This window comes from Lactuca sativa, chromosome 1 (assembly GCF_002870075.4).
Source record: "Lactuca sativa cultivar Salinas chromosome 1, Lsat_Salinas_v11, whole genome shotgun sequence".
Classification (NCBI taxonomy): domain Eukaryota; kingdom Viridiplantae; phylum Streptophyta; class Magnoliopsida; order Asterales; family Asteraceae; genus Lactuca; species Lactuca sativa.
In genome coordinates, this window is record NC_056623.2 from 151,743,464 (window position 1) to 151,815,552 (window position 72,089).

At 39.0% G+C, this 72,089-nt stretch overlaps 2 protein-coding genes across 5 annotated transcripts; both read left to right on the top strand.

The window, feature by feature from the left end:
- Positions 1-11,095: 11,095 nt before the first annotated feature.
- LOC111916077 (disease resistance protein RPV1) lies at positions 11,096-20,627 on the top strand. 4 transcript variants are annotated; one of them, XR_006183161.2, is made up of 10 exons: positions 11,097-11,314; positions 12,941-13,544; positions 14,722-15,847; positions 15,942-16,265; positions 16,336-17,223; positions 17,301-17,898; positions 18,034-18,099; positions 18,194-18,245; positions 19,843-20,184; positions 20,278-20,627. XR_006183161.2 is itself a non-coding variant. In XM_042895398.2 (8 exons), exons 2-7 carry the CDS (start codon positions 13,012-13,014, stop codon positions 18,096-18,098), a joined length of 3,504 nt encoding a protein of 1,167 aa, XP_042751332.1. In that variant the 5' UTR covers positions 11,096-11,314; positions 12,941-13,011; the 3' UTR covers position 18,099; positions 18,194-18,382. The 4 variants fall into 4 exon arrangements, 2 of the variants coding, with proteins under 2 accessions (XP_042751332.1, XP_023767488.1); XR_002858380.3 differs by lacking the exons at positions 19,843-20,184; positions 20,278-20,627 and adding an exon at positions 18,323-18,382; XM_042895398.2 differs by lacking the exons at positions 19,843-20,184; positions 20,278-20,627 and having other exon boundaries at positions 11,096-11,314; positions 17,301-17,868; positions 18,194-18,382.
- Positions 20,628-26,677: 6,050 nt separating this feature from the next.
- On the top strand, positions 26,678-27,190 carry LOC111916509 (uncharacterized). Its single transcript, XM_023912177.1, has one exon. It carries the CDS (start codon positions 26,678-26,680, stop codon positions 27,188-27,190), a length of 513 nt encoding a protein of 170 aa, XP_023767945.1.
- The last annotated feature ends 44,899 nt before the right edge of the window (positions 27,191-72,089 follow it).

Below are 72,089 nucleotides of genomic sequence, written 5' to 3' on the forward strand. Positions count from 1 at the left end.
AACATAACACATAACGCAGTAAGCACGAAGCTTGGTGAGTTCCCCAAAATACCACATACAACAAATTATCCAATCGAGGCTATAACTTTGTAAAACCCTCCGGTCAATGTGTCTCAGTGGGACCCTCCAGTCCCACAACTCTGATGGACCCTCCGGTCCTAACTCTGTGGACCCTCCGTTCTTAACTATGAATAACACATAACATAGCATATATATCACACAGACAAAATGCATAACTCAAGTAAGCACATAAGACCCTCTGGTCACACATAAATACCACTCAAGGTAAAGTATAGTGAGAAGACTCACCTCGGATGATGAATAGCTCCTATAGACACTGCCGCTACGCACCGACCTCTATCTTTGTGCAAAACCCACAATTATCTCAATTAGGAACTATGTCCATCCTCACACTTATTAGGTCTAAGATGGACTACCTACCAGCCCATCAATGCCCTAAACCCATTAGGCCCGCCAAGGCCCAATAATAAATGGGCTTCCCCAAGTCCCAAACCTCAAGCTTCATGACAAGCCTAACGCAAGTGTCACACCCCCAAACCAAGGATGGCGACAATGGCAATAGTAATTCAAGCAAACACAACCAACATATATAATTGAAAGAGTTACATCATTGTGTGAATTACATGTTTCCAAATCAATTACAATATGTTGACAAAATATGAAATGTTTGACGCCTTAACGTCCCATCCTCAAAATGTACTTGATTACCTGTTTAGCGATTTCCTGAGAATACAAGTTCTTTGAAAAAGTGTCAACACAAAGGTTGGTGAGTTCATAAGCTTTTGTATGCAATCATGAAAACCTTGTCTTGTAAGTGTGATGTTTGTTCTAGAAAAATCCGATATTTTCCTAAAAAGTGTAATGTAGTCTTATATCCCAAGACCGAAACGTAGAAGTAATTTGTCATACTTAAAGTAAAATAATGCAAGTTCAACTTGACGTAGACTCGTTTAATTTCAATAAAATACTTATAAATTCTATGTTTGTTAATACTTAACGTGAGTTATTATAACCATACTATGACCTAGTTGGCCTGAAACGACGTTCTTCAGGCGTCGGAAATGATATGACATTTGTCACCTCAGACCTGCCGGTCTAGCTGTTGCATGCAAATCAGGTGTGGGTTTGTCAAACCCAATATAGATCTATATACAACTATCATGCTCTCCCTCCAAGAGACTCTGGTTACAATACAGGACTTATTGGTAATGTGAAGTGAATGTCTCACAAAGTCATTAACAAATTTACGTGTAATGTAATGATAATTCCCTTTTGTATAATTGTACCCTTTTGAAATGTATGTATTATGTAATGTATCATGAACTATACCTATTATAGTTTATCAAAACAAGGGTAGTAGTAGTAACGCACATAAACTATACTTAACATGGTTTAATCACATGTTTGTATGAAATTGATGTACTTTGATTATAACAAATTGTCATTTCTATACTTTATCTAGCAAAAATCCATTTGTTTAATTGATGTATGTCTATATACTAAGACAAAAATGTCATATATTGCAATAACATATAATCACATGAATATATACACCTTGCTCAACATGTTACAAGGTGAGATGAAATTAATAGCATTTTTCTGTTGATAACGTTTTCTATCACTGTTCTTAGAAAATTTGTAGAAAAATCATCCAAGGTCCAAATCAGAATCCGTAAATTCTGAGAGTTTGGAAAATGAGTCTAGTTTCTCCATAATTTTTCTCAGGATTTTTAGCGACCTCTAACTTGTGTGAACAAGTCCATAATTACAGACTGGTCCGGATTGATGTTTAAAATGATAGGCAATTTTGTAAAAATCACCATAAATTGTAGAAAAATCCTATGGAGATGTGCAAGTATTAATTTTAAATCTAAAAACTTGAACTACATGCACCTAAAACATTTTTGAAAACTAAAATGTTTAAGTTGTCCAAAACAGTCCGTGAATGGGGTGAAACTTTTCTGATGAAAGCTATTAGAAGAATTTAGTTATGTTCTTGGTGTTTTAACTTGTATTCTCCCCCCTAAAACTTAAAAAAACATGAATGGATGGGGGTATGGACTCACCTTGAATGATTTCAGGGGATTGATGTTGAAGGGGAGAAGTGTTCAACTCAAGAACACTTGAAGGATTACTTTGAAGATTCAAGGATCTAGCACAATTAATGATGGAATTTGTGTAAGCAATCAATGATTTGTGTAAAATGAAGTGTAATAATCATAAGAAGGGTGATGAAACTTACCAATAATGAGACAAAACTTGATGATCATCCCTTAAATCTCGAATTTTTTAGAGAATATTTGAGAGAAAAGTTGTGCTTGATCTATGGTGGAAATGAGAGAGAGAGAGAGAGAGAGAGAGAGAGATGAGAGAAATGAGGAATGAGAGAAGATTTTTCCAGCTCTTTGGATATGGATTTGCTGGGGAAATGAGTAGGAAAGTACCATGAGGTGACTAGGAGTGGTGGGGAGTACAATGGCTAGTCAAAGGAATGGGTATGGGGTGGTTGTTTGTGTCAAATATTATGGCAAGATTCACACTCCACCTCATAATCTCACTTAATAGATTTTATCCCTAAATAGATATTTCCTTAAAAATTTACTAGATTTATGAATAATTGGGGCCTCATATGTCAGAATATGAGTTTGGGAGAAAATACCCCGTTAAAATAATTAAAATCGCGCTTAAAACGGAGAAATGATTGAAAACCGGGTGAAAAATGAAGGAATCCGAAGTCAGGCGAGGCTTTGGTCATCAGCAGTCCAAAATCCGGAGAGGCACCGGCTGCTGATGTGGATTCGGAGAGAAGGAAGCTACAGTCCAAGGGGAGGTCCGATGTGGTGCGTGGTTGTGGCTCGCTTGCTTCGGTCGGGGTCGCGGCTCGCCTGCTGCGGCTCGCATGCTGCGGTTCCGTTCCAAGAGGGTCCGGCCTCTAAGAGGCTTCGGTCCTAGGGTGAGGTTCCGGATCCTTTGGGGTATTTTACCCGTTCTAACCTCGTTTTAAGCGATTTTTGACCCGGTTAAGGGTCGGAATGACCCGAATGACTTCAAAAAGTTATGGGAACTTTTGAGAGAGATTTGGGAGAGATTTTTACTAGAGAGAGATAGAGTGAATATAATTGAGAGAGGTCTCGTTTGTGACATTTTTGAGTGTCCGGCTTCGCAACGCAAGGTCCGTAAGCCCCGTTAAGCCATGTTTTAGTGTCGTACACACTCCCAATGAGTGTGCGATGGAGTATTATCGCTTTGATTCAATGTTTATGATTGTTAAGGCTACGAAAATTTAAACACTCAAATTTTCCAAACGATGTTTTCTCATTAAAATAGCACATTGAATAGTAATTATATAACGTGAACCCTAATATACAAGGGTTAATTGAGTCGACCGGTTTGACTCGCTGACTTTGTTTAACTTTGACTCGACCCGAAGTTGACTATTGTCACAACAAGGGCCCAAGACATAAATATATTATTCTCTACTCATAATCTCAATTACACAAGCCCAAAGATCCAGGCCCAACCTCTAAGGCCCGTAATAAAGTCTAGCCCAAAAGTCCACAGAGGGGTTACGCGGGGCGTACCCCTTTGGTACGCTCAGCGTACCAAAGCACTCATGAAATTGATCGGGGACCTTCACTCGGTACGTGGGGCGTACTGGAATTACGCGGCGCCTACTCCCTGAAATACTTAATCCACTCTCCTGGTCTTAACATGTTAAGACCTTAACTCATCTCTCAGATCTAGACTTCCTAAGGGCTCTTACTCCATAAAGTTAGGGACTTTAAGCCTTTGCATGGCTGATATGGTCTCAAACACACAAAACACTCATTCTCTTTTCTCATTAAGCTCTTATCTCATGCATAACTTGGTTGTAACACCCAAGATCTCATTTTCACAAAACCATACCATCGAAAACACTCAAAAGGACATGCAATGGGCTCTGGAGTTTAACAACTCATAAAGTCTCAAGCTTTGGGACCAAAAACCCTAAAATGGAGCATAACATGCACATAACAAAAAGAATGGGAAAGCTTTGAGCTTTATACCTTCAAATGATGCTCTAGCCCCAGGAAAGCTTAGATCCAAAGCCTGGACTTCAACTCCTTTCTCTTCTGTGTGCCTTCTTAACTCCAAAGAGCCCCCAAGAACACATATAAGCTCAACATGGCCACCCACAAGCTCAAGAACGGATATTAGGGTTTGAGAGGGTTTATTGGTTGAGGAAGGTGGCCATAAATGAGACCATCTCATTCTTTAAATAGGGACACTACCCGAATTAGGGTTTTCTTTTTGTGCCTAGTACGCCGAGCGTACCCTCTGGTACGCCCAGCGTACTAGGTAATCCTCGCATCCAATCCACACTCATAGGTACGCTAAGCGTACCCAAACTTATGCCCAGCGTACCCGATTGCCACCCATTTCTCAATAAGGACCAAACTTGCCATAACTTCCAAACTCATAGCTTCTTTGACATAACTCTGATTCTAAAGATCCTCATATCTATGGAAAGGTGATGAGATGCCCTACGCTTTAGCAACTCGCTACAACCCAAGACCTCCTCATGTCCGGCTCGTGGCTCATGAACCCTTATCACGGACAATCCGAAACAGGATGTTACACTCTTTATATTGTGTAACCTTGCTATAACCAGACAATGAAAAGTTTAAACATATTTATTTACCTTCTGCGTTCATTTACATTATGAAATCACTACTTGATTAAATTCATGACTCATCACAAAGCTTAGTGAGTTCTTCAAGATACCACAAATCATAATGGGCCTTGCCCAATAAACATATAAATGGGCCTTGCCCGACAAACATATAAACGAGCCTCACCCAATAAACATTCATGCAAGAGTCACAAAGATAACAAGTATACGATGACACCTAGTGTCCTAAAATATAATGAGAAGACTCACCTCAGAGATAGTCAGGTAGTAACCATAACTCACAGAATGCGAAGGCTGGTACAAAAACTACCTAAACATGAAATAAAAGGTAAAACCTCATCTTGTAACCTAAAACCCTAAAGTTTTTCCCCAAAGTCAAGCTTAGCAAAAAAGTCAACATAAAGTCAATTTTGGGTCAACAGGCGCCCCACACTCTTCTAAGGGCGCCACACGCCCACTACAAGAGAAAATAGTCCAGATCTTGGCCTAAAACTGTTGGATTAAGGTGTATGAGTTAACAACTAAATTTGTACATTCTTGTAATTGGAAGAAAAGTCCTTTTTAGGCTGCCTTGATAACTAGAACTTGATTAGAATGACATTTGTAGGGAGTGGATGATTTATTAGATTATTGTATGATTAATAAACTGATTGGAAATTATTACGAAATGATTTGTTAATATATTATATGATAAATATATTAATTGCAAATAGATAGTTGATTTGTTAATTTATTATGTGATTGATAAATTAATATGAGATCAATTGTTAAAATAATTGATTTGTTAATTTATACGATTAATAAATTAATATGACATCAATGAGAATTAGTTAATTATTAATCATAATTAATTTGGAATTAATTCGGGATTAATTGGAATTAATTAAAGCTGCCAGGGTGAATTGTAATTGTTCATAATTGAGCAAGAAAAGACATTTCGAGAGGGTTCTATAGGGTGAACGATTTTTTTTTTTTTTTTGGGGGGGGGGGGGGTTTAGGTTTTTGGAAGCCTCTTGAAGCTGATAAAGGTAATTGCTTTTAATAGGTAAAATCAAAGGTATGTAAACCATCAACCTTGATTTCTTAAATTCGAAATTTGCAGGGTTCATGTTAGTTTTGTTATTCAAAGTATGATGCCTTCAAAATGTAATACATAGATCATTTTAGGTTGCATGTGCCCTTCTTAATTGTTAAGTGTTTTTCCTCATTATGCATATCGTTGTAACCTAATAAACCTATCAGTAGTATCAAAGCTACTTGGTGTCTAACATTGAAAGCACATTTGTTGAATTGACCAAATTGTTTTCACAAAACTGTTTTCACGACGTGGCAGTGCATCTATCATGACATGAACTTAGCTCAAATTAAAAATTTCGGATGACTAAACTAATTTTTGTGGTTATTAAGTTGGTAATTATCTATTTTGATTTCAACCAAAATTTGTTTTTTTTTGCTTATCTTATATGACTAGATAAAAACCATAAATATTCTGAGATAATCTTACGTAAGATAATGATTAGTTATGAGATTAATATTATCCTTATGGATCTAATAAAATTTTTAATTAAATGATTAATTAAAAGATAAATATTAAATCTATAATTGGTTTAAATGATTAATTAATTAGTTGATTAAATACTTAATCTTAAATGTTTAAATGATTAATCAATCGATTAATTTAGATAATTAATTTTTAAACCTTATATGCCGCTCAGGACTATAGAAACCAACAGATCCGGAGTCTGGAGTTCGAGTTGATTGTTACAGAAGACTACCTAGAAAGTGTAACAGCGAAGGTAGAAGACGGATATAGATGGTGGAGGGTTGAACTAACCGGGAGGGTAAACCGATCAAGCTGTGGTAACCTAACAGAAGGTTAGCGGTGGATGGGGTGGGGTGGCAATGAATGAAAGCGGAGGAAGGAAGAAAGAGAACAGAAGGTTTGGATAAGAAGCGGTGGAAGGAAGAAACTGGAAGGACCGATTAACCGACGGGTGTGGGGATAAAATAACCGGGAAACCGGAACAGTTCCCAACACGTATCAACAAATAATATGGATATTGACATAAGATGACCTTAGAGACGAATTTGAACAATCATATATAAACAGATGACCATTTATGCCAACCTCACAGGAAGTTTACTGTTCCTAAGAGGTGCACAACTTTAATATATATATATATATATATATATATATATATATATATATATATATATATATATATATATATATATATATAGGCTTATGTTATTTTGTCAAGTGGAAACACCATCGAGGCCCAAACTATACTTGGGAGAATAAGAACGAGATAAAAGCAAAATATCCTCATTTATTTTAATCGATGTAATTTCGGGGACGAAATCCTCAAAAGGAGGAGGTATTTGTAACATACACGTTTTGAAATCGTGTTTTGTAATGAATAAAATTGTGAAATACTATGTGAAATTGAGTGTTGAGTTCTAACAGAAGGTTTTTACTAGAAGTGAAGTAAAACTATATTTAGAATCACTCAGAAAATATTGGAAGTCTTATGAGATTCCAATTAAAAGCCAAATAGTGAAATTTAGCGAAAATATAAAATTTGAAATAAGTAAAATTTTATTATTAAAAGTTGTAAATAATCTCGTTAGAAACTTGTAGGCGAAAACCTCTTCGAAATCCGAGTTATAACGAAGAAGTTATGACCAACCGAAGATCCGCGACAAAACCGACACGACACCGAATGACATAAAAAGTGAGTTTTTGATAAACTACTTTTTAGCCTTAGTAATCTAAATGAAATTCGTAGTATTCGTTAAACCAAGAAATTCGATAAAAAGAACGCCAAAATCTGACTTCGTATGAGGAAGTTATGATTTTTCGAAGTTTCAGCTTAGCAGTAGACAACTAAAAACTCGAATTTTAGATCGTGTGATTTTTAGCCGACACAACCTAAACGAGAATTGAAGGTCTCGTCATTAGTAGTACAACGGTAAAAAGTCTGACGAAAACGGATGCCGGGTGAAGAAGTTATGAATTTTTAACGGATTTTTCTGTCCTGGTCTGTTAAAAATAATAATATTAAAAATAAAGTCAAAATTATCCAACGAAGTCTAAACAAAAGTTGTAAAGCATAATTTTAGCTACGCGTGCATATAAATAACGTCAAAAACGGAGCTCGTATGCGAAAGTTAAGGATTTTAGAAGTTTGGGTGCAATTTTCGAGAAATTCGCATGGATAAGGCGAGGCCATGTCACCTCGCACGAAGCAGGTGCGTCACCGAGGTTGTGGCCCAATCCGAGAAGCGACGTGTGTCCCAATCCAAAGCAGCCATGTACTGCACACGAGCCTCTGACACACCCTTCGCATTGGAGCCACGTCCGAGCCTCGCAGCGCCTTCGTGGCCTTCGTTCCTCCTGCCGCGTGTCCGAAGCTCGCATGAGCCACGCCTCTTCCTCCGGACCGAGCCTCGCAGGTGCAACGTGGACCCTTCTTAGCGACAAGGCCCGAACCCTCTCACCCTATATAAAGGGAGGCTGCGAGCCTTCCCGGGTAACTTTGAATTTTTGACACTTTTTCACCCTAATTCCATATATTTACTATTTTGACTTTCCCCGAAGCCCCGGTATCAATTTTAGCACCCAAAACACGTCCTGAAGCTCCCGAGAAGCCCGAAAATTTTATCTTTTCGGTTTTGAAATCCTACCTTCGCAGAGTCCGGTTTTCAATTAAGCTCCCGGTTTTCAACATAGAAAGTCATATTTAAAGCCGAAGTGCTGCCCAAATTACTATTTTGACCCCCAGTTAATTCTAGGTGAGTTCAATGTATAGGAACAATTGTATGTTATGTATTATATGTGCTATGTGCTTTTCAGTGTTATTATTCCGGGTTATTTTCCCGTGTTATTTTTATTCGCTATTTTTATAGCAAATGTAATACCTTTGACCATGTAATCAGTGAAAGGACTTAGATTCACATTGGTACTGGTATGTAGCCTCTGTCCATGTAGAGCATGTCTCCGTAAGAGAATGACTTCTATTCTATGGCATTAACAAACGGTTAGACATGATTATAAGCCTGAAATCTAACAAGATGTTAATCAGAAATTGTATGTCTACTATGCCATTTGGGCCAAAGTTTTACTGATGTATATCAAGTATGGAAATTGTTGTGTCTCATTGATTGTATATCTTTGAATCATGTCATCGCATGATATGAAAAGCTTAATACATGATTCTCATATGCCTTTGTTGTTCCTTGTTTCTCTTTGCTTCTGCCATATTGAAGTATATATATAACATAACGTTATATTGTATCTATTATTGAACTCACTAAGCATCACCGCTTAACCTATCAATATTTAACAATTGCAGGTGATAAGTAACCAGTATGATCTTATAATGTTGAAAGATTTAGAATAGTTTGTAATAGTACTTTTGTACTACAGTTTATGTTTGTATAAATTACAATATCCTGGGTAGTTATGTAATATATAACACTTTGTAATAGTCGGTTTGTATCCAGTAGTTTGTAATTTCTTTATCAATGTAATATATTGCTTTTATGAATATGCAAGTAGCATGTTTTGGAGTAATAATATTGTGAAGTATGAAAGTTTGGGTCTTTCAAAAATACGAAAGTTGGGGTCGTTCACATATTCTTACAGACTAAAAGTCTTATACATTTTAATATAGTTATAAATATTCTAAAAGAATATCAACAAAAATGAATGACATTCTTAAAAAATAACAACATTATGCTAAAATACTCTCGTTGTCCATGTTTTCTTCTCGAATTCTTGAATTCTGAAAGAATATTGCTGTTTTTAGATGTTGAATCCCGAAATTCTGAAAGAATATTGTTGTTTTTCTTCATTATTTGAGAATGAAGTATCATATATCTTTTTTTTCATAAGTTACCTCATCATTTCTGCATCATCCTAACATACATTAAATTCCAACAGAATATCTGAATCATGAATATTTGAAAGAAACACATGTTCATGCTTACATCACCACCAAAAATACACACCAACTTTTAGTTTTTGTTTTCTTCTTATTATCTACAAAACTCATAAGTTTTTAGTTTTTTTTTTATATAATTTTACTCAATTCAAATGGTTTAGAAAAACAAAACAATTAAAGCCAGTATATGCAAAACAAGATTCTAACATAAAATTGACTTTTATATTCAGAATCACTACAATAAAACATAGAAGAACAAGTATAAAAACAATTCCAAACCAATTACTGAATTAAACTTTTATAATCAAAGTATCTATTCAAAAGTCAAAGAGAAGAATTGATATTTCTCACTATCTGATTCTTTAAGAATGGGATAAACAATTAATGTATAAAAATTCCACTGCTTTAGAAATGATCGTGTGTCTCTACGGATTTAGATTGGGGAATTAATATTTCAAAAGTATATATTCAAAAGTCAAAGAGAAGAATTGATATTTCTCACCTCCTACTATTGTAATTCATACAGTTATCAATCATTAGTCTTAGTTGTCATTCTGTCTTCTCTCAGGCATAAACAGTATGTGTTATTTATATCCATTGTTTTAATAAAACCAAAACACAAATACAAATTAGAGTAGTATATGTCATCGTATATGCAATAACTAAGAACCAAAGATAGAAAATATAGATTAAAAAGAATCACATAAACATTAAATCAAACCTGTGGTCTTGTTGTTCAATAGTTGTCTTATGGTTCAGTATTGTCGGCTCAAAAACTCAAAATCAGATATGAAAAGAAAGACATAATCTTATTCTGACGACTTTAATTGAACATCTTTCAGGCATTCTATTTCAATCAATCTATTTTTTGCCACCATCTGTAAGCATGGAGGCATCAGGTGGATGGAAGGCGACGAATATGAAGATGAGGAAGAAGAGTAGTCGAATAGAGGATCTAGAAGTTGCTGTCATGATGGGGGATAAAAGGCCGACGGTGGTGCTCGGATGTATGAATCGATTTCTGGTGGAAATTAAGGTACAGAGGTATCAATGATTTGAGGAAGCCGTCGATGGTTAGGGATGTTGGCTTTGTAGGGTTAAACTAATTAAGGAGAGATTAATTGACTTAATTTTTACCATAATTAGATATAGTAAGTTTACCATTATACCTTTTTTTAATTTATTTAATGATTTATTATTCATGAATTCTCATTGGTGCATTTAGGCACATACTATTTGCTAGAAATATTTGAACCTAACTCTCTCTCTCTCTCTCTCTCTATATATATATATATATATATATATATATATATATATATATATATATTAATTAGGACCACTTTTGAAATTTTGTCTAAAAAATATATATATTAGACTAAAACAGCAATCTTTTAACAACCACAAGGACTATTTCTGTATTTTCTCTAGAAAATTTAACATCATTTTTGTAGAAGAAGAATTCAAAGAGGAAATATCGTGAAAGCCTCCTCTCAAGTCTCAATAGTTAAGGCAAAAGGAAAACCACACATTCTGTCTCAATTCCTTGCCGTCTCCCTTCCTTCCTCGTTGACTTGCCGTTTACCGGGGGGACTTTGCGCCGTTCACTCTGCAGTTTTCATTCGTCATCCGCTATTCTCACTGCTTCAGGTCTCGTTGTTATTCTGTAGCTAGGCAGGTAAATGTGAAAGCCCTTTCAGTTAGTTTCACATGTTAGACAGTTTTATCTTTTATTAACTATAAATCGCATATCTAATCATGTGTTTGTTCATAACATGGGATTGAAATTTCAATTAATTCTGTTACTTTTTTCAGTTTTGTATTTCAGTTAGGGTAGTGCAGAGTGCAACATGTACTTTCTTAATCCATCTACATCTTCCAACTCACAAAGACGATTCTCTACATATGATTCTTTTTGAACCTGAAGTCCTGAACAGTAACCTAAACGTGTTGAACTTGCCGACTTGTTGAAGCCAGATATTAAGAAGTATCGGTTGTTGTGGAGTGCTTTTAGGTGTTATATTCCATGAATAACAAATTAGGATTATATGCCGTTTATTTACAAATTGATAATGGATTTCTTTGTAAATCTAAGGATTAATATATAAAAGATCTTATACTTTGGGTTATTCGGATTAAACCTTTACTTTATTTTTTTCCTTTAAAAAGACCTTGCATTTTCCATATTTTCCGAATAATCTTCTGCTTAGTTTAAGGGTTAATTTTTCCATTTTTTTCTTAAAAGAACTTGCATTTTTCTGGAACCCAGATTAAACCTTAACTTTATCGTGTCAAATGGGAAGGTTGTTTCCGAAAAGAAGGAAAACTCTGAGGGTTTTTCTGTAAAAATTTGTAAAACCGGAAGATTACTTACCAGTAAACCAAATCAGAAAAAATGAAAAATAAAAAAAATAAACAAGGTCATTTTTAGGAAAAAAAAATAATGTTGAGGTTTAATCCGGAAAAAACCCAAATTATAGGGTCTTTGATGATATTAACCTTATATTGAACACCTATAATGTCGGGCAAAGCCCTCTTTGTAACATAATTAGCCCTCTTTGACATGCTCATTGTTGCAGAAGGGAAAACTCGGCCTAGCTGAACACTCATTGTTCTAGTTCTGCTTTTAGTTTTCTTGCATGGAGCAGGGATTATATCTACTTTTAAATGCAATAACTCTTGGACACTTTCTCAACTGCGATAACTCTTGGATTATATCAATCCCTTTGATAGTATTTTCATGTGGATGTTGTGATTAAAAGTAAGGTTTGGTTAACTTGAAGTCATGTTCGAGGGGCATTACAAAGCAAAGTCGTCACATTGTTACTTGCATGTAGATAAATCAAACTTCTATCATTTGGATAGATAAATCAAATTTAACAAGATTGTTCTTGCCAATATAGGGGGATCTACAAACAACCATTTCAAGAAACTTATATATTCTTGCGTTTGGATCTTTTAATTGTTTGTTCTTATCTAGTGAAATTTGGAAATTGCCAATACGTTTTTGCAATTCCCTTCCTAGGATGTAATAGTGCATCTTGTAGTTGTTTCTAGAATGGTATTTGGTGTTGATTTGTTTGAGGATTGTTTAACTTAACTTTAGATGGAAATTATTTAGACAATATTAGGGATGTCTGTGGTGGATTAATCAGATTAAAGTATTACTGTCAGGTGCATATGTATTGTTTTTTAGTCGTTTACAAAATTTATTTTAATGATTATAAGGTATTATTGTTGAGGTTATATTCTTTGATGAGATTTAAGTTACATAAGGTATTAAAATTTTTTATTTTTTGTACAGACATAATTGAGGAAATCCTGGGATACAAAAGCTTCAGAATACAAGCTTCAAACCAACGGTCATAGATCATAATGGTTGTTCTCTCTGAACTTTGTGAAGGATCTTCATCTTCTTCATCAACTCAAGCTCATAGATATGACGTATTTTTAAGTTTCAGAGGTGTTGACACTCGTCATGGTTTCACTAATCACCTTTACAATGCACTCATGCATGCCAATATTAGTACCTTCTTTGATGATGAAGAGATTGAAACAGGGGAAGATTTGAAACCAGAATTGGAATATGCCATTAAATCATCTAGGGCTTCTGTTATCGTGTTGTCCAAAAATTATGCTACTTCCACATGGTGTCTTGATGAACTGGTGTTGATCCTTGAGCAACGTATGAAATCCAATCATATTGTCATCCCCATCTTTTATCATGTTGAGCCCACCAATGTCAGGAAGCAACAAAGTAGCTTCGGAGATGCAATGGCTAAGCATAAACAGAAGATGGAGGTAGAGACAAATTCAACTAAAAGAAATCAATGGGTTCAAAAGATAGAGCTTTGGAATAAAGCGCTTAGAGAAGTTGCTGACTTAAAAGGGAAGGATGCAAACGGCAGGTAACCACTTTCTTAACCATATTTCCATACTCCTTTAATATTTTTTAATTAGCATATTAAAATTCAATATCATCTTTTCCGTATGCATTTCAATACGTCACTTCGTATACATCATACGCATATTTTTTGATGCATTAAAACTGGACAAAGATATGCTTTAAATTGAATCTAGTTTTTGCAATTATGTGATATCACAAATTAATTTGTATAGGCTGGTTAAACCATCCTGGTAATTTTAACACATTTGCTATGCATTTATTATTTTATCACAAATTAGTTCATGTAGGTAAATCATTTTAATGATTTTATATGCTTTCAATTAATAAACCAACTATTGAACAGTTGTAACGCATGTAATATTTTTGTATATCTTTCTACCTTGAAATTATATCATCTTTTATTATCATATTTTAATGCTTTTACTTGTAAGTATTAAAGGTTAACTTATAACTGTTCACTGACATTTTCTCCAGATTTATGCAAAACCACATTGGGATTTAATTACTATGGTTTTTGTAGTAACACAATGAACTTTGGTGGTCCATCATTAGTGCCTCTGGTTTTATTATAGAATATAATTATCACCTTGCACATTAGATGATTACATGACCTTGCACATTAGATTATTATATGGTTAAAAAAGTGCAAATATGATAATAATTAGAGTAAATTACACGAATGGTCCCTATGGTTTAGGGTAATTTGCATGCTTGATCCCTAACTTATTTTTTTAACGCGGAAAGTCCCTATTGTTTGTTTTTGTTACGCGTTTGGTCCCTGTCTTACCTAAAAAGACTATTATTTAAATAGGGAAAAATGGTGGGGTAAGTAAGGTAAGGTAATGGGTGGGGTTGGGGGGTGTGCTTATTTAAATAAAATAAAAAATCAAGGGCAAAATAGTCTTTTTAGGTAAGACAGGGACCAAACGCATAACAAAAACAAACATTAGGGACCTTCCGAGTTGAAAAAATAAGTTAGGGACCAAACACGCAAATTACCCTAAACCATAGGGACCATTTGTGTAATTTACTCTAATAATTATGATCTAAAAAATTTAATTATTTAATGGCTTAATATTATATAATTTTGATTTGGATCATTGGAAAAATTAAATATCCACTATGACATGTTTATTGTTTTGATTATCTTTGTTGTTCTTACTAAAATCAAATTCCAGGCAAGAGGTGGAGTTAATTGATGAAATTGTGAAGGACATCTTCCGTAGATTATGTGTATCGTCCAGGTTTCCACTACCACAACTTATTGGGATGGAAAACTCCATTGAACTTGTCACTTCGTGGTTGAAAGATGCAACATCCCATACGACAGATATACTCACTATTTTGGGTATGGGTGGGATCGGGAAGACGTCTTTAGCGAAATATGTCTATGTGCTACATTCTCATGAATTTGACAACAGCAGCTTCATTGCAGATATCAATAGGCGATGTTATACAAAATATAATGGGATGATTGATGTACAAAAACAACTCTACAATGACATCTCCAAACCAAGTTCAGTTCAAGTTCATGATGTTTCTGTATACACCTCAATGATTGAGAATGCATTAGCCCGTAAAAAGGTGTTTCTAGTTCTTGATGATATTGGTAGTATCGATCAGCTAGATGCGTTACTTGGAAGCAAAGGTTTTCACCCAGGAAGCAAAATTCTAATAACAACAAAGGATGCATGGTTGACACAGAGTAGTTTACCATTCAAAACGAACATTAAACCCAACTATACAGAGCACAAGCTTAGAGGCTTATCTACTATTGAAGCACGAAAACTTTTGTGTTTTCATGCATTCATGTGCAACAAGCCCAAGGCAGGTTATGAAGAGGTGTCAGAAAAACTTGTGAAGTATTGTGACGGACATCCAATGGCTCTTAAAGTTTTGGGTAGGTCTCTACATAATCGAGATGTAACTTATTGGGAGGGGTACATAGACACGCTAAAGAAAGAAAATAATTCCCCTATAAATAATGTCTTGAGAATGAGCTTTGACTCTTTGTCATCAGAAAATGACAAGGACTTGTTTAAGCATATTTCTTGTTTTTTTGTTGGAATGGATAAAAATGATACTCTAACAATATTAGAGGCGTGCGATATAGAAACAAAAACTGGAATCACGAATCTTATCGACAAATGCCTTCTTAATATCGGATGGTATAATGAATTGACGATGCATCAGTTGGTTCAAGAGATGGGAAGATTTGTGGTACGTGAAGAATCACTTAGCTGTCCATGGGAACGAAGTCGATTATGGGGTCATGAGTCATTTAGAGTGTTAAATCAAGAAATGGTAAGGGACCTATGTGTACTTGGTTAAAGGAGTTTATATTTCTACATACATGTCTTAACATTTTAAAATATTTTTTCATCCCCTTTCTTCTTAGGGTACGAAAAATGTTCTAGGCCTCACCCTTGACATGAAAATTCTTGAGAACAAGAGGATACGTGGATCACTTGAGTTGAAAACGGATGCATTAAGTATGATGGATAGGCTAATGCTACTACAACTTAATTATGTGCAGACCAATGGCTCCTACGAGAAATTTCCAAAAGAATTAAGATGGTTGTGTATGCATGGGTTCCCTTGGAAGTCTATACCCTCAGACTTACCAATGGAGAATGTAGTTGCTCTTGACATGTCACATAGCAATATTGAATCATTTGGGATTTTTTATAGCTATCCACAACGACTTCATAAGCGACTCAAGGTAACTTATCATCACTCTTTTATGTTGAGTTGGTAAAATTCACTACTATTCTAATTTATCTCAATTTCAGAAATTGATTGGATCATGCTCGGATGATAAAAGGTTGCTTGGATCGTTGAAGATTCTTAATTTAAGTTTCTGTGAACAACTTCGCAGGCTTGGTGGCTTTGATCACCTCCCTAAACTAGAGAAATTAATACTTAATTGTTGCACCAGTTTGCTTGAGGTTTGTGAATCAATTGAGGAATGTGTTGAACTTGTCCATGCTGATCTAAGCTACTGCAACAAGCTTGGTAAACTTCCAAGAATCATAGGCATGTTAAAAAAGGTTAATACATTATTGCTAGAGGGATGTGCTCTTGGTGAATCTCGAATCAAGGTTAACAATATTGGCATAAACTCAATAACATCTTCCTCTACCATTGTGGGGGCTATGCCAAGTTATTCAAAGTTCTTTGCAATTTCATTACCAAGATACTTAGTAAGCCTGTCACTTGAGAATAATAATTTGTCCACTGAATCTTTTCCGGTGGACTTTAGTTGCCTAACCATGTTAAAGGAGTTACATCTAGATGAAAATCCTATTGTTTCCCTGCCCTTTTGTGTGAGAAGCCTTCCTAGGCTTCAGATACTTGGCATGTCAAATTGTAATATGCTGACAACAATAGAGAATCCTCCACCTACATTAAAGTATTTAAGTCTATATTTTGGCTCTAGTTGTAATCGTTTGCTACGAAAAGTTGTATTTGATCCACAAATGTCCCCACTCATGTTCATATTCGGCTCCGAGATGTTTTCAACTTCGTCGTTTGAATTTGAAGGCATTGTCAAAATCCAACCAGTGGCAGATGTTGAGGAAAAGGTATTACATTGTTTGGGCTGGACTAACCTAGACTTCCTTATTGGAATGTGCGTTGGAGCTTATCTTGATGATAGAAGAGAGGAATCTGAAATCCAGGTTCGCTGTAGTTAACTATATGCGTTTGTGTGAATATGTATGTACGTATAATTAATGAAGGTGGTTGTATTTGGCAGATGTATTATGAATTTGGAATATTCAGCACAATTTATTGGAGTAAAGAGATGCCGAATTGGATTACAGATAGAAGCATGGGGTCATCGATATCATTTACCATCCCATCATCACCAAACAATCTCACAGGATTAAATTGCTGCTGTATGGTGACATCTCCATTTACCGAGGATGTTCATCTTGAGGTGCCATTGATGAAAATTACTAATATAACAAAGAATCTCACCTGGATATACCAACATTATGTTGGCAGTGTACTTGATGTCGGTGGAAAGAGTTTGATGTTGTTAAGCCATTGGATGTTTGGGATGAATGAGATGGAATGTGGTGATCACGTTACTATTACTGTTACCATTAGGGAGAATCCAGATGTTATTGGTAATGCAGTTGCTAAGGAGTGTGGGGTGAGTTTTGTTTATGATAATGAAAGTAAGGATGAAGAAGAAGATGCATTGGGTTATTACAAGTCATGGAATCACATCATTGGTGGAGATCTCACTGCATTTCAAACGACAACAGGAGAATACATCTTAAGCAAATGGCGAATTCTAGCTCCATACATGGATCTAGGTATGTGTGGAGATGGAACCCTCTTTAAAGGTAGGTATCGTTTTTATGTATTACGGTTTATCTAGAGCTGATAGTAAATAAAAGGATAAAGTTTTGATGATAAATAATTCTTGTTTTGATTTTTTGCAATCAGTTACAAATCTTTAATCTATTCTTTTTCAATAGATGAGCAAGTGCACTTTAGAGCTCTCTCTCAAAGGAAGTCTAACATACTGGAGGATGGCCCTTAAGGTACTTTTTCCCTTCGTATCAAAATAAGAACTAACAAATTAAATGTGACAAGCTTATTTCGAATATGTTTTCACATGAATAAATATGTTGCCAGGTGGCAGTGAAGGCTACGCTTTGTGACTCCAAAGACGTTACCCTTTGTGTTGGTATAATAATTTACTTCCTTGAAAATAAATTAATAAATGAACAAGTAACATATTGTAAATTCTGCATGTTGTAATAGGAATCACCTACTGAGCAAAATTCTTGGGTGCATGATAACGAGGATATCCAACTTCCATTAGAGGCCTCTTGAATTTATTTAAAGGATATTCATCTACTTACAAACATACACCTATATAAATCTTTTGACATAAAATCTTGACATTCACTTGTTCTGCAAAAAGAATGTAAGAATTTTTATTCAATCTCTCCTGCATCTCCCTGTAAATGAATTAAGCTAACAATAATTTTAAGGCTAATTAATAAAAAAGAGAAGAAAGAATACGGTTGTAATAAGAAATAAGTTGGAAGTAAAATATTGTAATGAGAAATGAAACTACAATGCTATAATAATTTTTGTTTTTTGGAATTTAAGTGGTCTAACTATGAATTGAATAACATGTATACAAGTGTTTTGTAGTTCCAAATCAGTAACTTACTTCAAGATGTTTTGTTTTGGGTTTATAAAACCTTCTTCTTCTCCACCTGATCTTGGTTGTTTGCACTACTACCTCCTCCATATGTAATTTCCTAACATAAGAACAAAGTCAATTATTAGTTACATAGTTTGAAAGTCTTATGGTATAGGTAACTCAAATTCTTAATTACTTATATGCCCCTACTCTTGGTTTACTTGTTTTTTTTTATGAGTATTGACTTATTGTGACTCAAACTCCAGACTAGAAACAAGCAACAGACTAAAAAATTAATATGACAAAAAAAAAAAACTAAGTTTGTGGTTAAGATTTTTTGATATTCCATGGTTAATTATGTGAAAGAAACCCCATTCTTTGCGGGCTAAAGAGGATGAAGGAATTATATATAGATTTTGATATATCAAAAACAGGAAGTTCTATTGAAGTAACCCAGGCATGATTGAAACTTGAAAGCTGTTTTAAAGAAAGGGTTAGATTGCACTAAGATTATAAATTAGTTTTTAGGAAACAAACTTTATATTTTATATTACTAACCATGAGCAATTTTAATATTCAATTATTCAAAAGTACCTATTCTTCAGTTAGAATGCTATGCCTCTAGTTATAAAACAAAGTCAATGAAGATTTTGTTTTATTGGATTTCATGAATAAAACAAAGCCAGTGAAGATGATTATGGGAACGGGAAAGCAAAAACATGTATAATCAAGGTGTGAATTAGCATTTTTAGCAATCACTTCTTTCATAAACAACCAAATGTAAATAAAACTTTGCCAAACAAACAATTCAATAAGGTTGACATAGAAAAAACCAAAGAATACTACAATTAGTGAAAGTTTTTTTTTTTTTTTTTCAACTTTCACAAGTAAATTGGTTGTTTAAAACTAAGGATCGAATTGCTGATTACTATATAACCATAGATAACGAAAGCTAACAGTATAAACAATAATAAATCAAAACCCTAGTAAATTAAGATCAAAGGAAACTACAAGAACCAAGATATTAAATTGATATCATTGATCTAGAATAACTGCTTTAATCATAAAATTTTACATCGATTATCAAAATTCCGAAGAAATTGAACTTAAACAACACTCGTGTAATCAGGTCTGTTACATGGCAGACATTCGCATCAACACAACAATTAATCAACGAATTAATCAATTACACCCAAAAAGCCGATCGTACCTGTAAACAATGTGAAAAAAGGGGGGAGGTGGAAGCGGCCGGAGGCCGGAGGAGGAGGCTGCGTCGGTGTCGTCGACCGGAGACCAGAGGCGGAGCTGTGTCGGAAGAAGCGGTGTGGAGTCAAAGACTTTGTGTTGTTGATGAGTCATGTTGCGTTCGTCTTGTGAAAAGTAACCACGTATCAACAGAAAAGGGAACGCGGTCAAAATCGGAACATTCGATTCAATTTTGACTTTTGGGTCAAAAGAATGAATAAGAATTGTAATTTTTTTTATGAACACGTTACTTCAAAATAATTGCTTTTTCATATTATTGTCTATAATTGTTTTCTTGTGTGTTTTGTAATTCATGTAGGTTGTTGCTTTTAACAAGCCAGTTAGGAATTGAAGAGCTTGGAAGAATTCCTCAAGTTTGACCGGGAATATAACCAGGTTTACTTACAACATTCTAATTATTTTTTTCTTTCAAGAACTTTGGATTATTGGAGTATTAATTAATCTCTTGTCCCCTCAACCACTAGTGTCTTACAAATACCGTAAGAATTACCTCTATGCAGATGTCCAAATCAGTATTGCACGGTTGACGTCGCAATGGGTATGCAATCTATTAATGAAGCGTATTAGAAAATGGATAGCTCTGTACTTGATTTCAAATTGAGCCGTATTAGATCTAGGTTTTAACTATATTAGATTTCAAGCTAATAACATTCGTAAATCCCCATATTCTATTCCCATTCTTACCGTATTAGCCGTATTATATGCCCGTATTAGATTAACATTAGCTAGTTATAATACGGATTTTTATTACAACCGCATTATATGTGGTGTACTACATTAGCTATTTTCCAGTATGGCATGCACATATGTGATTGCATGAGAGTTGGTGTTGAACGTTAACACTCCCTCTCAACACCTGCTTCAATCATCCCCATATGAGTGAATAAGTCCACAATTTTCTTGCTTGGCAGTCCTTTACTAAATTAGTCTGCAACTTGGTATGAGGTGTCACAACTAGCATTCTAGCTAGGAAATTTTGTACTCTTGTAAACATCACATACTGGAAACTCATAACCCTAGTTCATGATTATGCTTGAAGTTCTTCCTATCGAAACAAAATTCAAACCTAGATTCACCAAGTAAAGTTGAAAACCCTAAAAATCTCAGTTTAAGCCCAATATGAACTAGAGTTTTCTTATTGGGCCTAATGGGCCAATAAGCCTCCAATTTGACTACGTTGGGCTTAGAACCTTCAAATGGACCATAATTGGACCCACTCTCATGAGACTTAACCTTTTGGGCCTTATAAGCCTAAAATGGACTAGTTTATCTTTAATGGACCTTTTTGGGCGATAACAAATCCAGTTAGCTTTAATGGACTCAAATCCATTCCTTATTGCTAAATTGGGCCGTGAACACCCCTAGAAGCCCAATGGGCCGAAAAATAGTTATTTAGCCTCATAATTTGGAGCAAGACTTAGAAGAGGCCTAAGATGATTTCTTTCCTCTTCCTTAGCCCGTTTCAGCCCATCAACAAAAAAATGAAAAATGAATTGGATTGAAGAGAGTTGACTAAGAGATGCCACCTCAATAAAATCCATTATGTATCCATGCAATAATTCCCATACATCAATGCAAGTCACCTCACATCTCTCTTTCTCCCTCTCTTTTTCTTCCTCTCGGCCGAGGCTACCCACACACACACATCACCATTGTAAATTACTTCAAACTCTCTCTAGAACAACTTCATCCTTCCTCTAAATTTTCGAGGACCATAAGGGCTTCAAGAAGAATCTCATTCAAAAATCATTTCCAACTACATACTAGTGGTAAGATCTTGCAAACATGTTTTCCTTTTACACTTAATCACTCATCTTACAACCTTAAATTCTTGATCACACTCCATAGAACTCTTCAAATTCGAGATCTCTTCAAGGAGCTTGCTAGGACCAAATTTTCTTCATTTCTTTCTTCAAAACCGTGAGCAACAACCCCAAGGTGAGTTCATACCCCTTTATTTTCGGTTTTTATATGATTTATGGGGGAGAATGCAAGTAAAGTGTGTTGATCTATGTGTATTTGTATGTTATGTGTGATTTCATGTGTTTATGTGGTGAATATATGCTAAAAAGGAAGAATATTCGAGATCTATAGTAAAAGAAGGATAAATATGGGTTCTAGAATGTACTACACTCAACAAGTTAAGAAAACTACCATATAAGGTTCATAATAAACATGTTACAACATAAAACTCATTATTGGGCTATTTTTGTCAATTAAGCAAAAGTTGGGAAAAAGGTTGTCATTTACGGTTTTTACAAGGTCCAAGAGGTCAAAACAGTTAAAATATAAGTATTTATGAACATTATGCTTTTCCAAGGACTAAAAATGAAAAATGTAGCCTATTGGGCTAAAATTTTGGGCTTTTCGGCCCATAGGCCCAAATTTGCGACAGATATGGTTTTTAAGGGGCTGAAATGGTAAATTTCCTAAAAACAGTGGGTAGAAAAGTAAATAAATCCATTTCAAGGGCTAAAAATGTTTTGTTATCAAAGAAAAAGGACTAAAAATTTTAAGTTTTTGGATTTTGGGTCAAATTTGTAAAAATTGCGAAAAGTTTGGATTATAAGCGCAAACCTTTTACTAAAGGGGCTGCAACTGCCAAAATTAAATTTTGGGCTGAAAACATGATTTTAATTAAGTATTTGGGCAAAAAATGTCTAGAAAGATAGTTCAAGGACTTAATATGTCATTTCTCACAAAGAGGGACTAAAATTGTCATTTATATCAAAAGAAGGGGCTAAATCGGTCAACCAATATTTCTGGGTCAATTATGTTAACATTAAAATAATTGAGTCGATGTATACAAGATTTTTTTATAACCTATGAATTTAAGTGGAAACATATATATATATATATATATATATATATATATATATATATATATATATATATATATATATATATATATATAGAGAGAGAGAGAGAGAGAGAGAGAGAGAGAGGTAGGTTAAAATGTTTTTCACATCTATTGTGTGCTAGATTGCACAAATAGAAATTTAGTATTAATTATATGTATATTAAATGCTATCCATACTTATAACTCATTTTTATGGAAACTAATTAAATTCGTCATTAATGTCAACAATAATATTCTTTCAGAATAAATTCATATATAGAAGAATGAGAGTGTATTGTAGCAGAATGAGAGTGTATTCTAGTAGAATACACTCTCGTTCTTCATATTCCATACAACTTTATTGTATTTTAAGTGATTGAGTCTTGAAACAAAGTACGAACTCATATATAAAAACCTAGATGCAAATTCATTATGAAAGAATGTTATTGCTGGCATTAACGACGGATTTAATTAGTTTTCATAAAAAGAGAATTATAATTATGGATATCATTTAATACACATATAATTATGGAAATCATTTAATATCTATAATTATTTAATTTACTAAATTTCTATTGTTGCATTCTAGCACATAATAAATGTAAAAAACAAAATAACCTATATATATATATATATATATATATATATATATATATATATATATATATATATATATATATATATATATATATATATTCTTTATAAATCTATATCGTTATAAAACGATTGGCGAATATTACGACATTCCGATTAAACAAACCTTACGACACTAATACTATACAAAATGATATGTGCATAATTAGTTAATTATTAGTATACATTTTTATTCATTTTTAACTAATTATGTGAATAATATGGACAAAAGGTACTTAATATTGTTTAAATTTTGTTTTCAGTCCAAAAGATATGCTTGGGAGTGAAAGGGAGCAAGGGAAAGCAATTAAAGACCAAAGAATGAAGATTGAGGAACAAAAGTCCATCTACTCGGCGAGTACACGCGCCTACTCGGTGAGTCCAACTGAATATTCCAAAAGATAGCCACGACTCTTGATCTAAGACGGATAACAACGAGTCTACTCGGCGAGTTGGGTGTTCTACTCGCCGAGTACCCCCTGTTTTGAGATATCTATAAAAATCGAACCTTTATCCGAGGGGAACATACTTTTGGCGATTTTGGAAGATCCTTCTGCGATTAAGAGCACTGGAAGACGCTGAGGAATTCTAATCTCCAACCTTTTGAAGAATTGAAGCAACTAGGTTAATCATTCCACTTAAGCTTTAGGATTTGATGATGTCTAATCTAGTTGAACTTGTTTTTGTGTGTGATTTTACTGCAACTATGAACTAATTTCGTTTTTGTTTCTGTTTGAGGAATACCAAGGAACTCCTATGGTTTAATTCTTAGTTTTGATTAATTGTTTATTGGTGATCTATTAAATTAAGTTTGTTAAAGACCCTTATGCATTAATCATGATTATTTTCTGTTAATTGGAAGACAATTAAGCTGCATGAACATCTCTTAGTTGTTAACCTCATATGTCTATGTGAACACCAATTCATATGCTTAGGAATAATGATTATGAAACTAAGATTAATAAGACAATAATTAGATTAATGTGTGAGCTTGTTTGAGAAACCATCAAACAAGAGGTTAATTGATTTACTAAATTGATTCACCACTACAAATCTTATTTAATCCAAATCATTAATCTACGGAATTAATTAGTTTAAACATTTGATCACCGCTTAAATTAATTAATTGTCTAAGGGCTAAGAGTAATGAACATTAACCTAACCACTTTAATTGGTAGCCAATAACAATTAATCTATCATAAATACAAATAACCATAGGAGTGAATTGGTTGAACCTGAACAAAAACATCTTTATCAAATTTGGTGAATTAGTTGTTTGTTTTAGTCATTTAGTTAATTAAGTGTTGCCTAAGTTTCTAGACTTGCAAAACTAGAAGAAAAACCTTTTACTTTCATTAGTTGTTTTAGTTAAAATTAGTTGTTAGTTTAATTTTCCGTTCCCTGAGTTCGACACCTTACTTACTAAACTATACCACTAAAAGACAGGTTCACTGCCTTTGTGTGCTAAATATATTAATAAAAGTAGGGAATAAAACAAGTGCATTTTACACACATCAAGTTTTTGGCGCCGCTGCCGGGGAACAGTTCTAAATAATTAATCTAATACCTAATTTTTTCGATCCTTTGTGTGAGTTTACTTGCATAAAGTTACTTTATTATAGTTTAGTAGTCAGTAATTAGGTCTTAGCATCTATTTTAGTTTTTAATATTTAGTTATAATTTTTTCAAAAACACAATGGTACTCGCCGAGTGCAGTCGCATCTACTCGGCGAGTACAAACGTAATCAGCAGTAAATTTTTGATTATTTTTAGTACGATTTTTTTGTTCTTTTTACGCTTTTATTGTGTTTATTTCAGGACTTTCATGACCAGAGGATCAAACACCCCGCTGGTACCCCCATTTGAAGATCCCGAAACTGCATTGAAAAGAAGCAAGGGAAAGGACGTGGAGAGTTCAAGTACACCAAAGAGATCAACCTTGTCCAATTTAAAGACTGTTTTTGGGAAAAAGAAGATCAGCAAATCAGGAGCATCCAACGCTTCCTTAGTAATCGACGAACCGGCTAAGGAGGATATCGAGTACGAGACCGAGGAAGAAGAGGACCCGACATATGAGCACGAAACCGAGTCCGAGGAAGAGTTAGCTGTCACAATGGCTAACATTGATGAAATCCCCATGGGAGAATGGAAGAAGAGGATGCGAGACGACACTGGCCCGGGACTTGTGCAATCCGCAATTCCCGCGACTGCTACCTTCGAGCTAAAGGGTCATATCCTAGCTTTAATAAAGGAAATACCTTTTTATGGAAAAGACCATGAAGATGCCTACAAACATTTGGATGAAGTCAATGATGTAGCTGATTACTTCAATGTTCCAAATGTGCCCCGCGAGACTCAGCTACTTCGTATGCTTCCGGTGACATTCAAAGGTGCTGCAAAACACTGGCTCAAGTCACTTCCCCCCGGATCAGTCACCACTTGGGCCAAGATGAAAGAAGAATTCATTGATCACTTTTGCCCACCTTCCAAGATAGCCAAGTTGAAGAAGGCCATTGCTAACTTTGAACAACAAGCTGGAGAGTCGCTATTCGGGTGGGTTGTGAAAACTGCAATGGGCCTCACCTCACTAGAGACTGTGATTTAGATGAAAATGGCAACAAGAAGGTGCAAGCGTGTTACTCAAGTGGAGACCGATATGATGAAGACTGGCGCAAACAAAAGAAAGATTGGCTCCCTTATGAAGAGTACAAGAAAGCCAAGGAAGAAAGGTTTAGGCAAAAAGGGAGAGGGTTCTACCAAAAGGAGGAGCCGGTGCAAGAAAGGAAGCCAAGCTTGGAAGAAATGCTCACAAAATTTGTAGCTGCTTCAGAAAAAAAGACATAGTGACCATGATGCTGCAATTCAAGAAACAAGGACTATGCTAAGGAACCAGCAAGCATCTATTCACAATATAGAGACACAGCTTGGGCAACTTGCTCAACAAATCAACCAAAGGTCACCGGACGAACTTCCTAGCAAAACTGAAAATAACCCACGAGGCGCGCAAATAAACATTGTCACAACAAGAAGTGGGAAGATAATCACTCCCCTGTCACCTATTTAAACTGAGTCATCCAAGAAATCACAGAAGGAGGAGGCAGAAAAGCAAGCAGAAAACCAAGAAACACGCTCTGACAGTCCTACTCGCCGAGTACCACGTATGGACTCGGCGAGTACATCACGAAATCCCACTACACAGATTCCTAAAAAACTTTACCAGCCTCCCATGCCATACCCAACCCGAGCTAAGAAAGAGAAGCAGGAAGAGGAGTATCAGAATTTTCTAGATCACATCAAGACTCCTCAAATCAACATACCATTCACTGAAGCCGTCATGCAAATGCCCAAATATGCAAAGTTCCGTAAGGAACTTCTCACCAATAGAAAGAAGATGGAAGAAGTGCAGAAGGTGGTACTCAATGAAAACTGCTCAGCTGCTATGCTAAATAAGCTACCAAAGAAGAAAGGCGACCCGGGGAGCTTGACCTTACCCAACCAATTTGGCAACTTGACCATCATTCCTGCCTTAGCCGATTCGGGAGCAAGTGTGAATCTAATGCCATATTCGTTCTTCAAGAAGTTGGATCTCTCGGAACCAAGGCCAATTCGCATGGCAATACACTTGGCAAACAAAACAGTCACCTTTCCAAGAGGCATATGCGAAGACATACTAGTCAAGGTGGACAAATTCGTCTTTCCCGCTGATTTTATTATTCTAGACATGGAGGCGGATCCATAAGTGCCAATCATCCTTGGAAGACCCTTCCTCAACACAGCAAGTGCCATAGTAGACATGAGGGACTCAAAGCTCACCTTGAGGGTAGGAGAAGATTCAGTCACATTCGGAGTGGACCAAGCCATGAAGTATTCAAGGAATAGTGACGACACGACATTCTCAATCGATATGTTAGATGAATTACCGGAGGAAGGCATAGCTGAAGATTCCATCAAGTTCACAGTTGAGGATGAAGAATTTGATCCAGAAAAAGACTTGGTGGAAATTGAAAGACTGCTAGAGGAAGCCGACTACGAAGAATTGGTAAAGAGCACAAACAGTTCTACTCGCCGAGTAGGACCGATATACTCGCCGAGTACCTCTGAAGAAAAGGCATAAGTCGTCAATACAGCCACAAACTCGCCGAGTACCCTACCTGGACTCGGCGAGTCCAACAGACAGCCAAAAAACGGAGCTTAAAACTTTACCAGATCATTTGGAGTATGCTTTTCTCGAAGAAGGCAACCAAAAGCCAGTAATTATAGCCTCTGACCTGACCAATTCTGAAAAAGAAGAACTCGTGCAAGTATTGAAGAAGCGGAAACGGGCCATAGCATGGAGCATCACCGACATCAAGGGAATAAGTCCATCCTATTGCTCCCACAAGATCAACCTGGAAGAAGGAGCAAAGCCAGTTGTACAGCACCAAAGAAGACTGAACCCGAATATGCAAGAAGTAGTCAAGAAGGAAGTGGTCAAGCTCTTAGATGCGGGAATTATATATTCCATTTCCGATAGTCCATGGGTGAGTCCGGTCCAAGTGGTGCCCAAGAAAGGAGGGATGACGGTCATAACTAATGAAAAGAACGAGCTAATTCCGACACGAACGGTAACCGGTTGGAGAGTGTGCATCGATTATCGAAAGCTAAACGATGCCACTCGTAAAGACCATTTTCCCTTACCTTTTATTGATCAAATGCTAGAAAGATTATCGGGCAATAGCTATTATTGTTTTCTAGATGGATTTTCGGGGTATTTTCAAATACCCATAGACCCAATGGACCAAGAAAAGACCACATTCACTTGCCCAAGTGGGACTTTTGCTTATAGACGCATGCCTTTTGGGTTATGCAATGCACCCGCGACTTTCCAAAGGAGTATGATAGCTATATTCCACGATATGGTGGAAAAATTCATGGAAGTTTTTATGGACGATTTTTCCGTTTTTGGATCATCTTTCCATGATTGTCTCACTAATCTTGACTTAATGCTTGCTAGGTGTGAAAAAACCGACCTGGTACTCAATTGGGAGAAATGCCATTTTATGGTCAAGGAGGGTATAGTGTTGGGCCACAAGATTTCCAAAATGGGAATTGAAGTGGATAGGGCAAAGATAGACACTATTGTCAAATTACCCCCACCAACCAATGTGAAGGGCATTAGGAGTTTTCTAGGACACGCGGGTTTTTACCGGCGTTTCATAAAAGATTTTTCCAAAATAACTAGACCACTAACACAACTACTACTAAAAGATGCACCATTTAATTTCACTAAAGAGTGTTTATTGGCATTTGAATTTTTAAAGGAAAAACTAACTAATGCCCCGATCATTATTGCACCAAATTGGAACTTACCTTTTGAGATTATGTGTGATGCTAGTGACTATGCATTAGGAGCTGTCCTTGGTCAAAGGGTTGATAAGCACTTTTAACCCATATATTATGCTAGCAAGACTCTAAACCCAGCCCAAGAAAATTACACCACCACTGAAAAAGAATTACTAGCTGTGGTGTATGCCTTTGACAAATTCCGCCCTTATTTGGTTTTATCTAAAACTACTGTTTTTACTGACCACTCGGCTATCAAGTATTTGTTTTCCAAATAGGATGCCAAGCCAAGACTAATACGATGGGTGCTACTTCTTCAAGAATTTGACATAGAGATAGGAGACAAGAAGGGAATGGAGAATGTGGCAGCCGACCACTTGTCAAGGCTTGAGAACCCGCAATTGCAAGAAGATAAAGTTGGAGACGACTTCCCGGACGAGTACATCATGGTGACAGTGGGAGAAGAGCCATGGTTCGCGGACATAGCTAATTATTTAGCTACAAAATACATCCCGAAAGACTTTAGCAGCCAACAAAAGAAGAAATTTTTTGCTGAAATAAAATATTACTTTTGGGATGAGCCATACCTCTTCCGAAGCTGTACGGATGGAATCATAAGAAGATGCGTATTCGGGAAGGAAAGCCGGAAAATACTAGAGCATTGTCATAGCGGGCCCACGGGTGGACATCATGGAGCACACTACACGGCGAAGAAGATCTTTGACATTGGGTTTTATTGGCCAACAATTTTTAAAGATGCAACCCAATTTGTCAAAGAATGTGATGCTTGTCAAAGGGTGGGAAATATTTCATCTCGAAATGAAATGCCACAACATAGTATCCAAGTATGCGAGGTGTTCGATGTGTGGGGAATTGACTTCATGGGACCATTTCCCATGTCTAAAGGAAACAAATACATACTAGTGCCGGTGGATTACGTATCTAAGTGGGCGGAAGCACAAACATTACCAACAAATGACGGACGGGTGGTAGTACGGTTTTTAAAGAAACTATTTTCACGATTTGGAGTCCCGAAAGCCCTTATTAGTGACCGAGGCACACATTTTGCCAATGATCAATTGGAAAAGGTGCTAAAGAAATATGGGGTCACCCATAAGTTTTCCACATCATATCATCCACAAACTAGTGGACAAACCGAAGTGAAAAATCGAGCCTTAAAGCGAATTGTGGAGAAATCGGTGGGGAGCAATCGCAAGGAATGGTCGGATAAGCTAGATGATGCACTTTGGGCCTTTCGTACAGCTTTCAAAACACCTATTGGTACCACACCATATAGGTTAGTTTATGGGAAGCAATGCCATTTACCGGTGGAGCTAGAACACAAGGCGTTTTGGGCATTAAAGAGTTGTAACTTCAACATGGATGAACTAAAGAGCAATCGGTTAATGCAAATGAATGCTCTTGAAGAACTAAGGAATGATGCATACTCCAGCTCATGGCCATATAAAGAGAAGACTAAGATGTGGCATGACAAGAGGATTAAAGATAAACAAATTCATGAAGGTCAAAAAGTGTTGCTCTTCAACTCACGACTAAAGCTTTTCTCGGGAAAACTCAAGTCAAGGTGGGATGGGCCTTTTGTAGTGAAGACGGAGTTTCCAGATGGTGCTATAGAGCTATTATCAAGAGATGGAACGCCTTTCAAGGTCAATGGTCATAGGGTTAAAAAATATGAAGAAGGAGTCCCCTGTAATGAAGGAATGGAAGAATTGATGTTGCTGGAAAAGAATACAGCCACGTAGAAGGGGAAGAGTCCAGCTAATGACTCCCTAAAAAGAAGCGCTTCTCGGGAGGCAACCCGGGTTTCAAGTTCTGCCAATTTTCGAATGCCAGAACTGCTTTGGGCACTTTCACTGCTACATTTACCTACTTTTTGGGAGGAATTGTCTTTGGAGATATTCTAAAGAAGCTTGTTCCTTTAAATTTTCGAGCTGTCGACCACACGGGATTTGACACCCAAGGTATGGATGCGCTGTTCCCATGCCAAAGTCAGCTGAAGTTGGAACCTTACATGAAGAGTATCAACCTATCAACTGCTACCCCAGGGGAGTTTGTTCCAATTCCCTCTTTATTCTCTTTTTATGTTTTTATCATACATAATATGCAATGAGGGCATTGCATAAAATAAGTGTGGGGTAGGGGGTTGGTCATATAAATAGAAAATTTAGAATCTTAATTTAGGCTAATTTTAAAAAAAAATTGTTGCATACCAAAAATGTTGCTTAGGACTTAATTTAGAAAATTTTGGTAAAAGTAAAATTAGGATTCCATGTTAGAATTATGTTGATAATTGTATGATAACCCAAATGTTTAGTTGAGCCTATATACGTTCTAGTGCATTTGTGGCTTCCTTATTCCAGTGAAATCATGGGACAAAAACACAACCCTGCTCGGCCCGAGGGATGCAATACGTTTAGCAGCCTAAACCTGAAATGTATCCAGGAAGATTGTTATCGTTAGCCAATAAAGGTTGAGATTGAGCGCTCCTGCTTAAGCATGTAGGATTTGAGTGAAAAAAAAAGAGAGGTACATTAAAAAAAAAGAAAGAGAGAATTACAAGAAAATTTTGAAGAATTTTTGGAGCATCAAAGTTAAATATGGAATTAGAAGATCAAAAATTCAAAGAAACTCAAAAAGTTGAAGATACCAAAGATCAAAAAATGAAGGTGGTGAATTCAAAGAGATCAAAGCAAATATCAAAGAAGAAATGAATTCAAAAGAGCTCCATAGTGTATCAAAAAGTTGTAATTCTAGATTATGTATGCTTAGGTTGCTCAATTAAAAACACCTTGAGGGTAAGAGGTTTTCTGCGGATGGATTCGGAGGGTTGCATAAAATGAGCATAGTTCGGGATGAGTGGGCAAGTGTTTATGAGGATTGTGAGTATTTGGAGTATGGGAGGTCCTTACGAAAATTTTTTAGACACAAATGCATGCGTTGCGGTCTTGGCATAATGGTTGGGTTAGATTGGAATTGTCATATGTGATTTTAATATGTTTAAAATTTAGTTTTGCTTGGGGGCAAGCAAAAGTCAAGTGTGGGGTATTTTGATATGTGCATAATTAGTTAATTATTTAGTATACATTTTTATTCATTTTTAACTAATTATGTGAATAATATGGACAAAAGGTACTTAATATTGTTTAAATTTTGTTTTCAGTCAAAAAAGATATGCTTGGGAGTGAAAGGGAGCAAGGGAAAACAATTAAAGACCAAAGAATGAAGATTGAGGAACAAAAGTCCATCTACTCGGCGAGTACACGCGCGTACTCGGCGAGTCCAGCTGAATATTCCAGAAGATAGCCACGACTCCTGATCTAAGACGGATAACAACGAGTCTACTCGGCGAGTTGGGTGTTCTACTCGCCGAGTACCCCCTGTTTTGAGATATCTATAAAAATCGAACCTTTATCCGAGGGGAACATACTTTTGGCGATTTTGGAAGATCCTTCTGCGATTAAGAGCACTGGAAGACGCTGAGGAATTCTAATCTCCAACCTTTTGAAGAATTGAAGCAACTAGGTTAATCATTCCACTTAAGCTTTAGGATTTGATGATGTATAATCTAGTCGAACTTGTTTTTGTGTGTGATTTTACTGCAACTATGAACTAATTTCGTTTTTGTTTCTGTTTGAGGAATACCAAGGAACTCCTATGGTTTAATTCTTAGTTTTGATTAATTGTTTATTGGTGATCTATTAAATTAAGTTTGTTAAAGACCCTTATGCATTAATCATGATTATTTTCTGTTAATTGGAAGACAATTAAGCTGCATGAACATCTCTTAGTTGTTAACCTCATATGTCTATGTGAACACCAATTCATATGCTTAGGAATAATGATTATGAAACTAAGATTAATAAGACAATAATTAGATTAATGTGTGAGCTTGTTTGAGAAACCATCAAACAAGAGGTTAATTGATTTACTAAATTGATTCACCACTACAAATCTTATTTAATCCAAATCATTAATCTACGGAATTAATTAGTTTAAACATTTGATCACCGCTTAAATTAATTAATTGTCTAAGGGCTAAGAGTAATGAACATTAACCTAACCACTTTAATTGGTAGCCAATAACAATTAATCTATCATAAATACAAATAACATAGGAGTGAATTGGTTGAACCTGAACAGAAACATCTTTATCAAATTTGGTGAATTAGTTGTTTGTTTTAGTCATTTAGTTAATTAAGTGTTGCCTAAGTTTCTAGACTTGCAAAACTAGAAGAAAAACCTTTTACTTTCATTAGTTGTTTTAGTTAAAATTAGTTGTTAGTTTAATTTTCCGTTCCCTGAGTTCGACACCTTACTTACTAAACTATACCACTAAAAGACAGGTTCACTGCCTTTGTGTGCTAAATATATTAATAAAAGTAGGGAATAAAACAAGTGCATTTTACACACATCAAGTTTTTGGCGCCGCTGCCGGGGAACAGTTCTAAATAATTAATCTAATACCTAATTTTTTCGATCCTTTGTGTGAGTTTACTTGCATAAAGTTACTTTATTATAGTTTAGTAGTCAGTAATTAGGTCTTAGCATCTATTTTAGTTTTTAATATTTAGTTATAATTTTTTCAAAAACACAATGGTACTCGCCGAGTGCAGTCGCATCTACTCGGCGAGTACAAACGTAATCAGCAGTAAATTTTTGATTATTTTTAGTACGATTTTTTTGTTCTTTTTATGCTTTTATTCTGTTTATTTCAGGACTTTCATGACCAGAGGATCAAACACCCCGCTGGTATCCCCATTTGAAGATCCCGAAACCGCATTGAAAAGAAGCAAGGGAAAGGACGTGGAGAGTTCAAGTACACCAAAGAGATCACCCTTGTCCAATTTAAAGACTGTTTTTGGGAAAAAGAAGATCAGCAAATCAGGAGCATCCAACGCTTCCTTAGTAATCGACGAACCGGCTAAGGAGGATATCGAGTACGAGACCGAGGAAGAAGAGGACCCGACATATGAGCACGAAACCGAGTCCGAGGAAGAGTTAGCTGTCACAATGGCTAACATTGATGAAATCCCCATGGGAGAATGGAAGAAGAGGATGCGAGACGACACTGGCCCGGGACTTGTGCAACCCGCAATTCCTGCGACTGCTACCTTCGAGCTAAAGGGTCATATCCTAGCTTTAATAAAGGTAATACCTTTTTATGGAAAAGACCATGAAGATGCCTACAAACATTTGGATGAAGTCAATGATGTAGCTGATTACTTCAATGTTCCAAATGTGCCCCGCGAGACTCAGCTACTTCGTATGCTTCCGGTGACATTCAAAGGTGCTGCAAAAGACTGGCTCAAGTCACTTCCCTCCGGATCAGTCACCACTTGGGCCAAGATGAAAGAAGAATTCATTGATCACTTTTGCCCACCTTCCAAGATAGCCAAGTTGAAGAAGGCCATTGCTAACTTTGAACAACAAGCTGGAGAGTCGCTATTCGGGTGGGTTGTGAAAACTACAATGGGCCTCACCACACTAGAGACTGTGATTTAGATGAAAATGGCAACAAGAAGGCGCAAGTGTGTTACTCAAGTGGAGACCGATATGATGAAGACTGGCGCAAACAAAAGAAAGATTGGCTCCCTTATGAAGAGTACAAGAAAGCCAAGGAGGAAAGGTTTAGGCAAAAAGGGAGAGGGTTCTACCAAAAGGAGGAGCCGGTGCAAGAAAGGAAGCCAAGCTTGGAAGAAATGCTCACAAAATTTGTAGTTGCTTCAGAAAAAAGACATAGTGACCATGATGCTGCAATTCAAGAAACAAGGACCATGCTAAGGAACCAGCAAGCATCTATTCACAATATAGAGACACAGCTTGGGCAACTTGCTCAACAAATCAACCAAAGGTCACCGGGCGAACTTCCTAGCGAAACTGAAAATAACCCACGAGGTACGCAAATAAACATTGTCACAACAAGAAGTGGGAAGATAATCACTCCCCTGTCAGCTATTCAGACTGAGTCATCCAAGAAATCACAGAAGGAGGAGGCAGAAAAGCAAGCAGAAAACCAAGAAACACGCTCTGACAGTCCTACTCGCCGAGTACCACGTATGGACTCAGCGAGTACATCACGAAATCCCACTACACAGATTCCTGAAAAACTTTACCAGCCTCCCATGCCATACCCAACCCGAGCTAAGAAAGAGAAGCAGGAAGAGGAGTATCAGAATTTTCTAGATCACATCAAGACTCTTCAAATCAACATACCATTCACTGAAGCCGTCATGCAAATGCGCAGAAACTACGGAGGCGTCAAACATACTAGCTACTACATTGGACCGAAGTCCAGAAACTACGGCCAACTGAACGGGCCGGCATTGTGGCCTTAGACCCGTTCCTACTGAAGGGAAACTCACCTCGTGAACTAAATGCTATGTGAATGGCTTTGGAAGCTAACTGCTGCTGCTCCGGTATCTCCCCGGCTACAAGTCCATTAACACACTCAATCAAATGCTAAACACTGCACTGGGGTAAAATGACTCTTTCACCCTTGATCAAAGTCAACTCTCTCGGTCAAAGTCAACCCACAGTTGACCTGACTCGCCGAGTTGGGCCGCCAACTCGCCGAGTCTCTAGTCTCACTTCTCAACCCTACTCGTGGCTACTCGTCGAGTATGGCATCGACTCGACGAGTACCCTCTCGATCCAAGAACTTAGACAATCTTCATCCGACTCGCCGAGTCATATGAACAACTCGACGAGTTGTTCTTGAGCTAAGAAGATTGCCTTGGACTCGCCGAGTTGTATGAACAACTCGTCGAGTCCCTCCATTACTGAGTCTGCCCTCCAAATCGCTGAGTCCACTCTACTACTCACAGGCTTCCACTCGACATCACTCAAAAGGGAAAAACAGGACTCGCGACTTGACTCGCCGAGTCGTTCTTCCGACTCGCCGAGTCACATCCATGCAGCTACTCTAAACTCGATTCTGCTTGAATCCAGCGTCTAAAACTTATAGATCTGGGCTTCCTTAACTCGATTAGCACGTAAAGATTCTATCTTTACGTGCCCATAAGCGACCAAGAAGATAATAAGGCTCAAAAAGCATAATAAAGGGTAGATCTAGGGTTCTTATGCAAAGCATCTTCAAAAAGGCAATAGATCCGGGCTCTACAACTCATAAATGAACAGATCTAGGGATCTCTCAACCTATTAAGGCATCCATACAACTATAAGGCTTGGAAAATGCATCAAACTAGCCCTAGAAGAGTTCTAATGGAGGTCTAAAGCATAAAACAGAAGGAATCCGAGAAATAACTCAATGAACTCTGATTTTGCCCTTGGATCTTTGCTCTACACCTCTTCTCCTTGCTCCTTTCTTCTTCTTCTTCAAGCCTTCAAAATCCACACAAAAGCGCTTAAAACAAATAAGGGATGGATTAAGGTTTCTCACAGCTCTCTGAGGGTGAAGGAGGCGAGTTTGGGGCACATAACATTGCTTAAATAGTGAGCAACCTGGGGATTTAGGGTTTCTTCCAGGCAGGCAGACTCGTCGAGTCCTGAATATGGACTCGCCGAGTCGCCGACTAACACGTGCACGAAAACTCGACCCTACTTGACGAGTCAGGCCATAGACTCGCCGAGTCCCTCAATAAAACTTCTAAATAAGTGCCACGGGAACAACATACCAGAGATGGGGCGTTACAATTCTCCCCCACTTGTCTCAGACTTCGTCCTCGAAGTCTGCTACGGCTGAATATGCAAATAACTCCGGGTAGTGCTCTCTCATTTCTTTCACAGCCTCCCACGTCCACTCAGACCCCTTCCGGTGCTGCCACTGCACCTTCACTAACTGAATTGCCTTGTTCCTCAAGGTCTTTGTCTTCCGGTCCAGAATTGCGACCGACCTCTCAATATAATTCAGGCTGCTATCAACCTGAATATCCTCTAAGGGAACAACTGCTGACTCATCCACCAAACACTTCCTCAACTGAGACACATGGAAAGTGTTGTGGATCTGGCTAAGCTCTATAGGAAGATCCAACCGATAAGCTACCCGAACCACTCGGGCCAAAACCCTGGAAGGACCAATGAACCTGGGGCCCAACTTGACCCTCTTCCGAAACCTGATGACACCTTTCCAGGGTGAGACCTTCAGAAGGACCATATCGCCCACCCGGAACTCCAAGTCTAAACGCCTCCTGTCGGAGTAGCTCTTCAGCCGACTCTGCGCAGTCTGCAGTCTACTACGGACCTGCTGAATCAACTCGGTCGTCTTGAGCACCACCTCTGTGCTCCCAACGACTCGCTGACCGACCTCTCCCCAACAAATTGGGGTCCTACACTTCCTCCCGTAAAGCATCTCAAAGGGAGGTCGATCAATGCTCGCATGATAACTGTTGTTATACGAAAATTCCGCTAACGGAAGATACGTATCCCAACTGCCACCAAAGTCTATAACACATGCCCTGAGCATGTCCTCGAGAGTCTAAATCGTCCTCTCGTTCTGCCCGTCCGTATGAGGGTGGAAAGCGGTGCTGAAATGGAGACGAGTACCCATCTCGTCGTGAAACCGCTTCCAGAATCTGGACGTAAAACGGACATCTCGGTCTGACACCACCGATACCGGCACTCCATGACGTGCCACGATCTCACGCACATAGATATCGGCTAACTTTTCTGCCGATATACTCTCCTGAATCGGGATAAAATGAGCACTCTTCGTCAACCGATCCACTACTACCCATATCGAATCTACTCCTCGTGCGGTCCTGGGAAGCTTGGTGATAAAATCCATGGTGATGTCCTTCCATTTCCACACGGGAATGTCTAACGGCTGCATCTTGCCGTGAGGCCTCTGGTGCTCTGCCTTGACCTTCCTGCAGGTCAGGCATCTCTCAACATACCAAGCGACATCCCGCTTCATGCAGGGCCACCAATAATCGGGTCAAAGATCTCTATACATCTTCGTCGCCCCTGGATGGATAGAAAATCGAGACTAATGAGCCTCGTCCATCAACACCTGCCGTACTCCTCCCTAGTACGGTACCCACACTCTCCCATGAAGTGTCAGCAATCCCCGACTGTCATAATCAAATGAAGCTACCCGACCCACTATCCTTTCACACTTTTGCCTCTCCTCCTTGAGGCCCTCACCCTGAGCCTCCTTGATCCGCTCCAACAACGGAGTAATCACTGTCATCCTCAAACACAAATCTCTGATAGGTGCTGCCGACACTTTGCGGCTTAGGGCGTCGGCCACCACGTTGGCCTTCCCTGGATGGTAAAGGATCTCACAATCATAATCTTTCAGCACATCCAACCACCTCCTCTGCCTCATGTTCAAACTCGGCTGATCCATAAGGTACCTCAAACTCTTGTGATCTGTGTAGATAGTACAACGGACCCCATAAAGATAATGCCTCCAAATCTTGAGGGCAAACACAACCGCCCCTAGCTCTAAATCATGGGTAGGATAGTTAGCCTCGTGAGGCTTCAACTGCCTCGAGGCATAAGCTATCACATGGCCTCGCTGCATCAACACTGCTCCCATACCTGTGATTGAGGCATCACAGTAGACTACGAAGTCCTCTACTCCCTCTGACAAGGTAAGGATCGGAGCCTCGCACAATCTCTGTCTGAGGGTCTCGAACGCTGCCTGCTGCTCAGGCCCCCAACGAAATACCACCGACTTCTTGGTCAGTCGGGTGAGCGGCACTGCTATCTTGGAGAAATCCTGAATGAACCTCCGGTAATACCCTGCCAACCCTAGGAAGCTCCGAATCTTAGATGAAGACTTCGGGACCTCCCACTGCATCACGGCCTCTATCTTGGCCGGATCCACCAAAATACCCTTCTGGTTGACGAGGTGACCAAGGAACTGCACCTCGCGCAACCAGAACTCACACTTGGAGAACTTTGCGAAGAGTTTCTCCCTCCTCAAAACTTCTAGCACCTCCCTCAGGTGCTCCTCGTGCTGCTCCTGCGTCTTGGAATATACCAAGATATCATCTATGAATACTATCACTGACCGATCCAGCATCGGCCTGCACACGCGATTCATGAGATCCATGAACGCGGCTGGGGCATTGGTGAGCCCAAATGGCATCACCACAAACTCATAATGACCATACCTGGTCCTGAAAGCAGTCTTCTGCACATCCTCATCCCTAACCCGCATCTGATGATACCCGGAGCGTAGATCGATCTTGGAGAACCAAGACGCTCCCTGAAGCTGGTCAAACAAATCATCTATCCTTGGAAGTGGGTAACGGTTCTTCACCGTTACCTTATTCAACTCCCGGTAATCTATACACATATGATGCGACCCATCCTTCTTCCTCACAAACAGGATCGACGCTCCCCAAGGCGAACTGCTCGGCCGAATAAAACCCTTGTCTAGCAGCTCCTGCAGCTGCGTAGACAACTCCTGCATCTCAGGGGGAGCTAGGCGATACAGTGCCTTGGCTATCGGAGCCGCACCAGGAATCAGGTCGATCCCAAACTCAACCTGCCTCTCAGGAGGTATCCCCGGTAAATCCTCGAGAAATACATCCGGGAAGTCTCGCACTATCGGAACATCGTCAACTGTCGTCTTGCCCTTCTCCCGGGCATCCAAGACATAAGCTACATAACCAGCACAACCCTGCTGAAAATAGCGCCTCGCCCTTGCAGCGGAACAAAAGGTCGGTCCGCGATGTGGCCTCTCGCCTTGAATCACTAACTCTCCCCCACTGGGAGTGCGAACCCTCACTAGCTGAAGCTCACAATCAATCACCTCCCCATTGGGGCTTAGCCAATCCATGCCTACAATAACCTTATTCCCTCGCAGGGGAATAGGAACCACGTCCACCGAAAACTGCTCGTCAAACAACTGAAGAGAACACCATCTATGCACTCTGGCGACCCTTACGGTCCTGTCATCCGCTATCTCAACCTCTAGTGGACAATCCAGCTCCCCTGGAGCTCTGCTAAATCTCTTGCTAAGCGCAAGCGATACAAATGATCGGGTAGCCCCCGAATCGAATGATACCATAGCAGAAATGCCGTTCACAGAGAACGACCCTATATAAAACATACAATCATAAGCAATAATCAATCAATAATAATAAAGAGATGAAGGGAAGATACATACTCGTCACCACATCAGGAGTCGCTCGCGCCTCCTCTGCTGTCATCTGAAACGCCCTACTCTTCGCCACTGGCGCCTCGGCTCGGCCCTGCCGGCCATCTGTAATCCTCAAAGTAGCAGGGGCAGGTGCAGCCACCTTCCCTACTGCAGCTAAACTCGGACACTGGGACTTTTTATGTCCCCTTTGATTGCACTGAAAGCAAATCAGATCTGATGCTGCAACGGCAGTAGCAGGGGCCGTACAATCCCTGCTCAAATGCCCAGTCCGACCGCACTTGAAGCAGCCGGAACTCCCTGCCTTGCACACCCCATCGTGCATCTTCCCACACCTGCCACATCGGCTGTGGCTCGGCTGAAACCTGGATCTGTGATCTGAAACCTTGGGCTTTTTGCCCGAACCTCCTGAACCTGAAACCGCCTCCGGTTTCCTCTTCTTCTCCATCTCGAGATCAATCTCCCTTTCTCGAGCCCTAGCAATCATGTCATCCAACGTTTTACAGCTGGACCGGCTCACAAACTAGCGAATATTGCTCCGCAACATCTCATGATAGCGGGCCTTCTTCATCTCCTCATCGGCTGCATACTGAGGAACAAGAAGAGCCCTCTCCCTGAACTTGGCGGTGATCTCCGCCACGGTCTCTGTAGTTTGGGTGAGGTCCTGAAACTCTCTGGCTAACTGCTGCACCTCAATGACTGGTGCAAACTCCGCCCTGAACCTGGTAGAGAAATCAGCCCAGGTCATGGCATCCAACGCCGCATCATCTCCAATGGTATGTCCGACCTCCTCCCACAAATCCCATGCCCTGTCCTTCAGAAGACAGGACGCCAATCTGACCTTGTCCCCCTCGGGACACCTGCTAGTGCGGAACGCGTTGGCCACATCCGCCAACCATCTAGTACTCGCTATGGGGTCCCGCACCCCGTGATAGTCTGGAGCTCCACATGCCCTGAACTCCCTGAACGTAAGTGTGCGCGACCCCATCATGGCCGCCACCTCGGCACGGAAGGTGCCCAACCTCTCATCCATCAGCTCTAGGATACCCTCCTTGATCGAACCGAAGATCACAGGAGTCTGCTCTAAAATGATACGAGTTATCTCTGAAGAAAGAAACTCTCTGGTCTGCTCATCCATGCGCTCGTCCCTCGAGCCTGATCCTGATCCCTCCCCGGCACCTCCACTGCCGGCTGCTGTCCTCGGACGCAAAACCACCATTCTAAAACACATCATAGCAACATCAGAAAACTGAAATATCTCAAGGGATCATTGATACTACTACTAGCTTCCTGGTCTTGTCTCGGCCTTCCTTGATTCGAGTACGGATCCTCTGCTTTCAGTAGTACGGGCCCATACTACCTTCCACATCTATCCGTACTTTCCTCAAGAACTGCCTTGACTCCACCAAGTCACTTCTACTACTACTGATCTCTGCTACTCTCATCCTAGGCTTGCCCTAGGGAAATCTCTGACTCCACTCAAACCAGTCCTCAGCTGCTGAAGGCCTCCTTGTAATGCTAATTAGCCACCACCTAAATACCATCACATGCAATGAGGCTCGGATAATCCTTCGAGTAAAAGACTCGTCCCTACAACGGTTGGACTCAGACAAGAGTTGCGCAATAGGGACATATCCAGCACTCTGAGATTATTCAACCCTGCTCACATGTGATGTGACGTATTCACCTAATGGCTAACTCCTACCACTCAGAGTCCCACAAAGCACAAAGCAAGCAACATTCGGATAAAGGAAACATACTCAGGCAAAACTATTCTCATAACGAGAAACTACACTAGCATACAATGCTAAGCTCGCGCTACCAGGCATAACCTAAACAGGCTATCCTACTGCTGTCTACTCAATACTAGCATGCAATTCTCATAAAGCTGTAACACATATAGCAGGCACATAAGGCATCCTCCTAGATCCTTAGTCCTATACTAGCATGCTGTTCTACTGAAACTGGAACAATTAATCATAATAATAAAACTTGTACTGGTAATTTGGGAGTACTTACTTGAGCTCGGCTGATCGCATGCACCACACCCTTATCTTGTTTAAAAATTCTTTTCTTTCTAAGTGCTTTTCAAAATCTCATTCGAAAATATTTTTCTTTTTGAAAATCTTTTTATCTTTCCCTTAGATTGAGTTCAGATGCACCCGGAGGTGTATCCGAATCCCTCAAACCAGGGCTCTGATACCAACTTGTAAAAACCCAAAAATACCACCCAAAAATTTCGATTTTTATTATAACAAAACCCACGAGACTGAGTATCACATAATAAAACCATATGCTGCGTGTTTCAAAAACCATAAAAAAATACTGTGAGAAAAACTGTATCACAACTGTATCCAAACATATCAAGAAAACTAAATCAACTCCTAGGACAAAACTGAAGCTGTGGTGTGTGCGATGCCATCATCCCGAGCTCTTCCCTTTGCTTGCGGAAATACCTGAAACCAAAACTGAAACCGTAAGCACGAAGCTTAGTGAGCTCCCCCAAACTACCACATACCACAATAATAACATATAAGCGCATACTGGGCCTTGCCCACTGCATCGGACCGAAGTCCGGGCTAACTGGGGCCTTGCCCCCTACATCGGATCGAAGTCCAAAGCTGACTGGGACCTCTGTCCCCTACATCGGACCGAAGTCCGAAGCTGACTGGGACCTTCGTCCCCTACATCGGACCGAAGCCCGAAGCTGACTGGGGCCTCCGTCCCTTACATCGGACCGAACTCCGAAGCTGACTGGGACCTCCATCCCCTACATCGGACCGAAGTCCGAAGCTGACTGGGACCTCTGTCCCCTACATCGGACCGAAGTCCGAAACTGATTGAACATAGCATAAACATATCAGCTAGCATAAACACATAAATCCTGTCAGAGCCACGGAGGTGTCAAACATACTAGCTACTGCATTGGACCGAAGTCCAGAAACTACGGCCAACTGAACGGGCCGGCATTGTGGCCTTAGACCCGTTCCTACTGAAGGGAAACTCACCTCGTGAACTGGCTGCTGTGTGAATGGCTCTGGAAGCTAACTGCTGCTACTCGGGTATCTCCCCGGCTACAAGTCCATAAACACACTCAATCAAATGCTAAACACTGCACTGGGATAAAATGACTCTTTTACCCTTGGTCAAAGTCAACTCTCTCGGTCAAAGTCAACCCACAATTGACCTGACTCGCTGAGTTGGGCCGCCAACTCGCCGAGTCTCTAGTCTCACTTCTCAACCCTACTCGTGGCTACTCGTCGAGTATGGAATCGACTCGACGAGTACCCTCTCGATCCAAGAACTTAGACAATCTTCATCCGACTCGCCGAGTCATATGAACAACTCGACGAGTTGTTCTTGAGCTAAGAAGATTGCCTTGGACTCGCCGAGTTGTATGAACAACTCGTCGAGTCCCTCCATTACTGAGTCTGCCCTCCAAATCGCTGAGTCCACTCTACTACTCACAGGCTTCCACTCGACATCACTCAAAAGGGAAAAACGGGACTCGCGACTTGACTCGCCGAGTCGTTCTTCCGACTCGCCGAGTCACATCCATGCAGCTACTCTAAACTCGATTCTGCTTGAATCCAGCGTCTGAAACTTATAGATCTGGGCTTCCTTAACTCGATTAGCACGTAAAGATTCTATATTTACGTGCCCATAAGCGACCAAGAAGATAATAAGGCTCAAAAAGCATAATAAAGGGTAGATCTAGCGTTCTTATGCAAAGCATCTTCAAAAAGGCAATAGATCCGGGCTCTACAACTCATAAATGAACAGATCTAGGGATCTCTCAACCTATTAAGGCATCCATACAACTATAAGGCTTGGAAAATGCATCAAACTAGCCCTAGAAGAGTTCTAATGGAGGTCTAAAGCATAAAACAGAAGGAATCCGAGAAATACCTCAATGAACTCTGATTTTGCCCTTGGATCTTTGCTCTACACCTCTTCTCCTTTCTCCTTTCTTCTTCTTCTTCTTCTTCTTCTTCTTCTTCTTCTTCTTCAAGCCTTCAAAATCCACACAAAAGCACTTAAAACAAATAAGGGATGGATTAGGGTTTCTCACAGCTCTCTGAGGGTGAAGGAGGCGAGTTTGGGGCACATAACATTGCTTAAATAGTGAGCAACCCGGGGATTTAGGGTTTCTTCTAGGCAGGCAGACTCGCCGAGTCCCGAATATGGACTCGCCGAGTCGCCGACTAACACGTGCACGAAAACTCGACCCTACTCGACGAGTCAGGCCATAGACTCGCCGAGTCCCTCAATAAAACTTCTAAATAAGTGCCACGGGAACAACATACCAGAGATGGGGCGTTACAAAATTAGTTGTTAGTTTAATTTTCTGTTCCCTGAGTTCGACACGTTACTTACTAAACTATAGCACTAAAAGACAGATTCACTGCCTTTGTGTGCTAAATATATTAATAAAAGTAGGGAATAAAACAAGTGCATTTTACACACATCACAAAACAATAAATATTTTATTGTTTGGGCTTGTATAAATACAAGTTTTTTTTATTGGGCTTTCGAGACCCATTAGCATGACTATCGAGACCAACCTTAATAATACACGCTTATTAGGCTTCCAGTGACCCAATGACAAAACTAATGGACTCTCAGTGGCATTAAATGGTATTGGGCCTTAGTGGCCCATTAACACTGCTAGTATGGTCCAAATTAATTACGTAACTAATGGACCCTCTATGGCTTTAAATGGTGTTGGGCCTTAGTGGCCCATTAACATTGCTAGTATGGTCCAAATAAATTATATGCTAAATGGGCCAACGTGCCCGTCGCATATTCGACAGTTTGTATTAGCATACATGATTAGTGGGCCATAGATGTCCCTTTTTGTGTTTGTTAGACATTCTTCATATTCACAAAAAACATTAAACAAGTATGATCGAAGTTATTCATATTCATAATCTATCAGTTGGATCTAGTGAGAATTATCGTTTAGCACCAACGAGTGTTCGGGCGTAGTTTGTAGTTATAATCAGAGCCTCTTGGAGGGAGAGCGAGAGTTTGTGTATAGATCTATACGGGAGTGACTCCCCTACACCTAAGCTATTCGCTACAGTTAGACTCGGCCAGTCTAGGGTGAAAAAATCTTGATCAGAATCCCGCATTTTTACGAATGCTAAGACAAGCGAAACAGTCATCATCATGTATGGTTATAACGACTCACATCGAGATCCGTTACTCATTTCATCTTCGAGAAGGCGAATTTAATTATAGTATACCTACAAGTGATCATTCAATAATACTAATTAACATGCTAGCTTTAAGTGGAAAAAATCGGGTTTTCCGGGGGTATCAATAATATTCATTTCAAACATAAACTCATTATACAAAGAACAAATATGAAGGTTATTTGTTCTACAAGTTTTAAATCGCACAATACTTACATTTATGGGATCATCACAATATTTTTCTTATTCATACAGTCTTTCGACAGAAAATATCATATTTTCTGGGTTTTACAAACGGCATAAACTATTTTACATCAAACCTACTTATGAACTCACCAACATTATATATGCTGACCGTTTTCAAAATAACTTGCAATCTCAGGTAATCGTTAGATCAAGGAAGCATCCAATATATGTGGAAAGTTTCTTTTGTATATGCCAAACATCAAACATTCTATGTTTTGGAATCATGTAATGTAAACAATGTACTGATGTAAACACTGCCAGTTGTACTATGTAATGTTTGGTGATGAATGTGTTATGTTTCCTGTATATCCATTGTGATGATATTTCAATTGTTAGTCACACCAGCCCCCGGACGTTTCCATCGTCTGGTTCGGGGGTGTGACATGAGGTCTGTACGTATTGTAGGTCAATCTCTCCTTCCAAGACCTTGCCACAAATGAAATGGTAATGAACTTCCACATGTTTGGTCCTGGCATGGAAAGTAGGTTTCCATGCCAGCTGAATCGACGAAAGGTTGTCACAAAAGAGTAGAATGTTGTAATCTACATTTTGATTGAGATATTTGGCTATATACATCCTTGAGCTGCCATGGCGGCTGCTCGATATTCTGCCTCGGCTAGGGAAAGAGAAATTGTTGGCTATCTCTTACTACACCATGATATTGCACTAGATCCCAACAAAAACACATATACAGTGTGTATTTACATCTCCTGTATAATCAACATTGCAATACCCAAATAAGTTGCACTTTGACTTCCTCTTAAACTCAAGTCCATAATTAAGTGTAGTCCTCACATACCTTAGAAATCTCTGAATTGTAGCCAAATGGGATCCTTTTGGACTTTGCATGAACCAGCTCAGCACACCCACCACAAACGCCAAATCAATTCGGGTTAGTGTTAGATAGATTAGGTTACCAACTATTTTCATATACATAGTTAGGTCTTCTAGTTCTCTACTACCATTAACAAATAGCTTCACATTCATATCAACTCCCTGCGGGCTTACAGTTGAGCAATCGAAACCTGTTCAGCAGATTCATAGAGTATTTGTGTTGGCATATAATGATATATATATCCGTATACTTCACTTTTAACACTATTTTTTTATGAGCTTGTCCATAGCTTTCATATGGAAACGTGTGCACTGGTTCTCTTACACTTGGGCAACCACTTCAAGGGAGTCACATGTGAGATGATCAGATCATCGACATACACAGAAAAATTGCTACCCTTTTTCCCATTGTTGTTACGAAAAGGCTAGCATCATCAGCCGTCATGGTGAAACCATTATGCTTCAAGAATTCTGAAATCTTCTCATACCATGCCATGGGCGGTTGTTTAAGCCCATAGGGAGATTTCTTTAGCTTACACACGTAGTTGGGGTGTGCTTTACCTTCAAATCCCAAAGGTTGTACCATATTTATAATGTGATCTAAATCGCCATACACGAAGGCCTTACAAACATCCATCTGCTACAAATTCCACCCCTTACTTTTCTACTAGGGCTAAAAGCACTCAAATCATGGTAAGCTTGGCCGCTGGGCTACTAATCGGGCCTTACACATTTCTACATATCCATCGGCTCTCCACTTTATCTTGTATACCCATCTACATGATATGGGTTTCACATTGTCTGGCATAAGAACTAGCTCCCATATTTGATTTAGTATTAGGACTAACATCTCTACCTTCATTGTGGTCATTTATTTGTATTTTACACACGCTTAGTTATATAATTATGGTTCACATAAAGAAATCTAAAAAATGGTAACATTGGCAAACCTAGGTTCGGTATTATGAGTCTTAATGACCACCTTAACCTTTCTTGTTCTTCATAATTTTCATATGAGTTGGCAGCATTAATCTTTCCAGTATGCCATTGTTGTTGATTCTATATGAAAATGGATTCTTCTTTGATAGTTTACTACAAGGATACGGAGCTATGTCGATGACACCTAACCCAACGACTAATGTCGTCGCTACAGCCCCCCTATGCAGACGACATGTCTTCACTATACCTTTTGCAACCTTTGACCACAATATCTGTGCCGACGACATGTTGTCACCACAAGTCTGGCTCTAGATGATTCTAAACCTTTCTTGAGTGCATCTGAGCCAGGGAGGGTTTCTCGATTAGTAGACCACCATGCAGATGTCTCATAAAAAACCACATTCCTAGAGATATGACATTTTCCATTGTTTGGGTCACATTTTCCATTGTTTAGGTTAGATCAACACAACCCCTTTCGCTCTTGATCATACCCTACAAATATGCATCATATAACTTTCTTCTCCATCTTATCACGTGGATGGTTGGGTATGACGACATATGATATAACATATACACCCCAAACACTCTAAGCTGACCAATGTTTGCATTTAGATTCAGAAGTTTCTCGTATGGTGATACATATCGGAGGCTTTGCTAAGGGATATGGTTGATGACATAGGAGGTTGTCTTCATTCCTTCCGCCTAGAAACAACCATGAATATTTATATCATGAATCTTATTTCCACAGACTTCCACTAGATTCTTGTTTCTTCCATTATGAGATACCATTTTGTTATGGCGTGTTACAACATGTTAGTTATCGTGCTATTTTATGCTCCAAGTACTTTGCGAACTCTTTTGTAAGATATTAACCGCCATTATTTGATCTGAGCTTGCATACACTATACTTGGTTTCCCTTTCTACCTCGACTTGGATTTCCTTAAACTTATCAAGTGCTTCAGACATATCCTTCATGAAGTATACCCAGACGAATACGAATCTAGAGAAGGCATCTATGAATTTAATCATATACTTCATTCCCTTGATAGAGGATTGCTTTTACTGGACCAAAGACGCCCGAATGCACCTGGTTTAAAGGAACCTTAGTTTGATAGTTTGATTTTCATAAGGTAACTGATGAGCCTTACCGAATTGGGAGCATGCACCCACAATTATTTATTTACCTTGAGGTGGGGAAGACCATTTACAAGTTTCTTCATCATCATCATGTCTAACATATAGTAGCTAACATGGCTTACCCGCATATGCTAGAGATCAACGTTCTGGTTCTTCTTCATTTTGTCAACATATGCAATTTCCATGAAAATTACATATATTGATTCTAATCTGTGACCTTGGGCAACGCGTTTGGATGATGTGTAAAAGTTTTTAAATACATTAACATCATTGGGTCCAAATAACATATAATTGCATGTTGTAGTTAATTGTGATGCATATAACAAGTTCTTTTTCATACGGGTACATGATAGACATTTTTTTAACATCAACTCTTTTTGATTATCTTCTAGGAAAAAAGGGCGTTATCAGTGTGTGCTATTTGCAGTGTGGAGTTGTTTGAAATTACGACAGCTATGCTACCTTCATACTTAATTGGATCTTGGATGATTTGTTTCCAGCCTATTAAATGGTTCGAGCAGTCTGAGTCAACAATCCATTCTTTGAACTTGTGGGGAACATTTATCTTTGTGTGGCATCCTTTGATTTTTGGTTTTTTTAAAACTAATTTAAACTCAATTTCAAAAATAAACTATTTAATTTAACTGTAACACCCGTTTCTCATGTACTTTCATTTTAAGCTTAGAGTATAAAATTCTTTCACAAATGTTCCTACGCGGTGCGTAGGAAGGTCTGCTACGCTACGTGTAGGGGCATAATTTGGACACAAGACTTAAAAGATCTATGTGGGGGGAAGATCAGAGTACGCATCGTGTAGCCTCTTATAACCCAAACCATAATTTTTAGTGTTGAGACCCTATATAATGACCTTAACTCCTTTGAGGCCTTCTCTAACCTCAGCCTCCTATCCCCCAAACCATCATCTCGAAACCCTAATTATAATGTGCAAGTCTCTACCGATTCCCTACGATAAGGTTACACACTAATAAGTCTCTAGTCGAAAATCAAACACTAGTATACTTAATTTCTACAATAGAATTATGCCAAATATTGTGTCAAAATTAGGTTTTGTATAAGTTGCAAATACTTTTCTGAAAATTCAGATTTCTATATACTAATTCACTTATTAACATTTGCAAGTGACAAATCCCATTTTGTGTTATTGTTTGAAATGCATTTTAGAACCTTTGGAAGGGCTTTACAAACTAAAAATCTAAAACTAAATCAAATCAGTTGTAAAAATTTTCAAAATTTTACACTTCATTTCTAACTACAATTTGGAACCCTCGTGTAATTTTTCATGATTTTTAAATATGTTTATCCATTTTTCCACCATTTAATTTCATGAAAACATCATAAAATCATGAAAAATAATAAACGGTTAATAAAAATTCCCAATCTTTTTGTAAAACTGTTATACAATGTATATAAACTGGGAAAAATACCCAAATTTATTTTCAGATAGTTTAACTCGATTTTATGATTTTTGTGTATCTATTTTATTAAAAAATAAATTAAATAATAAATTGTTCAGAAAACTGCCCAAAGTTTTTTTTGTGGGTAAACTGTAATACACGATGTTATGGAAATTTTTTATAATTTTTAGAATAGTTTAACTATTTTTCCCTGATTTATTCTCATAAATGAGCATTAATTCATGAAAAATTAGTAAACAGTAAAAGAAATTCATTAAATTTTTTATTTACGATTAATATGTATTATAAGATATTTTGGTAAAGTTTTATAAGTTTTGGATAAGTATAGATCTTTTTCATCAATTTAATCCCTTAAACATTCGTTAAAGCGGTAAAAATAACAAAATCGTCTTGGTAGAATCTGGAAAGTTTTTCATGGAGTCTTTATGATGTCTAGAAGATGCAAAAATTATGAAATATGGCTTTGGACATTCATAACTGTATCTTTCTATTTATTTCTCTTCAACAAAAATAAATTAGAAATCAACAAAAAACAGCCTTAGAAATGCATACAACTTCATGAAAAGTCTTTACTAAGTATATAGGCGATACCGAATTTTACAAGAATTTATTAACCATCAAAGGTATTTTATATGAATAATTGCTCTATTTTCTTGCGAAAACTACAATAAATCCATAAAAACGAGTTATTTTCTGAAAATGTCCAGATCATCTTATTTTGTTGTTTGGATTCTGAAAAATCGGATTTAGGAAGAAAATGAGTTTTGGGTACTTTTTGTGAATACATATTTCTATGAGCATGCATGGTTATCAAAAGCTTGCATGCACACCTTCTTTGATTTTGATCGTGGTTTGATCATGGATTTTCAGCACCTATATAAGATGCATCATGTTTTTGGTGAAAATCTACAAACATCATCCTCAAATCCTTAGTGTTGGAAGAAAATACACATGAACTTGAAAAATAAGATGAAAATGCATAAAAAAATCATAAAGATGGTTATGGATCTTCAATAGGTGTATGTTCTCACCTTTTTATTTGTTATGTAGCTTCAACAAGTCCACAATCATCAGAAATTTCGTGGCTTAGGGGCTGTTCTTGGCTGATTTGAGAGACTGTTTTGAGAAAGAAATATTTCTAGGAAGAAGAGATATGAGTTGGAGTGAAGTGTGAGAGAAAATAGAGTGAGGTGTGACTGTTGAGAGAGATATGAAGAGAGAGAGAGAGAGAGAGAGAGAGAGAGAATAGAGGGGATGGATTTTGAGTTGGGAAAGAGAGAGAAAAGCTTCCTTAATAAGTTTATAATTTATAAAAGAGGTTCTCTAATTTTTATAAAAATTTGAATAATTTTTTAATATATAAATATTTTACTTAGCTATTAAAATCAATTTATATCTTAAATAAATGAATTTATTCATAATTCAATTTATGAATTGTGTAAACTTTTACTCAAATTTATAGTTAAATCGTAATATGATCTAATTAATTCTTATTTGTTTAAGAAGCTTAAGCTTGTTATAAAGTTTGGCCCTTTTAAAATACCACAATTAGTATAATATATCTTGGATTGTTGGCTTATAAAAATAAGATTAATGTTCATGAATTAAATTAATTTCTTTGATTATATTTACGCATTTGAATTATTTTTTTTATTGATATTATAAAGTCCATACCAAATTTTATGGATTTTTAGGTGTTAAAGTTTTTAAATTTGAGTTTTTAGGATTTTTAGGGTCTTGTGATTTAGTAAATCTTTGGATATAAAATAAATTGAATCTTTGAGACTTCAAACAATTTTATGGTATTATAACTCTTTTATAGTTATAAATAATGTTTGTAATTCATTTTTGTCGGCTTATTGGCATTTCTATGTAGTGGTTCTGAGGTTCAAGTGAAATTGAGGAATCAAGTATACTAGTCCTAGTTTTCAACATAGACTTAAGTTCCTATGAGCTTCTGACCTAATTTATACTATTAGGTCAAATGTTTAATGTGTTTACATAATTCATGCAAAGATGTTTGAGTCAAAGAATGACCCGAACGTCGATAGTCACTACACTTAAATAGTTGTAGAATTCACATACCAATGTGACATCTAAGTACACTATCCTCCGATTCTACTTGTTTCCAAGTTTCTAGTAGGTTATAACATAATTCCTAGTTACAAAGTCTAGTATGTGTCGTGCCTATATGTGAAACTATGTTTATTCAAATCTAGATCTGTCTCAAATTTTGGCGGTTGTCACAGTCTCCCCCGGTTGAAAGAATTTTGTCCTGAAATTCAATTCATGATCTATTCTATTAGAACTCAGCCAAATACAATTGTATAGTTGGAGATGTGGTGACTTGAAGATCTCTTTGATTATTTTGAGTTTATTTCTCAAAGGAAGAGCCCAACTTTTTAGCTATAATCAAATTAGCATTTCCCTAATTCGAGTTCTACAGTTTAGATTGTGAGAAAGTAGGATCATGGAAATCATGATCCAAACATGGAGACCTAGTTGAAAAGATTATCTAGTTAGATATTATCTAACTTAAAAGTACATTATAAGTTCTTCTAAAGCATCAAATGCATTGGGTAATGCTCCATCATCTCATCCACCAGCTCCCAAGTCCACTCTGAACCCTTCCGGTGCTGTCATTGCACCTTCACTAGTTCCACCCTCTTGTTCCTTAGATCCTTCGACTTCCGGTCGAGGATCGCCACAGGCCGCTCAATGTAGTTCAGGTTGTCATCAACCTGAATGTCCTCTAAGGGCACCACTACTGAATCGTCCACCAGACACTTCCGCAGCTGGGAGACGTGAAAGGTGCTATGAATCTAACTGAGTTCGGATGAGAAACCCAGCCTATATGTCACCCTGCCCACTCGGGCTATAACCCTGAATGGTCCGATATACCTGGGGCCCAACTTGCCCCGCTTCCTGAATCGAATGACGCCCTTCCATGGCGACACTTTCAGGAAAACCATATCCCCGACCTGAAACTCCAGGTCTGATTGGCGCTTGTCGGCATAACTTTTCTGCCGGCTCTAAGCAGTCCGAGGCCTGCTCTGGACTTGCTGAATCTTCTTCGTCATCTTGAGCACCACTTCCGTGTTCCTCATGACCCTCTGCCCAACCTCACCCTAACATATCGGGGTCCTGCAATTTCTCCCATACAACATCTCGAAGGGAGGGCGGTCGATACTCACATGATAACTATTGTTGTAGGAGAACTCAGCCAACGGAAGGTAAGTATCCCAACTACCTCCGAAGTCTAAGACACACACCCACAAAATATCCTCCAAAGTCTGGATGGTTCGCTCACTTTGACCATCCGTCTGTGGATGAAAAGTGGTGCTAAAATGCAGACGAGTACCCAGCTCATCATGAAACTTCTTCCAAAACCTGGAAGTAAACCGTACATCTCTGTCTGGAATCACCGATACTGGTACCCCGTGCCTCACTGTCACCTCCCTAATATAGATATCGGCCAACTTTTTGGCCGAAATACATTCCTGAATCGGGATAAAATGAGCGCTCTTGGTCAACCGATTGACGATGACCCAAATCGAATCCACGCCCTGCACAGTCCTGGGAAGCTTCGGGATAAAATCCATCGTAATATCTTCCCATTTCCACAGCGGGATATCTAACGGCTGGACCTTTCTGTGAGGTCTCTGGTGCTCAGCCTTGACCTTCCTGTAGGTCAGACACCTCTCCACAAACCAGGCCACATCCCTCTTCATACAGCGCCACCAATAATCAAAATGAAGATCCCTGTACATTTTCGTCGCCCTGGGATGAATAGAGAACCTGGATCTATGCGCCTCTTCCATCAATACCTGGCACACACCCCCATGATATGGGACCCATACTCTACGGTGCAAATTCAACAATCTCCGACTATCATAGTCGAAGGAGGAAACCTGACCCACGATTCGCTCGCTCTTCCGGTGTTCCTCCTTCATGGCCTCCTGCTGGGCCTCCAGAATCCGCTCCAACAACGGAGTCACCACTGTCATCCTCAGACAAATATCCTTGATTGGTGCTGCCTTGCAGCTAAGCACATCAGCCACAAAATTGGCCTTCCCCGGGTGGTAGAGGATCTCACAATCGTAATCCTTTACCACATCAAGCCAACGACACTGCCTCATATTCAAATTTGGCTGGTCCATGAGATACCTCAGACTCTTTTGGTCCGTGTAGATAGTCCAACGAACCCCATAGAGGTAATGACGCCAAATCTTGAGGACGAACACAACATCCCCCAGCTCCAAATCATGTGTCGGGTAGTTCACCTTGTGAGGCTTCAGCTGCCTCGAAGCGTAAGCCATAACATGCCCTCTCTGCATCAATATTGCACCCAAGCCCGAGATGGATGCATCGCAATATACAATAAAATCCCCCATGCCCTCCGGCAGGGCTAAGATTGGCACTTCGCACAACCTCTGTCTCAATGTCTTGAATGCAGCCTGCTGCTCAGTCCCCCAACGAAAGACCACGGCTTTCCTCGTCAGCATGGTTAAGCGCACGAGAGTCTTTATATAGCTATAATAAAATTAGCATTTCAGTTGTTAAGGGTGTTCTAAAAACAGTTCATAACGAGAGTCTTTATATGGCAAACCCATGAATTTTTTAGTAGTTCAGTATCCAAGTGAAACCTTGTAATTTGGTCCAAGCAAGACTCTTATGGTGACCAAATGATGTATGCTTAGTTATATAGTTAAGACTAGATAAACCTTCGAGTCTGTTAGGTATGTCCTGAGCCCATCTTGTCAATATGATTCTATTAATTATGGTTTCAACGAAAATTTTTGATCTCGATGCAGGTCTACCTCACATCCATGCAAGGAAAAGTTTTGATAGCAACTAGATCTCTTGATTCGTATAACCTCTTAAATCGCAGTGTTGTACTGACACCTAGAATAGAGTAGCACCAACGTGTATTCATGATCTTTATTTACAAGGTCCCGTGAGCGGTATGGATTCACTTACGACGATCCGACCCTTGTGATGTCTGAGGTAAAGTCAATGCACCTTGCAGCCCTGCCAATCGATGCTTGGCTGCAATCCTCCTCTCTTTGGATGCCGTGTGTCTATCATGTTACTCTCTTGCCTCGGTCTGAGCTGCGACAAGGTTCTAAAAAGAAGGTTGGCCTCTGAAATAGCAGTCTCTTTCCGAGTCTCGGGTACGTTAGAGGGTAGGGTCTGTAGTAACGCGTGTTTTCCGAACTCGGGTTGTAGTCTACCTGCTTTAATCCCCGAGGTTCGCGATCTTACGGGTCTTCGCCGGGAGGGCTCTGTCAGTCGGGCCCCCGTGGTTGAGGTCATAGCACCCTCGTTGGTCTCCACATGGTGGTTGTTGTCATTGCTATCGACATTCAACCCTCGATCAAGATTGCCCAACGGGGCACAGGTTCGATGTAGTCGAAACGGATCGCGGAAACCCTTGTTATGCATGGAGGATTGACTACCTCTGGTTCCTCTTTTGATTCTTCTCATAACCATTCACCATTTCTCGGGTTCGGATTGGGAGAGTAAGGGTCGTCCGGTAAGTAGGATCTTACTATGTTGTACTTGCGAGAATAGGAGTGGAAGAGATAATTACTAGGCGTCTAACTCTATAATTAATTACTTATAGGGGTGATCCTTATTAGTTACTTCTACTATGACATAGTGCATACTAATTACATATAATCAAGATATGATAGACCTTCGAATAAGTGATCCTACCCTAGGTCCACATCCAAACAACGAAAATGAACTAAGGCAATGACCACAAATTCTAAGTCTATGATTTCAAAGTTATATATAACCTTAGTGTATCCACTTCGTGACTATAGACCTATTATTAAGGATCTATTTAGTTTTCATGTAAGCACTTATAGTAACACAAAATACTCCCATAGTATTTTAATCTCATGTTCTGTTCTAATGTTCCCATTGTGGTAGTGTTGGTAGGTTTTTAGACTTGTCGCCATATCACAACCATTCTTGGGCATGTGCTAATCACTCCTCAGACCAGCATAGTTGATCAGGCTATGCCACTCCCAAGACTGACCATACATCCCCGAGCTTACCTGTGATATTCAACAATCATTATTTCTGTTTTGTTCTAGAATGATGCTGACCTTAGTATGTATGCATGCATGTATACTTTTTACAAGAAACTATTTATTTGCAAAAGTATAGTTGTTTTGAAAACTTTAAGTCAGAGACTTTAGTCCCAATGCATTTATAGTTTGTATATCTTATGTGGTTCGATATACTTAGTTCACTATAAACAATGCTCTGATACCAATCTGTCACACCCCCAAACTAAGGATGGCGGAAACGTCCGGGGGTGGCGGACTTCATGTATAGTATCACAACAACGAGTATAATAGTGCTCAAAGTAAATACAACCAAACATATATATAATCAAAAGAGTTACATCATTGTATGAATTACATGTTCTAAATCAGTTACAATATGTAGACAAAAAGTGTGAAATGTTTGACGCCTTAACGTCCCATCCTCAAAAGCACTTGGTTACCTGTTTAGCGATTTCCTGAGCATACAAGTTGTTTGAAAAAGTGTCAACACAAAGGTTGGTGAGTTTATAAGCTTTTGATAGTAAGCGTTTGAAAATCGATCTTTGTAATGAGTTGTATGTTAACAAGAAAAAATCCAATATTTTCCTTATAAAAGTTATGCGGTCCTAAATGCCGGGACCAAGAATGAAGAAGTATTTGTCATACTTAAAGATATAAAAGTGGTTTTAAATTGGCGTAAAAACCCTTCTAAATTTGAGGAAAACCCGTAATGAATGATGTGTAGTCTTAAATACCAAGACCGAAAGTATACCATAATATTTATAATATCTGCAATTATTGATATAGAAAGTGATTTTAAATCGACATAAAATCCCTTTTTGATTTATAAAAATCCCCGTAAACTTTATGTATTGTTAACTCCCTATGTGAGCGCTATAACCATACTATGACTAAATGAACCTGCCACAACGTTTCTCAGGCGTCGCAAAACTGATATGACATTTGTCACCCGTAGACCTGCAGGTCCTACTGTAGCTAGCAGTAAGGTGTGGGGTGTCAAACCCAATATAGATCTATACACAACTATCACGTTCTCCCTACAAGAGACTCTGATTATAACTACCAGGAATTTAAATCCCGCACTCGGACGTACGGAAAGAGAATGTCTCACAATTTAGGTTAACAAGTTTACGTGTGGTGTGCGTGAGTGTAAAACCTTTTCTGTGGGAATAAAACCTTCCGAAATGTATTTGTTGTGTTAATGGAAACTTAAACCATAACTATTATAGTTTATCCAAAACGTTTGTAATGGAAATGTACGTAAACTATATTCAATGTAGTTTATTCAATTGTTTGAGTAAAATGGATGTACTTTGATTAAAACAAATGTGTTATCCTTTATATTTCATCTGTATATCAATATATCAAATTCCATTTATTAAATTATGCATGTTTATATACTAAGACAAAATGTCATTTATTTGCAATAACACACATTCATATAAAGATATACACCTTGCTCAACATGTTACAAGGTGATAAGAATTTGTTAGCATTTTTCTGTTATTACTAGTTTCGATCGCTGTTGTTAGAACATTTATAAAAACTTCTTAACAGGTCCAAATCAGAATCCGTAAATTCCGAAAGTTTGGAAAATTAGTCTAGTTTGTTCATAAATTATTCCATGATTTTTAGTGACCTCCAACTTAGGTGAAAACGTCCATAAACACAGACTGGTCCGGATTGATTTTTGAAATGATAGGCAGTTTTGTAAAAATCACCATAAATTGTAGAAAAATCGTATGAAGATGTGAAAGTAGTCATTTTAAATCTAAGAACTGGAACTACTTGCACCTAAAACAGTTTTGAAAACTAAAATGTTTAAGTTGACTAAAACAGTCCGTGAATGGAGTCCAACTTTTCTGATGAAAGCTGTTAGAAATGTTTAGTTATGTTCTTGGTGTTTTAAGTTGTATTCTCCCCCATAAAACTTAAGAAAACATGTAAATAGGGGGGGTATGAACTCACCTCATGTGATTTCAGAAGATGAGTGTTGGAGATGAGAAGTGTTCAACTCAAGAACACTTGAAGATTGCTTGAAAATTCAAGAATCTAGCACAATTTATGATGGAAATTTGTGTAAGAATCAATGATTTGAGTACAAGGAAATATATTAATCATGAGAAAGGTGATAAATCTTACCACAAATGAGATAAAACTTGATGATCAGCCCTTGAATCTTGAATTTGAGGGAGAGAATTTGAAAGAAAAGTGGGTTTGATCATTGGTAGAAATGAGAGAAGTGTGAGGAGAGAGGGGGTTTTCCAACCCTTGACCAATAATGTGGTTGGTCAAATGGTGGGGAAAGTACTCTTGAATGACCAGGTATGGTGTAAGGACAAAAGCTGGTAAATGGAGTGGGTATGGGAGGTTGCTTGTGTCATAAATCAAGGATAAGTCAACACTCCACCAGAAGCTCACATTTAATAGATTTTATTATAAAATAAGGATTCCCCTAAAAATATGTTTAAATTATGAATATTTGGGGTTTTATATGTTAAAATATGATTTTTGGAGAAAATCCCACGTTAAAATGATTAAAAACAGACTTAAAACGGAGAAATTATCGAAAACCGGGTGAAAAATGAAGAAATCCGAAGTCTGGGCGAGATTGCGGTCATCAGCAGCCTTGGAACCGGAGTGGCTCGACTGCTGAGGAGTATCCGAAGGGAGGAGCTTAGCCGCGGATGCGGAGGCAGATCTGAAGAAAAGGGTTGCGGCTCGCTGGATGCTGTCGGGGCTGCGGCTCGCCTGCTGCGGCTCGCACGCTGCGGCTTGCCTGCTGCGGCTCCCACGCTGCGGCTGCTGGCTACGGTTCCAACCCAAGAGGGTCCGGCCTCTAAGAGGCTTCGGCCTTAGGGGGAGGTTCCGGGTCCCTTAGGGTATTTTACCCGTTCTAACCTTGTTTTAAGCGATTTTTGACACGGTTAAGGGTCAGAATGACCCGAATGACTTCAAAAAGTTACGAGAACTTTTGAGAGAGATTTGGGAGAGATTTGACAATCTTGGAGAGATTTGGGAGAGATTTGACAATCTTGGAGAGATTTGGGAGAGATTCCACATTCTTGGAGAGATTTCTCATAAGGAGAGATAGAGGGAAAATGATTAAGAGGGGTTTCGTGTGTGGCATTTGTGAGTGTTTGGCTCCGTAACCCAAGGTCCATAAGCACCATTAAGCCATGTTTAAGGATCTTACACACTCCCAATGAGTATGCAACATTGTTTTATCGGTTTGGTTTGTTACTTTACCACAGTTTTAGGTTAAGGAAATCTAGATGTACGAACTTTCGATTTATGATCTCTCATTAGAATAGCGAGTTGTTTAGCAATTAAGTAACGTAAGCCCTAGTACCCATGGGCTAATTGAGTCGACTAGTTTGACTTGTTGACTTTAGTTGACTTTGACTTGACCGGAAATTGACGGTTGTTACATCATCCCCCCGTTAGAGGGAATTTCGTCCCGAAATTTGAATTTAGGCAAGGTGTAGGCATGAATAATCGAGTCAAGAAGTGGGGATACTTCGTAATTCGACTAATTCTCGCGCTCCCAAGTGAATCCAGGTCCTTGGTTAGCATTCCAGTGAACTTTCACTAATGGGAAGCTGCGTTGCTTCGGCCGCTTGACCTCTCGGTCCATGGTCACTACGGTTCTTCCACGAAGGTGAGGCACTTGTGGAAATCGATCTTGTCGTGGGGGATTACAAGAGTCTCGTCGGATAGATGCTTCTGCAAATTCAAGACGTGGCGGGTAGAATGTACTTTACCAAGCTCGCGGGGGTAGATTGAGGTTGCGAGTTACATGGCTGATTATGACAAGAATCTCGAAGGGCATAATTATCTGGGTTTTTGGCTTTCCACGCTTTCCGAAGCGTACTAAGCCTTCCCAGAGTGAGGCTTCCAGAGGAATTTGGTCTCTTACTCTGGAGTTCTAAAGGTTTCTGCCTCTTGCTGTCTTCCTAGTCAAGAGTTGCTCCCTTCAGGGTCAAAGTCGTAAGGGGGTTCCGTAATTTGTGAGAAGTTTTAAAGGAACTAAGATGGTAGGTCAGCGAGACCCAAAATTTCGGCGTGTTCCCATCGACGCCTTTGGTGCTGAAAATTTCTCAACGGTTTTGATTAATTGAAAGGGTCCTCAAGAATTTCCACATCAATAATAGTCTGTCTTAGGAATTTGACTCCTCAATTCCAAAACTCGTATCTAGAGAACTTCAGGTAAGGTTTCTCTGATCGTATTGTTTTCGTGGTTTGTTGTAGCTGCTCTCCTTGGTTTCCTCCTTACTACGAGGGTAGATAAGCAAGTCATTTACAATGATAATGACAAACTGATCCTAGTAAGAATGGCGTACTCTATTCATTAGGTTCATGAAAACTGCGATCGACTTGGTCCTATCCGAGGGGTATCACTACGGACTTGCAGCGTCCGCATCGAATTTGAAGGATTGTCCTCGGGCATCCTTCTCCAATACTCGCGACTGGTGATATTCGAATCTCTGGTCGAATTCCTGAAGGGTACCTCGTTCCTTGCGGTTGGTCGGCCTATTTGTCTATGCGAGGCAGATAGTAATGGCTTTTATTGGAGATATTGTCGGGGCCTCTGAAATCAATGGATCTACGAGCAATTTGCCTTTCTATTTGAAGAACAATACCAGAGCTCTCCATGATGAGGAGCTTGGTTCTTCAATCTCATTGTTGAGTAGTTCGACAGGTTTGACCTGACGTTTCTTGTAGCTCGGTAGGAAGCATGTGGGTTTGGTTTACGCGACTAGGCCTTTTCGGATGGTAGGACATTCACTCGTCCTCCTGGGCAACCTTGGCCCGAAGTTCATGGAAGGACTCGTACCTGGTCCATCTATCATTAACTTGCGCATATAGGTTGTATGTACTTAAGGTTGGCAAGATAATTGGATGGGTGACTCTGCCCCAAATCCACAACCAGACAAGGAACAGTAAATGGGGCGGAAGCATACATCCAATGTCCATAGAATCTTAATTATACATTATCCTCGCGTATACACGTAGTAGTGGTAGACTAACCGTATCTGTCCCAAGCTCCTGTGCTTGAACCTTGTCTGCTACATGCGTGACATTCCCGAAGGTCTCCTGTAAATACTTGTGATAAGGTTTCGGGAAGTATAACACTCCTTTGGTGCGCGTTTTGGAGTTTCACAACGAGAGATGACCCGGAGATCTGTGCTGGACGTGTTTATGGGAGACAAAGGTTTCGACATTCGGTGGGTTAGGTGAAGGGTCCTTTCGTAGCAGTTAAATCGGGAAGAGGAGGGCTATATCAATTAAAATTGGATGATGAAAACATTATCTTTTTAGGTAGGACACGTGTGAATCTGTATTTGCACGGAGTGCTCATTAGGGTGATAGAGTATCTTGTGTTTCTTTTCAGTGTGTTCTGTTTTGCTCAATGTTATTATTACCGCAGATGGTTCGTACCACAGTGTCTAGTACCGGTAGTGGGTGTGCTATGATAGTTAGTAATGATACTTGATATCGTGATCCTTGATAGGTCTCCCTACGATCGAGCGGTATATGAACGTCGTACGAAATTTGATGTTGGTGAAATCGTCGAGTGGGTGGCTCCACTCAATTCCCACTACTAGACATGGAACAGGAGTCAGGTTGGAATTATTTGTTTCAAGACTTCAGTGTTTTGATTTAATTAACCCCGATGTATGTACAAAGTCGTCAAATCTTACAGGTAATAATCCTAAGGTCATATATGAGTATCTTTGGTTTGATTTGAATGAGAGAGTATTTTAACTACTTTTGGAAAGACGGAATTTTTGCAAGCATACCAAATCATTACAAACATATGGTAGTTAAACGTTTTTGTCGTTGGAAATATTACAAAAGTCCTAACGTGGTTCCCTTGCTGCTCCTGTTGGTGTGTTCATCACACTCCACTTGCTCCTTCGTCATTCTTCTCAGTTGGACACTCTCTCTTGAAGTGTCCAGTTTCGCCGCATAGGTAGCACACTGGACTTACACTAGTGTTGGTGGTTGAAGCGATGTGCTGAGTTGGGGCCTTGCAGGAACGAACTGTGCGTCCTTTCCTATTGCAGTTATTACAGTGTAAAATCCGGCAAGCTCCTATGTGATGGTAGTTACACTTGTTACACTTAGGAAGTGATCCCTCATATGGTCTGGCCGGAGCTCGGGTGACAGACCTTGTGGCTAGTGTCGAGGCATGTGTCCTGACTGTTGTCAGAATGGCAGGTGCAGCTACGTATTGTTTTCTGCTAGCGAATTTTTGAGGTAGTTTACACTTCTTTTCGTCCTAAAACTTTCGCTTCTTGTTCGTAGGTTTGTGGCCTGAGGCGCATTCTTTGGTAGTCACCCATTGGTGTTCCTGATTGTTAGCACAATCTGTATTGTCGGTACCGCTTCCATTCCTGCTAGCGTTGTTAGCATTGAGCTGCGCCATGATGGCTACCAGGGCTGTCGTGACTGCAAATTGAGATGTAGCAGAATCTATCTGCAGGGTTGGCACCTTGCTAGTTGGTTGGTTGCCTCTTGGTGAAGACATAGCTGTGTTTCATGATGGAAAACGACTTCGTGAGTGGGGATAATTATCTCAATTGCATTTTTACGATTTATATTCACATATATAAATTTTTGCACATTGTGTTAGTGTTTTTGCTAACGCTCCCGAGACGTAGTTATGGTAGTGGGTAGAAGTAGGTTTAATACAGGCGTTTTAAGGTTTACTCATCATGAGATCATGTTTGTCCAAACACACTTAGCTGAGGAGTTTTGATGGGATCCGGTGAATTAACGTTGGAAAGATCGCACCTTACAGGTCTACGAAGAAAGCATCCCCTCAATCATAAGGGTTAAGGAGAGAGACGGTAACGAGTCTTTAGAATGGCTATACGTCGTGAGTTTTCTAACTAAGTTTATCGATCTTAGTTCAATTTATAACATATTTCAGTTGTTAAGGGTGTTCTGAAAACAGTTCATAACGAGAGTCTTTATATGGCAAACCCATGAATTTTTTAGTAGTTCAGTATCCAAGTGAAACCTTGTAATTTGGTCCAAGCAAGACTCTTATGGTGACCAAATGATGTATGCTTAGTTATATAGTTAAGACTAGATAAACCTTCGAGTCTGTTAGGTATGTCCTGAGCCCATCTTGTTAATATGATTCTAGTAATAATGGTTTCAACGAAAATTTTTGATCTCGATGCAGGTCTACCTCACATCCATGCAAGGAAAAGTTTTGATAGCAACTAGATCTCTTGATTCGTATAACCTCTTAAATCGCAGTGTTGTACTGACACCTAGAATAGAGTAGCACCAACGTGTATTCATGATCTTTATTTACAAGGTCCCGTGAGCGGTATGGATTCACTTACGACGATCCGACCCTTGTGATGTCTGAGGTAAAGTCAATGCACCTTGCAGCCCTGCCAATCGATGCTTGGCTGCAATCCTCCTCTCTTTGGATGCCGTGTGTCTATCATGTTACTCTCTTGCCTCGGTCTGAGCTGCGACAAGGTTCTAAAAAGAATGTTGGCCTCTGAAATAGCAGTCTCTTTCCGAGTCTCGGGTACGTTAGAGGGTAGGGTCTGTAGTAACGCGTGTTTTCCGAACTCGGGTTGTAGTCTACCTGCTTTAATCCCCGAGGTTCGCGATCTTACGGGTCTTCGCCGGGAGGGCTCTGTCAGTCGGGCCCCCGTGGTTGAGGTCATAGCACCCTCGTTGGTCTCCACATGGTGGTTGTTGTCATTGCTATCGACATTCAACCCTCGATCAAGATTGCCCAACGGGGCACAAGTTCGATGTAGTCGAAACGGATCGCGGAAACCCTTGCTATGCATGGAGGATTGACTACCTCCGGTTCCGCTTTTGATTCTTCTCATAACCATTCACCATTTCTCGCGTTCGGATTGGGAGAGTAAGGGTCGTTCGGTAAGTAGGATCTTACTATGTTGTACTTGCGAGAATAGGAGTGGAAGAGATAATTACTAGGCGTCTAACTCTATAATTAATTACTTATAGGGGTGATCCTTATTAGTTACTTCTACAATGACATAGTGCATACTAATTACATATAATCAAGATATGATAGACCTTCGAATAAATGATCCTACCCTAGGTCCACATCCAAACAGGGAAAAGGAACTAAGGCAATGACCACAAATTCTAAGTCTATGATTTCAAAGTTATATATAACCTTAGTGTATCCACTTCGTGACTATAGACCTATTATTAAGGATCTATTTAGTTTTGATGTAAGCACTTATAGTAACACAAAATACTCCCATAGTATTTTAATCTCATGTTCTATTCTAATGTTCCCATTATGGTAGTGTTGGTAGGTTTTTAGACTTGTCGCCATATCACAACCATTCTTGGGCATGTGCTAATCACTCCTCGGACCAACATAGTTGATCAGGCTATGCCTCTCCCAAGACTGACCATACATCCCCGAGCTTACCTGTGATATTCAACAATCATTACTTCTATTTTGTTCTAGAATGATGCTGACCTTAGTATGTATGCATGCATGTATACTTTTTACAAGAAACTATTTATTTGCAAAAGTATAGTTGTTTTGAAAACTTTAAGTCAGAGACTTTAGTCCCAATGCATTTATAGTTTGTATATCTTATGTGGTTCGATATACTTAGTTCACTATAAACAATGCTCTGATACCAATCTGTCACACCCCCAAACTAAGGATGGCGGAAACGTCCGGGGGTGGCAGACTTCATGTATAGTATCGCAACAACGAGTATAATAGTGCTCAAAGTAAATACAACCAAACATATATATAATCGAAAGAGTAACATCATTGTATGAATTACATGTTCTAAATCAGTTACAATATGTAAACAAAAAGTGTGAAATGTTTGACGCCTTAACGTCCCATCCTCAAAAGCACTTGGTTACGTGTTTAGCGATTTCCTGAGCATACAAGTTGTTTGAAAAAGTGTCAACACAAAGGTTGGTGAGTTCATAAGCTTTTGATAGTAAGCGTTTGAAAATCGATCTTTGTAATGAGTTGTATGTTACCAAGAAAAAATCCAATATTTTCCTTATAAAAGTTATGTGGTCCTAAATGCCGGGACCAAGAATGAACAAGTATTTGTCATACTTAAAGATATAAAAGTGGTTTTAAATTGGCGTAAAAACCATTCTAAATTTGAGAAAAACCCGTAATGAATGATGTGTAGTCTTAAATACCAAGACCAAAAGTATACCATAATATCTGTAATTATTGATATAGAAAGTAATTTTAAATCAACATAAAATCCCTTTTTGATTTATAAAAATCCCCATAAACTTTATGTATTGTTAACTCTCTATGTGAGCGCTATAACCATACTATGACTAAATGAACCTGCCACAACATTTCTCAGGCGTCGCAAAACTGATATGACATTTGTCACCCGTAGACCTGCAGGTCCTACTGTAGCTAGCAGTAAGGTGTGGGGTGTCAAACCCAATATAGATCTATACACAACTATCACGTTCTCCCTACAAGAGACTCTGATTATAACTACAAGGAATTTAAATCCCGCACTCGGACGTACGGAAAGAGAATGTCTCACAATTTAGGTTAACAAGTTTACATGTGGTGTGCGTGAGTGTAAAACCTTTTCTGTGGGAATAAAACCTTCCGAAATGTATTTGTTGTGTTAATGGAAACTTAAACCATACCTATTATAGTTTATCCAAAACGTTTCTAATGGAAATGTACGTAAACTATATTCAATGTAGTTTATTCAATTGTTTGAGTAAAATGGATGTACTTTGATTAAAACAAATGTGTTATCCTTTATATTTCATGTGTATATCAATATATCAAAATCCATTTATTAACTTATGCATGTTTATATACTACGACAAAATGTCATTTATTTGCAATAACACACATTCACATAAAGATATACACCTTGCTCAACATGTTACAAGGTGATAAGAATTTGTTAGCATTTTTCTGTTATTACTAGTTTCGATCGCTGTTGTTAGAACATTTATAAAAACTTCTTAACAGGTCCAAATCAGAATCCATAAATTCCGAAAGTTTGGAAAATTAGTCTAGTTTGTTCGTAAATGTTTCCATGATTTTTAGTGACCTCCAACTTAGGTGAAAACGTCCATAAACACAGACTGGTCCGGATTGATTCCTGAAATGATAGGCAGTTTTGTAAAAATCACCATAAATTGTAGAAAAATCATATGAAGATGTGAAAGTAGTCATTTTAAATCTTAGAACTGGAACTACTTGCACCTAAAACAGTTTTGAAAACTAAAATGTTTAAGTTGACCAAAACAGTCCGTGAATGGAGTCCAACTTTTCTGATGAAAGCTGTTAGAAATGTTTAGTTATGTTCTTGGTGTTTTAACTTGTATTCTCCCCCTTAAAACTTAAGAAAACATGTAAATAGAGGGGTATGAACTCACCTCATGTGATTTCAGAAGATGAGTGTTGGAGATGAGAAGTGTTCAACTCAAGAACACTTGAAGATTGCTTGAAGATTCAAGAATCTAGCACAATTTATGATGGAAATTTGTGTAAGAATTAATGATTTTAGTACAAGGAAATATATTAATCATGAGAAAGGTGATAAATCTTACCACAAATGAGAGAAAACTTGATGATCAGCCCTTGAATCTCGAATTTGAGGGAGAGAATTTGAGAGAAAAGTGGGTTTGATCTTTGGTAGAAATGAGAGAAGTGTGAGGAGAGAGGGGGTTTTCCAACCCTTGACCAATAGTGTGGCTGGTCAAATGGTGGGGAAAGTACTCTTGAATGACCAGGTATGGTGTAAGGCCAAAAGCTGGTAAATGGAGTGGGTATGAGAGGTTGCATGTGTCATAAATCAAGGATAAGTCAACACTCCACTAGAAGCTCTCATTTAATAGATTTTATTCTAAAATAAGGATTTCCCTAAAAAATATGTTTAAATTATGAATATTTGGGGTTTTGTATGTAAAAATATGATTTTTGGAGAAAATCCCACGTTAAAATGATTAACAACGGACTTAAAACGGAGAAATGATCGAAAATCGGGTGAAAAATGAAGAAATCCGAAGTCTGGGCGAGATTGCGGTCATCAGCAGCCTTGGAACCGGAGTGGCTCGGCTGATGAGGAGTATCTGAAGGGAGGAGCTTAGCCGCGGATGCGGAGGTGGATCTGAAGAAAAGGGTACGGCTCGCTTGCTGCTGTCGGGGCTGCGGCTCGCAAGTTGCGGCTGCTGGCTGCGGTTGCAACCCAAGAGGGTCCGGCCTCTAAGAGGCTTCGGCCCTAGGGGGAGGTTCCGGGTCCCTTGGGGTATTTTACCCGTTCTAACCTCGTTTTAAGCGATTTTTGACACGGTTAAGGGTCGGAATGACCCGAATGACTTCAAAAAGTTACGAGAACTTTTGAGAGAGATTTGACAACTTGGAGAGATTTGGGAGAGATTCCACATTCTTGGAGAGATTTCTCATAAGGAGAGATAGAGGGAAAATGATTAACAGAGGTTTCGTGTGTGGCATTTGTGAGTATTTGGCTCCGTAACCCAAGGTCTGTAAGCACCGTTAAGCCATGTTTAAGGATCTTACACACTCCCAATGAGTATGCAACATTGTTTTATCGGTTTGGTTTGTTACTTTACCACAGTTTTAGGTTAAGGAAATCTAGATGTACGAACTTTCGATTTATGATCTCTCATTAGAATAGTGAGTTGTTTAGCAATTAAGTAACGTAAGCCCTAGTACCCATGGGCTAATTGAGTCGACTAGTTCGACTTGTTGACTTTAGTTGACTTTGACTTGACCGGAAATTGACGGTTGTCACATCATCGATCCTCGGAAGTGGGTAACGGTTCTTCACCATCACCTTATTCAGCTCCCGATAATCTATACACATCTGATGCGACCCTTTCTTCTTCTTTACAAACAGAATTGGGGTTCCCCAGGGTGAATTGCTCGGTCTAATGAATCCTGTGTCTAACAGCTCCTACAGTTGTATAGACAACTCCTGCATCTCAGGAGGAGCCAACCGATACAGTGCCTTGGCTATCGGAGCCGCACCAGGAACTAGGTCGATCTGGAAGTCCACCTGTTTCTATGGAGGCATCCCAGGAAACTCCTCGGGGAAAACATCCTCGAACTCACACACCACGGGCACATCGCCCACCGTCGCCTTACCCGCCTCCCGGGTATCCATAACATAGGCGACATATCCTACGCAACCCTGCCGAACATAAAGCGGGTCCTCGCTGTGGCCTCTCGCCCTGAACCACCAGCTCTCCCCCACTTGGGGTCCTGATCCGCACTGAATGCTGCGCGTAGTCGATCATTGCCCTATTAGGGCTCAGCTAATCCATACAAATAATAACCTTGTTACCCCGCAGAGGTATGGGAACCAAGCCCACCATGTAACGTTCCTCGAATAGCCTCAAAACACAATCTCGGAAGACCTCTGATGCTCGTAAAAACCGGTCTTTCCGCAATCTCGACCTCTAGAGGGCAATCCAACATGCCCGAAGTCTCAGGAAACTTCTTGCTAAGCGCAAGAGAGACAAATGATCGGGTGACACCCGAATCAAACAACACTTGAACTGGGATGCCGTTCACATGGAACGATCCTAAACAAGGCACACAATATATCAAAATCATAGTAACATAACATAAAAGCATAGATAACAAATCATACCCGTCACCACATCGAGTGCAGCGCGTGCCTCCTCGGATGTCAGATGAAATGCTCCGCTAGGAACGGCTGGAGCCTCCGACTTGACCTTCTGGCCATCCATAACCCTTGCTGTCGCTGGAGTTAGCGCCACTGCAGGCGCCACTGCTGCTGTCAATTTAGGGTAGTTGGCCTTTAATGGCCCCTCTAATTTTAATGAAAGCAAAACATGTATGATGTCGGAATCGTAGGAGTGACGGCCGTATAATCTCTGCCAAAATGCCCAACCTTGCCACACTTGTAGCAGCCTGAACCCGACCCAGTGCGGCAAACTCCCTCATGTGACCGACCGTATTTCCCACAGCGGTCCCGCCCCGACTGGCCCTTCGGCCTACCATCGCATCCCTTTGGCTTCTTCCCCAAAGCCCCTACTGTTTGCCGCTACTCTACCTTCCTCTTCTGTACGTGCTCCAGATCAATCTCCCTCTCCTTAGCCCTGGCTGTGACAACCCGAAAATTTCATCCTGTGCAATTGGTCCGCGTATTGTCTTTAAATCTTGAATTCATCATCCTTTGTAAATCTTGTGGTTCCAAATGCATGTTTTGGACATAATATAGTCTACTTATGGGTCTTAGGAGGTGTTGGAAAGTGTTTTGCATCATGAAATTGGATCAAACACACCAAAAGAGGTGTGTGCGGCCGCACACCCTCCAGCCTCACACCCAAACATATATATATATATATATATATATATATATATATATGTATAGATGGATACCCACTTCATTCATTCATTTGGATGCTCCTTACTCTCTCTCTACTTTCTCTCTCTAAAATCTTCAACCAAGAACACCTTGAAGGCCTCATATTTGTGATCTAGTTCATCTTCAAGCTTATTAGTGGTAAACACTTGAATCCTAAGCTTTAAAACTCATCATGTTCATCCTATTCATGGTCCCTTGAAGGTGTACAACCGCACACCTTCATGAGGGGGCAGCACACATTCAAATATCCTTAGTGTGAAGAGCAAACACTTCATTTGGACTCACAAGAGGAGTGTACGGCCGCACACTCTGAACGGCCGCACACACACACCCTGAGCGGCTGCACACACTTGTGTGCAGCCTCACACACCCTTCTGGCCGCACACCTCAGCCGCACACTCAATTTCAAGGCCACGCACTCACTCAAATGCCCACTTTTGGCCCTAAACTTGCATGAATCATTAAGTATGGATCATGAGACATTTGTACTCAGTAATGCCGAGCCCTAAGGATGTTTTTCCATCATGTTTAAGCATGAAACACCCTTGTTCTAACGCAATTATGCGTCATCACATGATTTATAGGGACCATTGGCATTCAGGGCATCCGTTGACACTCAAACCCTACGATAAACTGTGAGTTCATACCCATTTAATGAACCTTTCAAATGTTTTTATATGTTTTAGGGGGGGGGGATACAAGTCAAATATACATGTATATGAATATTAATCACATCTGATTCACTACCCGTAGTTCAAATCACATGTGATTTACCACTATGTCTTATAAAAGAACTTTGCGTTTTCGAAACTACTTTGGACAAATGAACTATTTTCTAAATGTTTTCTTTGGACAAGATTCTTATTAAATAAACTTTCTTATAAAATGTAACCACACTAATATATTTATATAAGTAAGACTTGAAGGACTTAGGACTGATAGCTCGCCCTATTTCCTGTTCTTGTTTGATTGTGGGCTTAGGGTAGCTGTTATCCGTCCGACTGTCGTTGATTTCTTAGTTATATATCATGTACATTAGTGTTGGATACGAGCCTTTTCATTTCATTCGATGCCTACACTACTTAATTGCCAAGAATTACACACACTAAGTTAACTATAATGGGTATAGTTAAGGCCATTACTACTCGTTACTGCCACTACTTTACATACTATAATACACACTATTACGAGACGTCACACTAGTAAGAGAACTCACTACGAGCTATACAAAAGACTACTACACTATAATACAAGAGAAAGCACCAATCAGGGGATAACACACTAACCCACTACGAGATACGCTATTCGCTACATACTATGCCCAGAGTTTTCCAATAGGAAGACGACGCTACATGTATAGATCTATACCGGGCAGACACTATTACATCCCGACTGTTAACCTTAGTCCGAGCCGTGCAGGCCCAGGGATGCCTCTACTTCTCTACACTATGCATGATCGGGAAGGTCATGGGGTACTCTATTACTCACACTATCAGTAGCATACAAGGAATACACTACATTCACACTAAAATACTAACACTAAAGAATAAGTTAAAATTCTGAAGTAAATAAGTATCTATTTCTTATGGGAGTTTTCCCCACAATTACCTATATCAGGCATAACTTTTCTTATTACACTACCTATTGGAGACTCACTAATATACCTTTACAACAAATGGTTTTAAATGAAGATAATTACTTGCAACTTAAAGGCTTTCACTTACAAGGTATTTTCTAGAAAATATAGGATTTTCTAGAGTTTCCTACTACTTACGAATGTAAACTGCAGCTTTTCACACTATCTGCACTAATACATTTTATACTAAAATTTACACTAAACTCTTATGAACTCACCAGCTTTATGCTGATACTCGTTTTCAAAATAACTTGTATCCTCAGGTCAAAGATAGACAGGTACAGGTGCATCATTTTGTAGAAGGTGGAGCATACAAGATCCATCTCTTATTACTTTTGGTGTTTGAGGAACATTACAGAACACACTTGTAATTAAACTCACTATGTAAATGAAATGGTTGCATTTTTCTTGTTTTTACTACTATACAATTGTGATGATACTGTACATGACGTCCTCCACCCCGAAACGTATTCCGCCGTTACCGGTTTTGGGGTGTGACAGATTGGTATCAGAGCATTGTTTATAGTGAATCAAGTATATCAACCTATAAAAGATATACGAACTATAAACACTTCGGGACTAAAACACTCTGACCAAGAATAAGTACTGTTAAGCATCTAAAAGATTTAACTAAGTATATATATGCACACATCTCTATAAAACACAGAAGTCAGTATCACACTAGAACAGAACAAAAGTATTAAGATTGTTGGACAACACAATTAGGCTTAGAGACATATAGTCACAGTTAGGGGGATGTAGCCTGATCAACTACGTTTTCCTAGGAGTGAATAGCATGTGCCTAAGCTTGGTTGTGGTGTTGCAACAAGTCTAAAACTTACCAACACTACCACAATAACGTTAGTATAAGAATACTATAGGAGTATTCTGTATCTCTAAAACATACATATGTGAGAACTAAAAAGGGTCGTTACTAGTGGAGCAATAGTTGCTAAATGGATACTTTCCGGTTACCTGTGATTAGGGCGTTATAGACTTAGAATCTGTGATCTTTGCTTTACTTCCTGTTCCTTGTTTGGTTGTGGATTTAGAGTTAGGGTGACTTATTCGACGGACTATCCTGCCCCGATCGCATGTAATTAGTATGCATTATGCAAATATTGGTCTAACTCGTGATGATCATCTTATAAGTAATTTAGGTTAGTATGTCTATTAATCTTCTTTTCCCCTTTGTCGCATAGATAGCATGGCTGGCTTCCACCATCCCGGTGATCCGTACTATCCAAACCAGGGCAATGGAGGATGGCTCGATGAGGAGTCAGATGATGATCACCCGATCCCTTTGGATGATCA

What these genes read in the sequence shown, in the direction of transcription:
- LOC111916509 (XM_023912177.1), top strand. Translation starts at nt 26,678, where the DNA reads ATGCCATACCCAACCCGAGCTAAGAAAGAGAAGCAGGAAGAGGAGTAT.
- LOC111916077 (XM_023911720.3), top strand. Translation starts at nt 13,012, where the DNA reads ATGGTTGTTCTCTCTGAACTTTGTGAAGGATCTTCATCTTCTTCATCA. An exon ending in GGGAAGGATGCAAACGGCAG is followed by an intron (nt 13,545 to 14,721) that starts GTAACCACTTTC and finishes ATCAAATTCCAG; the next exon opens with GCAAGAGGTGGAGTTAATTG. An exon ending in GAGAGGAATCTGAAATCCAG is followed by an intron (nt 17,224 to 17,300) that starts GTTCGCTGTAGT and finishes TGTATTTGGCAG; the next exon opens with ATGTATTATGAATTTGGAAT.